Here is a 72,089-nt window from a genome sequence, read left to right as displayed (position 1 = left end):
TAGGAAGGAGGCAGGGCAGGCAAGACAGCAGGGCACGGCGACACAGGCAGGGAAAGGAGAGGAAACACAAGACAGATGAATGCTCGGTAATGCTCCGTAACATGGCAACAATACTTCGCAATGGCTGTTAGTACCGCTAAGCCTTAAGTATTGTACCAGCAAATGAGGATGATTGTTAAGCACTGTGCTGCCACACCCCTGTGGGCGTGACAGTACCCCCCCCCTGACGGCCGCCTCCTGGAGGGCGATGAAGGCGCCGCGGCCGCCCGCGGGGTCGTGGCGCTGGCCTTGACGGGTGCATACGATGGAAGTCGTCCAATAGACTAGCATCCAGAATGTCGGCCCTTGGAACCCATGACCGCTCTTCGGGGCCGAAGCCCTCCCAGTCCACCAGATATTGCAAACCCCCAACCCGCCGTCGGGAATCCAGGAGGGCCCAGACCTGATAAATGGGGGAGCCATCCTGCATGGCCGGGGGCGGTGGAACCGCTACTGGTGCCTGCGAGTGAGCCGGACTGTAACGGACCGGTTTGAGGAGAGAGGAATGAAACGTAGGGCATATGCAGTACACTTTGGGAAGCTCCAGTCGGAAGGAATCTGGACCCACCCTTAAGTATTGTACCGGCAAATGAGGATGATTGTTAAGCACTGTGCTGCACCACCCCTGTGGGCGTGACAGAGTGCCCCAGTACACCACCTGAAAAACATGTTCCACACTGGTTTTCTATTTACAGCCACGCCCCTTCCAGCTGTGACTGAGCTCCTAGTCAGTCTGAATATTTTAGTGTGCCTTAGATTTCTGTTTGGTGTGAGATCTTCCCAGTTTCTGAGAGTTTGAGCATTTAGTCTGATGTCTGTCTTTTGGTTCCTAATTCTGTTCTGTTTCCAGTTTTTGAGTTTGCTTTGCCCTGTTCTGATGGTTGTTTGCGCCTTGCCTCACCCTCGCCTGTCTCAGTGTTCGACTTGGAAAGTGTCTGCTTGTGCTGGTTTTTGACCTGGTCAGTACAACCCTGACTTTTGCCTGCTCCAATTATTGTCTCAGTCTCCTACCTCCACTTCCTCATTTTATATGCCCAGCAGTAAGAGCAACAGAATGCATCTCCCCATTACTAAAGCAATCTCAGCAGTCTCCATCAGACTCGGCTACACACACCTGCTGTTATCTCAAGGCTCTTTCCCCATCACATTTGCTTAAAAGCAGCTGAACTATCACAGCAAATCATTATGCAACAGTAAATGTGCTATGGCTTTAATTAAATAGTGATTCTGGAAAATGAAACCTGGAAGTACCACTCGCCCAGTTTTGCCTGGCATACGTGAATGGTCTCTAGGTGCTTTAAGCAAAATACAGATGACAGCCAGCTATAAATGACACAGATGTCACAAAGTTTGTTGCAAAACATTTTAAATTCAGAAACAGAACACATTTTTTTCAACTTTCAACCAAAAAAATGGAAAAATAAAAGCAGATGATGATAAAAATTAAAGCACTTGAAAATCTTCCTTGGGGTGGAATCTAGTATTTCAGTTTAGCTAGCCTAAATGCAAGACAGGAAAGGAATTACAAAACTTTACCACACTCAAACCATGCATTAGCATGGATGGGTGAAGCCCCCGAGATTCATCCCCCCCCCCCCCACACCATCACCACCACCCCCCACAGACCATAAACAGTCACTACACTAATTAAATAAAATTATCTAGGAGATGCTGAAGCAGCACATTCTGCTAACCAGGTAGCTAACAATGATCTTTGAAGTCAGTGAACTTGTTTCAAAAGGATGTTCTTGCCTGAAGAGCTCAGGCCAAAACAATAATGCTCTTGTGTAGCGGTACTAATAGGTACCTGTATGAGGTAGGTGTTTGGCGGGAGGGGGGCTGTAAATAGGATTTACAATTGGTAAGGTGTTTAAGGTGTGGGCGGTATCATATAGGGGCGTATGTCGGGGTGTGGGCAGGTGTGTCAATGCATTGATGAGCGTGGGGTGGGCAGGACTGAAGATAAAAGACGCACACAGCAGTGGAGGACAGACTTCTTTGAGACGGACTGAACGCAGTGGCAGCGAGCGGCTGACGGCAGCGATTCCAGGCGCTATTCCCAGTGGACGAGACCGTGAGATTGATCAACGCGCTCTAGTTCCTCCCGATAAGGGACGTGAATAAGTTGTTGCGGGTGAATGTATGGACCTGGACTGGGTGCGTGCGTGTGTGCGGCAGTTAATAGTCCCCTCCCCCCCTGCTTTGTAGCTCTGCGTGGAGAATCCTTATGCATCTGTGACGTCGTTGGAAGAGAAGCTGCGCTTGACAAGGGCGGAGAGCCGAAGCCTGGACTGCTGTGCTAGAGACCGTGCCGAACGCCGCCTCCCTAGCGTGGCAGGACTGAAGAAAGGGGCGGTGCTGCGGGCGGAGGTTTCGCACCCCGATCGGGGCTGATTAATTAAATGTTCTGTGCTCTGAGTGTCACTATGATCGGCAGGTTATTCTACGGGTCTCCGTATTAACACTCCCCCGAGTAGCACTAGTTGGAGGGGCAGCCCGCTGAAAGGGAATATCACGCTGTCTCACGTAGCTGGGGGCTGGTGTCCCGGGACGGGGGAAGTGAATTCTACTTGGGGTGGTTTTATTGTATGTGTTGGACTCGTGAGTGCATTAACCGGATGGTAATGTTTTTATTTGCGGTGAAGCTTTGACGTGCGTTAGAGAGTGGTGTAACTACCAAGAGTGTGGTGTGTGTTAGAGTGACTAATCCATATTGGCTGCCCCAGGGGGTTGGGGTATTTGCCTGGGACCCTGGTTGAGGCTGGGCTGTGAGGGGGTGTCCACTAGGATTTGGTTAACCGGGGGGGTGTAACCTGAACGAGTGGGATGTGAGCTGTCGTTCCTGTAGTTGGGTGTGTGTGTGTGTGATCCTTTTACCAATAAACTTTACTCTTTGAGCTGTCTGCCTTTGCCTATTCCCTGTGTAGTACAAGGGTTGGAGGGTTGTGCTGGTTGCGGCACCGTTACACTTGCACTACAATTTGTAATTATACATTAGCTAATATTGTAAGCATTCAGTTAGAAATTGTCCTGATCAGCAAGATGTATCAACATTACTGACTGGGCTTATTGATAATTTGATGCAGATTAAATACAGAAGTGAAAATTTCTGAAATATCCTATTAACTAATCTTTTGTTCTATTTATATAACTACACACATATAATAAGTATACTTACATATACAAACTTAATATGTATGCATACATATGCAATTTTAAATGGTGTGCTTACTGGAAGTTCTTAAGTTAATAAATTTGATTTATTGGAAACTGTAAAGATTCAACCTATCACTACTATTTGTTGTACAAATCCTCTTTGCATTTCAAGTTTTTGGACCAAAAAAGTCAGTCTGGAATCAACTCTTGGAATTGACTCCATCCTTTCAAATAATAATAAAGAAGCCCACATACACCGGTACAATACATTTAATAAAATATATTTTCCATGACCCCTAAGATTAAAGTGTCATACAGTTAATTGTTGTACTATTACAGTCGCAAACCACACAACAAATTGTGCCCAGTGCAGGGGCAGATTTACCATAAAGCAGGGGTAGGCAGTTATCTGGGGCCCCTGAAAACTAAGGGCCCCATGAAGACAGAATTTCCAGTTACATTTAAGGATATAACACAATACGTTCATTCAAATCAGTGGTTCTCAACCTTTGTGCACCACAACCCAATTTTTACTTTGTCAGCTCAGTCGCGACCCAATATAAGCATAGGTTTAAATTAATACTATGATCAAGCATAGTGCGCTCTGCAATTTACACCAATCAATGCCTATCGCACAAATCTTATTAGATATGCCAGTGACTTTTAAATTAAGCATCTGTAGTTTGACTTCTTGGATTGGTTGAGTGTTCACTAGTGGTGTGCTAAGCAGTTGCAGACCCAGGACTCGTTTTATAGGTTAATTCTATGATTGTGGCTGGCAAATCTGATCGTGGATCAGCATAGGAGCTTCCTGGTTTTAAAATGCTTGCATTTCCAATTCTGCCTCAACCGTTTCAGAACTTACCGCAACCCACAGGTTGAGATCACTAATTTAAATGACAGCAACATGTATGATATTTGCATTTTTAGCGATGGTTTTTGGGTTAGACTAAGTTGCCCCCGTCGCAGCTGTAATGGACTACAGTACTCTGAAACTTCGTGCTACCCAGCTTTGTTTTACCACTGCCTCTACCAGTTCAAGAAGTCAGCAGAAAGATACAATACTAACAAATTACAATACATCTCCCTTGTCTGGTACTGTGTCCCTGTATATAGTGGTACACATCTTGTGAGCTGATGTGGAGAGAACACAATTAAATGAGACTACGCGAAAATTCAAGACTAACCTTAACAAAAGGAATGGATAAACTTATAGCCTCTATCGATCCATTCTCCGGCGATGCCCCGCAATCATCAGCAAGTTAAACCTACAGCACTCCAGCTCCCAGCGTGACTGGTAAATTTTAGCACTGTTTTCCGCACTTTGATTAAAATACTGTAATAGTGGGTCGCTGAACCAAGCTCTCAATAATTATACAGCAAAGATAGTTCAGGATTTGATCACCAGATAGCGGGTTATAACGATACTACGGCAATCATACGCATTTGCACTGCCCACGTGTACCGTGCTCTTCGCCCCCTTTACTCCTCATACACACGGTGGGCGTGCGCACATATATACAGACACACGTATAACAATAAACATTAACCACTATACATGACATCACACAGCACATTTATAACGACACAAGCGATTACTGCAAACTATTTACAAAGCTCGCATCAGTTCAACCTGCCGCGCTGCCCGCCGATACCTCCACGCTACAATACTATTGGTGTTCCATTGCTGATAATTCCCTCTTGTTTCTCTGTTTCGGCCTAGGGCCCCTAGATAAGTTAGTCTGCCCCTGGCCCAATGTCATACACAGCCAGCCCATGAGCTAGATGTAAGTGTTAGTTTCTCACCAGAATGATCCATTTAATTAAAATAAATTTCACTGGGGTTTATCTAAACACCATATGCAGCTGGCGTGTAAAATTTAGGGTAAAAAAAAAAGTCCTTAGGGTAGTTATAAATTATCATGGGGTAATTTACTGGAGTTAAATTCTATCATAGGAAAAACATGTAAGGCTAAAGCGATAGCGTCCACAAACATCAACACGTCAGCAAAAATCCGCAACAAAAATGGTAATTGCAATAGATATTGATGGCGTAATGGTCCCATCTTGTGGCGAAACTCTGGAACTACTACTACATTAATCGGTATTCATGTAGTACAGTGGTACCTCGGTTCTGGAACTTAATCCGTTCAGGAATCCGGATCGAATCCTAAAAAGTTCGAGTTCTGATCGAATTTTTCCCATAAGAAATAATGGAAAAACAATTAATTGGTTCCCGGCCCCCCCCCCAAATTACACCTAAATATGTTTTTTTTTTTTAGCATTTAAACACAAAATGAACAGGATAAAACAAGAAGAGCATTTTTTTCTTAATGGCTTCCAAAACGATAAAGATCTTATCTCAACATTACCCCTGTCCTGCCCCGATCGTCCGCTCCTTCCGTGTGCCACGCCCCCTCGTTAACCTCGTGTGGGATCCCCATGTAATCAGCTGTTTCTGGTTATTGTTTTTTTTTTTTGCTTTATTGAACTTTTGAAATAACAGAACAATCAATACAGCGAAAAAAAAAACAACAAATAATACAGGAGAGATTAAATAATAATACAAAAATAATTAAAGAAAGAAGAGAATCAAATAGGCACAAAATAGAATGAGAAACGAAAAAAAGAAAAAAAAACAAGAAAGGTAAAGGAAGCAGAGGGTACTTCACCAGATAAATTACAGATTAAGTATATGTAAAATCTTGTAGTTTGTACAGATTGAATAGGTCCTAACTGCTTTTTTATTATGAGAAGTTGAAATAATTTTTAAATATTGCTTAATCTCTTTTAGAAACACAACAAAGATAGGTGTGCAATTAGAGAATTTGCATTTATGAATGTAAAACCTACGTAGATACAAAATTAGATTTATAATAAAACAAACATTTGACTCTCCTTCAAAAAAACCAAAGCAAACCATCTTGGGGTTTAAATTAAAACCTTTTAAGATGATGTTTGAGATAAACAAGCCAACATGTTTCCATAGTTGCTGAGTATATTTGCATATCCAGAATAAGTGAGGAATGGTTTCAGTTTTATTTATACAAAATACACAGTCAAAATGTGTAGCAAACTTCTTATTTAAGAAATATTTGGTGAGATATATATTATGAAGTATTTGAAAAGATATTTCTTTTACTTTATTTGTGACAAAAAGTTTATGTTGCATGGACCAGATAAGTTTCCAGTTTAGATTGTCAAAAATACTATCTCAATGTGAAATAGCAGAAGGGGTGCAAGCGATGGATTCAACCAAAAAGGCTCTAACTTTATGAGTTTTACTTTTTTCCCCTGTAAAACATATCTCTCCAATAGGGGTCTTAACAGATTCAGGTACTGGGTATACCATCTTCATCAAAAAGTTGGCCAACAAATAACAGGCCATTGCTGAACCAGTGTTTGTAAAATAAAGATTTTTTCTTAAATAAAATATTCTTGTTATTCCATATATAACAGCGGTGGGGAGAAAAGTTGTGTTTGTACATAAGAGTCCATGCAAGAAGGATTTGCTGGTGAAATTGTGACAGTTTGACAGGGAGTTTTTGAATGTTGTAGTTGCACATCAAAACAAATTTTGCTCCACCAAGCTGAGAAAAAACTATCTGGGGAAATATATTCCAAATAGAGGTTGGATTTTTTTAAAATCGACTAAGCCAGGTTATCTTAATTGAGTTATTTAAAATATTAAAATCAATAAAGTTTAAGCCACCTTTGTTGTGAGAATGTATTACCACTGACTTCTTCAAGTAATGGGGTTTGTTTTTCCATAAGAAATTATATAACATTGCATCTATTGTTTTACAAGTAGACTTATCAACACACAATGACTGAGCAGCGTAAGTAAGGCGAGACAAACCCTCTGCCTTCACAAGTAGTCCTCTGCCTTTCAAAGACAGGTCTCTCTGCAACCAACAGTTGCAGACCTGGAGAAAGCCCACAGTTCTGGACGTGGGGGTGGGTTGGCTGTCATCCATCGGGCTGAATTGAAACTTTCTCCTCTGCCATTGCCTGACCTTATCACCATGGAATGCTTAGCCTTTAAATGCAAACCTCCTCACTCAATGACAGTGTTGCTCATATATCGTCCTCCCAAACCACATTCCTTATTTCTTCTGGAAATACATGACTTACTTACATCACTCTGTTCATTGTCATCAAACATTGTTATTGTTGGTGATGTAAATATTCATGTGGACAACTCTTCTTGTCATCTCTCAACAGAGTTTTTGAGTATGCTCGATTGCCTTGGTCTCCAGCAGCATGTGAAGGCCCCAACACACACTAGAGGGCACACTTTAGATCTTGTCATTACTGACTCAGCTCCTCTAAAAAGCTTAGAAGTCTATGATCTGGGTGTGCCTGATCACAAGGTGGTCTCTATGGCTTTCTCATTTCTATTGCCTATCACAAGACCTAAGCGCCAAATGTCCTTCCGGAACTGGAAACACATTGATTTAACCTCTATGGCTGCAGACCTCCAACTTCAAATTCCCTGTCCAGCCATCACAATGGTAGATGAACTGGTAGACCATTATAATAAATCTTTGACCAGCGTTTTTGACCTCCATGCCCCTATCAGGACACGTGTATTTACTTTTGTACGTTCTGCTCCCTGGTATACACCAGAACTACGCCAAATAAAAATGGCAGGGTGTGCTTTGGAGCGCCGGTATAGAAAATCTGGACTCACTGTATATAAGCTTGCATTTCGTGACCATCAAAGGGCCTATTCTAAGTCCCTGAAAGATGCACAATGTCAATTTTACTCAAATCAGATCAATAAACATAAAGGCAATTCAAAGCAGCTGTTTGCTACAATTAATCATCTTTTGGAGCCACAACAGCGATCTTTCACTGAAGTTACTAAGGAGCAATGCAACAGCTTTATTGACTTCTTTAGATCAAAAGTCAATAACATTCGCTCCATAATGCCTGGACCACATTCTCCGCCACCGCCTGCCTTTAATCTTTCATTTGGGAGTTTGCCATCTCTCCCATATTTCACTGAGGTCTCAACCAGCCACATTGATGGAATTTTGAAAGGAATGAAATCATCATCTTGCACACTGGATCCTATTCCGACAGTTCTGCTTAAGTCATTCATCCCTATTGTCAATCCAATCATTACTAAGTTAGTAAATCTTTCACTACAAACTGGTAATGTTCCACCCTCCCTCAAAGCAGCTGTCATTCGCCCGATGCTGAAGAAGCCCTCATTAGATCCAGAGGTACTTGCAAACTACAGGCCCATCTCAAACCTGACTTTTTTGTCAAAGGTTTTAGAAAAGACAGTTGCTATCCAACTACAGAGCTATCTTAAATGTAATAATCTGTTTGAGAAGTTCCAGTCAGGCTTTCGTTCAGCCCATAGCACGGAAACGGCACTGCTTAGGGTGACAAATGATTTACTGATGGCAGCTGATGCAGGTTCGCCATCCTTGCTTATTCTCCTGGATTTGTCAGCGGCCTTCGATACAGTGGACCATACCATTCTCCTGGATCGCCTCCATCATACAGTTGGACTCTCAGGAACTGCGTTGCAGTGGTTCCAGTCCTACCTGTCTAGAAGGACTGAACATGTCATGTTGGGAGGATGTACATCTAGGCTGGCCACCGTCACATGTGGTGTTCCTCAGGGGTCAGTTCTTGGTCCTATCCTTTTTACCATCTATATGCTATCTCTTGGGCATGTCATCACCAGACATGGGCTGTCCTTCCATTGTTATGCTGATGACACGCAGCTATACATTAAAACTGCCCCAAACCCTTCAGAACCCATCCTGCACCTCATTGCATGTCTGGAGGAAATTAAGGCTTGGATGAACATCAATTTTCTACAGCTGAATAGCAGTAAAACTGAGGGACTCCTTGTTGGCACCCCCCGCCAGATAAGTTCTTTTCCTATACCCCAGTTCACCTTTGATAGCCAGGCCATTACTTTCTCCTCCTCAGTTACTAATCTGGGGGTTCGGTTTGATCCGCAGTTGACCTTCAGCGACCACATAAAACATCTGTGTAAGACATCGTTTTACCATTTACAAAAAATCTCCAAACTTCGCCCTCTTTTAACCCTCCCAGATGCAGAGAAACTTGTCCACGCCTTTATTTCCTCAAGGCTGGATTACTGTAATGGACTTTTTGCTAGGATTCCTGCTAAGGACATACAAAAGTTACAATACATCCAAAACAGCGCTGCAAGAATCCTACTGAGAGTAAGGAAATTTGAACATATTACTCCCATCCTCAAATCACTTCATTGGCTCCCTGTTTCTTCCCGGATTGAGTACAAAATTCTTCTGTTAACCCATAAATGTATTTTTGGCCTGGCACCTTCATATCTTCAAGATTTGATTAGTTTGCAAACCTCCAACTGCATCCTCAGATCATCAGGTACTATGCTACTTCAAGTTCCCTCTACTAAGCTGTGTACTATGGGAGGTCGAGCTTTTTGCTCTGTTGCCCCACAGCTATGGAACCATCTTACTGTCCAGCTGCGAGTTACACAGAACCTGGACTCCTTTAAAGCAAATTTGAAGACTTTTTTATTTAGGAAAGCATACAACTGCTGAGATATCATATTTAGTAGTTGTGATATTTCTAGATTTTATGGATGTTTTTAACTTTGTTGTTTTTAATGTGGCACTTTGAGATTTTGTTAATGAAAAGTGCGTTATAAATAAAATGTATTATTATTATTATTATTATTATTATTATTATTAACCAACAGTTAAACCTTTTCTTTGTTTTAGCAATAATTGGATTGAAGTTTGCAGAGCGTCTCAAATTTTTGGTTATTTTTATGCCCAAATATGTTACGTAGTCTTTGACAGGGATACCACCAATTGAAGAAGTTTTTGTATTTTTAACCGGTAATAGTTCACATTTGTTAAGACTGAGCTGTAAACCTGAGGCTTTGGAGAAGAACTGTTTCTGGTTGTTGTCATTAGTCGTCTGTATTAAGTCTGCGTTTCAGTTTGTTTCCCCAGGTGCGTTTGACTTGCTTACAGCGCTGGCTTAAAACAACGCATTCTGATCCTGACGCAATGCATTACGGTTAGATGCATTGCGACCTCTCACCCGGTTGCACAAACTGGAACCGCTTCCGTGACGACACACCTTTGCCCTTATTGGCTGAAGAGTTTAGTTACACGCATGACGTTTGTATCCCAGGCAGTTCCGATGCGTAATCTGCTATTTCTCCCGAATATCACGTAAAGCAGTGAGAACTGGTTTTCAGTTAATTTACCTGGTAAAATAAAGTTTAAATAAATGACATAAATGCTCTAATAGTACACGCAAGTTAGTGGTTAATTTATTGTTAGTTACTGTAATGTTGCGCTGCTTTATTTGCTTAATCGTCCAGTCTGTGAAGAAGGCATTCAAGTAAGAATTGCATTGTATTATGACTCATTTCCTGGCGCGTACAATTTATATTAGGTCAGCGTTCACGGTTCGACTTCTGATATTCACATTGAGTTCTAGGTCAAACTGGTTTGTTCGACTTTCAAGAAATTCGAGTTCTAGTGAGTTCGAGAACCGAGGTACCACTGTATATATATTCTACATTCGCTCGATCAGACCCGTCCCCTTCAGCTGACATGAGAACGTTGCACATGTCTCCATATTCCCTCACACCAAACAAGCCAACAAACATGTCATCATGGTAGTTTATTTGAAATTTATCATCATTCAATGTGTACTCTGTTGGTAGATCTCTAACAGATACCCAGAAGCATCTTGAATTCTCCCAGCGTCTCTAATGGTACTGTAGAGGTCGTCTCCATTCAGCAGCACTTAATCAATGTCTGTGACTGACCAGCTTAAGACGTTCTTTACTTTATACATTAGTTGGCAATCAAACTATTAGCAACAAATTGCTTGTTACTGTTGACTCCAAATCGTGGGTGTCCTTCATGGAAGGACATTGTACGTGCCTGAGGAAAATGAGAAGATACAGATATAGTTATACAGTTCACATGCTGTTGTTGATACAGGGTTGGGTAATCGTTTGGCACTGACAGGGTACTTTTCAGTTCAGGTAAGTATTCAGGTAGCTATTTGGGGTCAGTGATTGCAGCCTTTCTTTTAGGAGGGGGCTGCGGTACCTCGTCCATCCAAGCATTTTCTTGATAAAGAGAAGGCATACAAAACTGGTCAACGGTCCTACAAATGGCATCTAGGGCGGGAACTCGGTGGTCATGGCTCGTCGGCAAAGTCACAGTCATGGCCATTTTGGTATTCCGGGAGGGGGGAATGGGATAACCCCATCATCAGTCTTAGCCACAACATTCCAGTCATCAGCCTTTTCTTCGCTGCTGCTGAATGTAGGGACGCCTTGGTGCGAGGCGTCTGCAGATGAACAGGGGGAAAAAAGAAAAACACAAGGCACACCTGCTTGCAACTTTACTTTGTACTGATACCATGAAATGCTTATGCATCCGAATGGCTATGGAAGCACACTTGTAATTGAAAGATTGCTGGTTCGAATTCTTCACTGTGGCATTCCTAGCAGTTAGTATTAAGTTTGTTTCTTATCAACTTACATGACTAGTAAAAAAATAATAAACTAGTAACTGCAGGCAGTGACTGAAGGGTCCAAAGCGTAGGATGATCGTCCTGGTCGGACAAACAATAGTGGAGTAATGTTGGAGTACTGGAGGACTGTCACTGGTGGCCAGGCTACTAAAAAGTCAGACAGAACTACAAAGTCCAGTAACAGGATGGAGATTTCTGAGTGTAGGCCTGACAGATCAGCAGTTGTCAGACAGAACAGGACTGGTTTGGGTGAGATGGTTCGAGAATTAGGTAGAAATCAGGATGGAGATTGTGGAGTGCAGGTCTAATAGGTCAGTAGATGTCGGGCAGAATGTAAAACATGTTCATTACACATGAAGTTTAGATATGTTTAGGAGGGCGTTTCAAACTGGTAGCCCTTCGTATGGACCCTCGTCTAGATCTTACAAGTTTGTTTGTACTGGCTGTGTGAACATTGCACTGTTAAGAATATGCAACACAGCCAGATTTGGGGATCTGCTGAATGTAACAGTAGTAATATAATGCCTTGTCCTCTTTAGGCTGTTCATTTAGACAAGGCCTGAAGGTTTTTTGAATGGCATTAACGAAATGGAGCACTGCCCCACCTGCTGGCCAATTTATCAAAACATTGAAATCGCTGTCTGCACAAGCTGAAGTGTCATTGAAGTCTCATAATTTTCTCCGAGTCAAATGGCAGGCAATTAAAAACATGGAGTTAGATGAAGGAATGAACCAGTTATCTTCCTACCAAGTTTTGTAATCTTATCCAGCATATTCCTGTTTTGGACAGACAACCTACCCCCCAGCACTTACAATCTCAGAATCGTTGTATCAGCCTTAAAGCTGCGCAGTTTCCTTAAAAAATAAAATCTTTGTTGTGCCTTTGTGTATCTTGCTAAATTGTTTGCCCTCCATGTAAGCTTATTATCAATGATAGTGCCTAAGTACCCTTATACAATGACAGGTTTAAAAAGAGTGCCTTTTCATAAAATAAATTACCATTTCCTTGGTTTTCAAAACATTTAAAATTAAGGAATTTGCCTTACACCATTCATAGAACTGGTCAATTTCCTGTCTGTAGCCTTTCTCACTACCTGTTAAGAAACCCACTATGGCAGTATCATCAGCAAACTTAATAAAGGAACATTCAGGGATATGGCTCACACAATCATCAGTGTACAGTATATATAATAGGGGGGATAAAACACTCCCCTGAGGAACGCCCCTGTTAATGCTAATGGTGGATGAGCGACAATTACCTGCCTTAACATATTGAACTCTGTCAGTTAAAAAAATCATAAATCCATTTCAAAAGTAAAGGGTTGTGTCCCATTGTCATCAACTTCTCAACAAGGGCATGTGACTGAATGGTGTTAAAAGCTGATGAAAAATCAGCAAACAGGACACGTACATATGATGAAGGTCATTCCAAATGTTTATATATTCCATTTAGCAGAGTACTGATTGCGTCTTCCACACCCCTTTTCTGTCTGTATGCGAACCGGAGTGTGTCCATTTGAGTCACTGTTTGTTTTTTTAAGTGGGTCAGAACAATCCGCTCCAGGCACTTTATTGCTATGGAAGTAAGAGCCACTGACCTAAAATTAATTAAATCAGATGGTTTGGGTTTTTTAGTGGCAAAATTTCAGCCATTTTCCAAATTTTTGGTACTGTATGTGTATCCACTGACTTTTGAAACAAGTCTCTGAAAACATGACTTAATTGTTCATGACACGTCCTGAGAACCATACTCAGCAACTTATCAGGGCCGGCAGCTTTGCGGGGTTTAACTAACGAGAACACCTGCTCAACTTCCCTGCTACTGATGCTGATTGATGCACATTCTATCCCATTATCCAGCCTGCTATGTAAAACACCACTCTCCCACCTAGCGAAATGTTTATTCAAGGCATTCGCCTCTTCAACTGTATACTCTGGGATTTTTGGCTGATTGCTTTGTCCAATCATTGTTTTCATTCCTCTCCACGCCATCCGTGAATTGTTATTCGTAAACAGTTGTTCCATATTTGGTTTATATATTCCCTTGCTGTGATTAACTTTCTCCTGTATCTTCCTTTGAAGAAACCTTCCTATGGTTTAGAGTTGGCAAACACTTTAACTCTTTTCGTAGGGATCAGATTATCCACAAAAAAGTTGATGTAAGCTGCAACTGTCTCCACATGATTGTCCAAGTTCTCACATTCAAAGATCTCCCAATTCATACAGTCAAAACAGCCATGCAAAGCTGTCAAACTGTCGGGTCCCATACAGGCACGGATCTCACTTTTGGCTTCTTTTTTTAAGTCTCTGGCAATATGAAGGCAATAAGTAGACAGTATTGTGGTCTGATCCACCTACTGGTGGCTTTTTAATGGCTTGATAGGCATTTCTTATGTTGCCATAGCACAGATCAATGGTTTTTGAACCGTGCGTGGCACATCTAACAAATTGCTGATAATGGGGCAATACAGTTGACATGGAACAGCCATTAATATCACTCAGAATAAACTTAGGGGTATCAGGAGAGGCTGGCTCCAGATCTTGTATATGTTGATGTATAACATCTGCAGCCACCTTGTAATTAGCATCAGGGGGGACGTAAACCAAACACACAAAGAGCTGCCCAAGTGGCAAGTACGTGGGTCTAAGGGAAATGGAGAGAAGTTCTAGGTTTGTGGAGCTAATAGTGTGTCTAATGACACAGTGTTTACACCATTGTGTGTTAATATACATACAGAGACCTCCCCCAATTGATTTTCCAGTGGCTTGTTGGTCTCTTTCGAGTCTTATTGGTGTGCCAAACCCCAGAAGGAAAATACAATCATTTACCATATCATTTAGCCATGTTTCACTGAAACATAAAATACAACTATCCCTGTATTCAAACAGGTGTTGTGTGGCTGCATGTAGTTAATCAATTTTACTCCTCAGTGCTCTTACGTTTGACAAGATGATAGTCGGGAGTGGAGGTTTAAATCCCCTTGCTTGAACTCGCAGGCGTATTCCTCCTCTCGATCCCCACTTTCTCCTAGTAAGTCTTCGTGCTGTGGACCTTAAACATTCCAGGGGGATATCCGACGCATATGTCCAGTTCTGTTGTGGCAGTAGGCCCAGCTGCAGTAACTCCACTCTCACGTATGTGATTTTGGAAGATTCCGTATGTATCAGTAGAAAACAGAGCAGAGTAATTGCCAATAAAAGTCTGAAACTAGTCATATTTTGACCGCTCTCCGTGGCAAAAATATAGCGCAAATATAGTGTTCTTCTCTGTATAGTGTCAAACAAGCGCACGTTTAACACCCAACTCATAAGACTATCTGACACAAACAGCAAAAAAAAAAAAGCACAGACAAAACTCCCGCATGCATGTCAGCCGCTGAGCAGCGCCACCTCTCAAGGAAAAGGTGACGGATCTGAAGGTTTTATGAAAAATTAGGACATTTCACCCAAGGTGGGTCTTAAACATTATAGACAGAAGTATAATGAGAACTAAACTTAAACGGGTTCACTTGTAACCACTTCCACCACATTTCTTTAAATTGCTGGGAAGGTCCAGACACATGAGACGGAGGGAGAGGGGGATTATCAACCCTCCCTAGGGCACAACACCGGAAAATAGAAGGGGATCTCCAACGCGTACATAGCAAAGCATGCAATCACGCCGGACAAAATGTATAATGGGCAATACACACTGAGTGAAATAAGCATTACACTCAGAAGAATGCCCCACAGTCACAGCTCAATACACTCCGCGGCTCCCTATGTACAGCACATGACTACCCTACAGATTTACTGCAAAACCCCCTGCACTTACCTCAGTCACCAGCGGCCGACCTAGTATCAGTGACGGGTACACCACATCCCCCAAGCCACACTAGCCGCAAGCAAACAGAGAGGTTTCTCCGTGCACACACCAGCGCTGCCTCCCGCGAGTCAACCCCATCTCCTCTTCCGGTCCAGCACCGCGGTAAAGTTAGTTTGCAGTTTGTGATTCGGCATTCCTTTGAGTTTATCTCGACAGTGCGGTGAGGTAAACTAGTAAACACAGTGGCATTTTGTTATTCGTGATTTGTGAATTCGGATGACGTCATTTCCCATCCCGAAATCTGCGAATATTATACTTTGCCTTTTTATTGTCAAACGCGAATAATAAAAAAACTTCACCATATAAACAGGTCCAGGCAGGTTCATTCTGACCAGTCTGATTTGTGAATTTTTTCACAGTCCTCAGTTCGTCTGCCAGTGACTGATAAGCGCTGAGACAGAAGGGATTAAAAACACATATCACATGCCATAGCAATACATGGGCTACATCACATCCTAGTGGCCAAAACATCCAAACAAAGTGGCCCAGAAGGACCAAACTAGGCTCAAATTGATCAGTCTGATTTGTGAATTTTTTCACAAATCAAATGTGGTCAGTCAGTCATAGGTCAGTGTATGTATTAGGCAGCCGGTGGGAAAAAGCACTGTTTTTACACATGAACCTCACTAATAATGAACATACCCTCGTGAATCACATTTTCCATGTTGTTTTTGACAAAACATGATTTGTGGAAGTATTCACAAATGTATTTACTCGCATATCGTCCCTTTTTTCACTTATAAGGCCAATGCCATAGCAATACATGGGCTATGCCAAATATATTTTGCCATGGCATATTTCTGTTTTCAAGGTGGTTGTGCCCTTCTTCTTTTTGTCTTGTTTTTCTTTTTAAATTGCATATTCATTATTACATGACTAGCAAGAATGAGACAACATGTCCAGTATTCTATTATAATAAACTTTTACATTACATTATATACCAGAGATAGCTGAAATAATTTTGTCTAGTATATTTTATCTTGGTGTATTTCTTGTCTTTTTATAAAGATATTATTATTATTACACTCCCCCAAACTACAAACTCATATCCATTTTGTTCCTAATGAATTTTTCCAGAACAGTACAGAATATGTTGCCGCAGTTCCCTGATATGTCATTGTGTGTGTAAAAACAGTGCTTTTTCCCACCAGCTGCTTAATACATACACTGACCTATGACTGACTGACCACATTTGATTTGTGAAAAAATTCACAAATCAGACTGATCAACTTGAGCCTAGTTTGGTCCTTCTGGGCCACTTTGTTTGGATGTTTTGGTCACTAGGATGTGATGTAGCCCATGTATTGCTATGGCATTGGCCTTATAAGTGAAAAAAGGGACGATATGCGAGTAAATACATTTGTGAATTCTTCCACAAATCATGTTTTGTCAAAAACAACATGGAAAATGTGATTCACGAGGGTATGTTCATTATTAGTGAGGTTCATGTGTAAAAACAGTGCTTTTTCCCACCGGCTGCCTAATACATACACTGACCTATGACTGACTGACCACATTTGATTTGTGAAAAAATTCACAAATCAGACTGATCAATTTGAGCCTAGTTTGGTCCTTCTGGGCTACTTTGTTTGGATGTTTTGGCCACTAGGATGTGATGTAGCCCATGTATTGCTATGGCATGTGATATGTGTTTTTAATCCCTTCTGTCTCAGCGCTTATCAGTCACTGGCAGACGAACTGAGGACTGTGAAAAAATTCACAAATCAGACTGGTCAGAATGAACCTGCCTGGACCTGTTTATATGGTGAAGTTTTTTTATTATTCGCGTTTGACAATAAAAAGGCAAAGTATAATATTCGCAGATTTCGGGATGGGAAATGACGTCATCCGAATTCACAAATCACGAATAACAAAATGCCACTGTGTTTACTAGTTTACCTCACCGCACTGTCGAGATAAACTCAAAGGAATGCCGAATCACAAACTGCAAACTAACTTTACCGCGGTTACATCACACACCTACTTACCAATGCTACGCGCAAAGGTGAATCAGTGACTAGTGCCTTTTGAAAACCCAAGACCTGAGAATAACATTAAAAGCTTACCAGAGCTTGGCACTAGAGGTGGGCGATAAATGGATTTTATCGATTAATTCGAATCTACAGTTCAGGACGATGTGTTTTGCACGGGTAAATTAGCGCGCCGCACCCAAACACCCTAGCGGATTCAGGAACAACACGGCAATGGTTCGGTTTTGCCCTGTCGGACACAGACCAAACAAGTCCTCGTTGCAAAGTCTGTTTATAACCTGTTGCAACCAAAGGAAGCAGCACGACATGTTTATTCCAGCACCTAAAGCAGAGGCACACTGCGGATAGTGGGAGAAGTTCAGCTCCCAGCAAAATTAAAATACCCGCAGCATTAGCACATCATCCAAAATTAAGCAAGCAACTTAAACTCAAACCGCTTCAGCAAAAATGAAATGTGCACAGTCAGTCAGTTTGTCGTAGTTTTATTTTATTACACAAAACAGCAATATACAGTGGGTACAGAAAGTATTCAGACCCCCTTCAATTTTTCACTCTTTGTTATATTGCAGCCATTTGCTAAAATCATTTAAAATATTTTTTTCCCCTCATTAATGTACACACATCACCCCATATTGACAGACAAAAAAAGAATTTGTGAAGTTGTTGCAGATTTATTAAAAAAGAATAACTGAAATATCACATGGTCCTAAGTATTCAGACCCTTTGCTCAGTATTTAGTAGAGGCACCCTTTTGAGTTAATACAGCCATGAGTCTTCTTGGGAAAGATGCAACAAGTTTTTCCACACCTGGATTTGGGGATCCTCTGCCATTCCTCCTTGCAGATCCTCTCCAGTTCTGTCAGGTTGGATGGTAAACGTTGGTGGACAGCCATTTTTAGGTCTCTCCAGAGATGCTCAATTGGGTTTAAGTCAGGGCTCTGGTTGGGCCATTCAAGAACAGTCACAGAGTTGTTGTGAAGCCACGCCTTCGTTATTTTAGCTGTGTGCTTAGCAGTGTTGTGCATGAACGAGTTCAAAAGAACGCGTTCATTGACCACGTTCATATTTCAGTGAACTTTGAACTGAACGCAACTTATTAGTAAATCAAGAACTTGAACGTGAATTTTATGCGTGATGAACGGCGTAGACGTCGTTCACTGTTAGAATGCAATTAAACATCGGGATTTATTTTCACCTGATGAGTCGAGTGACATGGTCGGCTCACACATTTAAACAGCATGTTGCGTTGTCACTCAAGCACTAGCGAAGGGCTCCTCCGCTCGAAAAATAAAATGCACAGGCTGTGACTCTCGCTCAGCGCTTGTGTGCAGTGCATCTTGGGTAACGTAGTGTAAAGCCAAGGACAGTCGAGTCTAATGTCTTTAGCTTCACACTACGTTTCCCATAATGCACACACACACATCTCAAAGGGCACAGCCTTGGCAACGCATGAGTGCGAAGCGAACTGCTGCAGCAGTAACCATGGCAAGCGCAGAGGAGGAAAGCTCAACCACCAGTGGAGCTGGCACAGAAAACACGGATGATGCTGGCTGTAACTTTGACAATATACGGGCATTTTACACACTGTCTCACAGAGACTCTGACGGTAAAATCCTAACCTTTCTGTGCAAGCTTTGTCCACCTGCGCTGAAAAAACAAGTTAGAACATCAATGACCTCATTTTCCAATTTGAAAAGGCACGTTGAGTTGAAGCATTCGTCCAGCGTGAAAGCATATATGCAAGCCCTTCAAGGTCATAGGGGGAAGGGCAAAACCCCCAGCCAAAGTCCCCAAACGACTCAAGTCACACTGCCTGCTGCCTTCAGGGGTATAATCTCCCAGCAACAGGTAGACAGATTAATAATAGACTACATTGTTGGAGATTTACAGCCACTGAGTAAGGTTGAAAAACCCTCCTTCATAAAACTAGTAACTGGTTTGCAACCAGGCAGACATGTGCCCTCAAGAAGACAGGTGCAGGGACTACTGAATAAGGAATTCATTGAGGTTATCAGTAATTTAAAAGCTGAACTTGCTGAGCTTGACTTTGTATGCACAACAAAGGATTCATGGGCATCACAATTCATTGGCTTGATAAAAATGATGTGTCACTCAGGAGATCAGCAGCCCTTGCATGTCGTCGTGTCAGAGGGTCACACACATATGATGTCCTGGCTAAAGTGCTGACAGATGTGTACAAGGAATTTAAAATTCAAAACAAAATTGTGTGCACAGTGACTGACAATGCTTCCAATTTCATCAAAGCATTCAGCTGTTTTGGAGACAGTGTTGTTATTAGAGCAGCTGATGAGGTGACTGAAGGCAGTGACACAGGATCTACCCCTGCTGAGAGCTCCGATGATGAGGACGATGGTCTTGAGCCTGCACCTCTGTCAGAGAAGGTGCATGGCCCATACTTTAAATCTTGTTGCCACAGATGCAAAGAATGTAATGGATAGGCTGTACAACAAATTAGCGAGGCCTGTATTTTCCAAGGCATCTGCTCTGTGGAATAGGGTGAAAAGGAGTGCGAAAGCCTCAGATTTTGTTGAGGAAAAGCTAAAGATTGGCTTTGTCACTCCGAACGACACACGTTGGAATTCTATGTTCCTCTCAATGCAGTGCCTGGCTCACATAGCCACCTTGACTCCCCAGACCAGCAATCTAACAGTGCCATTGGATGCCACTCCTGAGTATGACAGACTCCTTCTGCACACCATCTGTGATGAGTTTGGGCTTCGTCAATTCACTCCAGAGGAAATAGACTTCATCAACAAGTTTGAGAGTGTGATGGGTCCCTTGGCATGTGCTCTGAACATCCTTCAGGGGGAAAAAAACACATTCCTCGGCTACCTGGCTCCTACCATTGTGCAATTGAAAAATGATTTGGATGGTCTGTTGGATGAGAGTTCAAAGCCTACAGCTACACAAGGTCTGACGGCATGCCGCCCCCTCATCCAAACCTTGATGCAGTCACTCTCTAGAAGACTGGAAGGCTGTCTTGAAAACAAAGATCACATACTGGCAGCCATACTACTCCCAGTGTTCAAGCTGGACTGGGTGGAGGATCAGAGTAAGCGAGTGCAGTACAGATTGATGTTGAGGGAAGAGCTGCGATCTGTGAATGTGCCTGAGTCTGAGCAACCCCCTGATGACCTTGAGGGGAAAAAGAGTGCTTCATCCTTTTTTAAGTTCAAGCAAAGCCCATCAGCTGTCAATAAGTCTGAGGTGGACATCTATCTGGACGCCTGAACCACTGATGAGTTTACTGAATACATGCTGCTGCCCAAACTGAAGAAGCTCTTCATCAAATATAACACAGCAATCCCATCAAGTGCTCCAGTGGAGAGACTCTTCAGTACCGGTGGCCAGATATTTAGGCCCAGGAGAAACCGATTGGGAGATGCCAACTTTGAAAAGCAACTGCTGTTAAACGTGAACAAAAAACAGTTTGGACTGAAGCCGTAGGCATGGTCTGTGGAGTGTTCATTACTTGCTACAACAATGGCTTCTGTATGTGAAAGTTTTTATTTTTAATAGTTCAGTGAGATGGTGCCACACACCTTCAAGAAGCGTGAGTTTTTTTTTTATAAAACTAAAGAGATATTTTGCTGAATAATAAATATTCTGTTCTGTCTAGTTTTCATTTGAGATGGATATGATGCCTATACTGTATGTGTTTACAGTACTTTTCTTTTCCTTCCCTTGTCTAGTATTGGGGCAAGAGATAAATAAACCATAAATAAGAATCATATTTTGTGTCCTTTGTCTATACATGTCCATATATGCAAGAATGTAGGTAGGTTATAGATGTATGTTAAAACAAAATAAATTTTTATTTAGACTATATATATCGCACCTAAAAATAAAATGAACTGAACTTTGAACTAGTTCAAAAATTAAAATTGTGAGCTATGAATGTGAACAGTTCACTTTGAGCATGTGTGAACTGAACTTTGAACTAGATCATGAAAAGTGTGAACTTGCACAACACTGGTGCTTAGGGTCATTGTCTTGTTGGAAGGTAAACCTTCGGCCCAGTCTGAGGTCCTTAGCACTCTGGAGAAGGTTTTTGTCCAGGATATCCCTGTACTTGGCCGCATTCATCTTTCCCTCGATTGCAACCAGTCGTCCTGTCCCTGCAGCTGAAAAATACCCCCACAGCATGATGCTGCCACCACCATGCTTCACTGTGGGGACTGTATTGGACAAGTGATGAGCAGTGCCTGATTATCTCCACACATACCGCTTAGAACTTCTTGGCCTTAATTCTATCTTGGTCTCATCAGACCAGAGAATCTTATTTCTCACCATCGGAGTCCTTCAGGTGTCTTTTAGCAAACTCCATGCGGGCCGTCATGTGTCTTGCACTGAGGAGAGGCTTCCGACAGGCCACTCTGCCATAAAGCCCTGACTCGTGGAGGGCTGTAGTGATGGTTGACTTTCTGCAACTTTCTCCCATCTCCTGACTGCATCACTGGAGCTCAGCCAAAGTGATCTTTGGGTTCTTCTTTACCTCTCTCACCAAGGCTCTTCTCCCCCGGTAGCTCAGCTTGGCTGGACGGTCAGCTCTAGGAAGGGTTCTGGTCGTCCCAAACGTCTTCCATTTAAGGATTACGGAGGCCACTGTGCTCTTGGGAACCTTAAGTACAGCAGAAATTTTTTTGTAACCTGTGCCTTGCCACAATTCTGTCTCTGAGCTCTTCAGGTAGTTCCTTTGACCTCATGATTCTCATTTGCTCTGACATGCATTGTGAGCTGTAAGGTCTTATATAGACGGGTGTGTGGCTTTCCTAATCAAGTCCAATCAGTATAATCAAACACAGCTGGACTCAAATGAATGGATGAAGGATGATCAGAAGAAATGGAAAGCACCTGAGTTAAATAAATGAGTGTCACAGCAAAGGGTTTGAATACTTAGGACCATGTGATATTTAAGTTTCTTTTTTAATAAATCTGCAACAATTTCAAAAATTCCTCTTTTTTTTTTGTCTGTCACTATGGGGTGCTGTGTGTACATTAATGAGGGAAAAAAATATTTTAAATGATTTTAGCAAATAGCTGCAATAGAACAAAGAGTGAAAAATTGAAGGAGGTCTGAATACTTTCCGTACCCACTGTATTTAACCGAGATGTCAAATAAAAAATGCCCAATACAATATGGCCATTTACAAAATGTCAAAAAAAATAATAAATAAATAAATAATAAAATAATAATAAATCACAGCAACAGAACACATTTTAAATAAACAAAAACTTGACAAACTCAAACTACAACTCATTACACAGTGTTACTACAGGTAGGGACTTCACTATCAGTGTAGTGGAAAAACAGGCTAAATTTTCTTTGATCGTGATCCACTACCTGGCGGTAGAAGGTGCAAAAGTCTGACGCGTAAATGATGAGGATACGACACCAAGTTCTGTTCCTGATGGGTAGATTTATTCTTATGATATTTTAACCCACAATATACTTTGATCTAGTTTGGCCGAAATGCAGACACCATCACACACGGCAAATACGGTCAATGACTGTTTCGCGTTGCACCTTCACACCTGGGCCACGTCATCTTAGCTGCTTTTGTAACCATCGCCTCCCTATAGGTGGGAATACACTCAGGCAATAATAAAAATCATTACATCTCATTACAATTATTACAATAATAAATATATATATTATATAATAAATAAATACAAATGAATATAAACATTAAATAAATAAATATCAACAATATTTATAAATAATTCCAATATAAATACAAACTAAATTATGTTTAATAAACAAATGAAAGAATGGCTCCTACACACCGGCCCCTAATTGTGTATCTAAGTAAACAATTATTAACAGGAATGTTATATAAGGAGCCATGTATCTATATCTATAAATATGATAGACAATTTATTGCCCTATGTGTTAAATAAGATATCAATATAAATGCTTATAAAGGTATACTTATCTCATACAACAAACAGTTACACGTTCAGTCCTCATTCCATGTTTCCTGAAGTTTCTAGAAGCAGGCAAAGTTTTGTCACTGGCCTCATCAACACTCCAGACTTGGTCCTCAGTGTAACAGTTCTTGTTAGACCCTTCGAGTCAGGATGGACTTCAAGCACTTTTCCAAGAGGCCAGGATCCACGAGGGGCTGTTCTGTCAACTACCATTACAACATCCCCTTTCTGAAGTCCTCTTTTTACAGTGATCCATCTTTGTCTCTCTTGTAGTAACGGTAGATACTCACGAATCCATCTTTTCCAAAACAAGTCAGCCAAATACTGAACCTGCTTCCAACGTCGTCTTATGTACAAATCAGACCTCTGGAACAATCCTGGTGGGAAAACAGTATGAGCCTTCAAAAGGAGGATGTGATTTGGAGTCAGTGCTTCTAGATCTTGTGCATCCCCTGTCACAGTGGTTATGGGGCGGCTGTTTAAAATGGCTTCTACCTCACATAGTAGAGTTTCAAGACTTTCATCATCGACCTCTTGTTCCTTTAGTACGGAATAAAGAATTTGTCGTACCATGCGAATAAGGCGTTCCCAAACTCCACCATGATGGGAAGCTGCTGGAGGATTAAAACTCCACTGCACTCCTTTCTGAAGCATTTCTTTCTGAATCTTGTTATGATTCCATTCAGAGATGGCCTTTTGAAGCTCTTTTTTAGCACCAACCAGGTTAGTTCCGTTGTCTGATCTAATGTGTATGGCTTGACCTCTTCTACACACAAATCTTCTAAGAGCATGGATGCAAGAGTCTGTGTCCATGGAATGAGCCATTTCAAGATGCACGGCTCTACTCGACATGCATGTGAATAAAACTCCATACCTTTTAATATGGCTTCTTCCTCTCTTTACCTGAAAAGGCCCAAAGTAATCCACTCCCACATTACTGAATGGTGGGAGATCTGCTCTCAGTCTTTCCTTAGGGAGATCTGCCATCTTTTGTTCCCCCATCTTGCCTCTTGTACGTCTGCAGACAACACATCTGGAGAGGATCTTACGAGCAGCAGAGTTGGCATTCACTATCCAATACTTCTGTCGAAGTTTAGAGAGAATACCATTTCTGCCAGCATGCCCAAGATGTTCATGTATGTGACGAAGCAGAAGAGTAGAGATGTGATGGTCCTTTGGCAGGATCATTGGTCGTTTCGCTTCATCAGGCATTGCTGACCTACTTAACCTCCCTCCTATTCTCAGAATTCCTTCATCAAGCACTGGATCGAGCTTGTAGATACTACTCTGTCTGTTCAAAGCCCCTTTTGGTGGAAATGCTTTCTCCAGGAAAACGATCTCATCTGGATATTTTTGTCTTTGGCAAAACACAATGATAGCCTTTTCCGCCCTTGACAGATCACATAGACTTATAGAACATCTTCCCAATGTTTTCTTAAAAGCCTGTATTTGGTCAGATATCAACTTACTTTGAACTTCCTTTGGGAATCTATTTTCAAAGCAGGAGATGAGTTCCTTTCTTTTTACTCTGAGTGACTGAAGAGTGTCTTTCAATTTTAAATACCACACCACTGCTCTCCTTAACTTATACCAACTAGAGAAATATTCCAGTAGCTGATTTGTTGGGTTTTCCTTTACCATCTCTTTAGTGACAGCACTGAACACATGAATATTTCTTTTCACCTCTGGGTCATCTTGAGAGAGTGAGAGGGTTTCCATAAGGGTTTGAGGCCATTCCTCTTCTTTCTTCCAGAGAAATCCTGGTCCCTGGATCCATTCTTTGCACTTCACCAATGTGCTTGCACTCACTCCTCTTGATGCTTTATCAGCAGGATTCAGCTTGGTTCCAATGTGTCTCCATTGTGATATGTTAGTGTTGTCCCTTATAAGAGCGATCCTATTAGCCACAAACGTGTGAAATCTTGTCTGCTCGTTTGCTATATACTTCAGAACAGACTGACTATCAGTCCAAAAAGTTGACTGAGAAAGCTTAAACTCCAACTCCTTTCTCAACATCCTATCCACTTTGACCGCCAGAGCTGCAGCTGTCAATTCCAACCGTGGGATGGTCATTTGCTTCATAGGGGTAACTCTTGCTTTACCAAGAATAAAAGAAACATGTATGTCACAATTATCTGTGGACATTCTAAGGTAACTCACAGTGCCATACCCATGTTCACTGGCATCGGAAAAATTATGTAATTCAGTTTGCATAATCGGTCCAAAGCCCTTTGGTTTCACACAACGAGCAACTTCAAAATTTTCCAGTATACTGAGGTCATCAATCCATCTTCTCCATCTCTCAGATATAGGTTGTGGTATACTGCTGTCCCAGCCATATTTACTCCTACACAGCTCCTGTAACAGCAACTTTGCAGGCAAAATGAGAGGACATAAAAACCCAAGTGGATCATAGACAGAACTCACAATGGATAGCATGTTTCTACGTGTGTGAGGCTTCTCTTTCACAATACTACTAAACTTAAACATATCGTTCTCAACACTCCATAATAACCCAAGAACTCTTTCTATTGGTAACTTCTCTCTGTCTAGGTCCAGTTCCTTGACCTCGTGGGCTCTGTCTTCTTTTGGAATACACCCAAGGACAGTTCGGCTGTTACTCATCCATTTGGTCAAATGGAATCCACCCTTCTTATATAGAGATGTAAGCTCTTTGAACAGCTGCACTGCTTCTTGTTCAGATGAAAGAGACTTTAAGCAATCGTCAACATAAAAGTTATTCATAACTGTATTGACTGTATTGGGATGGAACATGCCCTTGTGATCCTTAGCGGTCTGTCGAAGTGCAAAGTTTGAACAACTGGGAGACGATACTGCTCCAAAGAGATGCACCAACATACGGTGCTCAACTGGAGGCTTATGAATATCACCATTAGGCCACCAAAGAAATCTTAAGAAGTCAATATGATCTTTTGACACTTGGACCTGATGGAACATTGCCTGGATGTCAGTCATGATGGCAACAGGCTCTAGACGGAACCGTAAAAGAACACCCAAAAGAGAACTTGTTAAATCTGGACCCTGCAACAGCTCAGAATTCAATGATATGCCACGAAATAGAGCACCACAGTCAAATACAACTCTAATGGTACCTTTCTTAGGGTGGTACACTCCATGATGTGGGATGTACCAGACCTTACCATCTGATCTTTTCAGTTCATCCTGGGGCACGATTTCTGCATATCCTTTATTGATGACCTCTGTAAGAAATTCTGTATATTCCCTTTTAAACTGTTCATTCTTTAGAAATCTTTTCTTCAGATTGGTTAGACGCTGTGTTGCCACCTGACGGTTATTTGGCATAATTATATCTTCTTTCCTAAATGGCAAATTCAAAGTATAATGTCCATTCCGCAGACTAACAGAAGTCTCTGCTGTTTCCATAAATTTTTTGTCTTCCACAGACATTTCGGCTTTGTCCTCTGTATCCTCATTAAAATCATGGTTATATTGTTGCAATAACAGTTCTTCCAAATTTCCAACTGATATTCTGTTTGCAGTGACAGTACGAATGCTAGATCTTCCACTATCGTTAATTGGGCCATTAACAATCCATCCTAAAATGGTCCTAACTGCATATGGTCCATCTTCTTGACTATTAACCACTTCCCATGGCTCAAGAGCCTTTGGAACATTGTTACCTATCAACAATTCTACATCAGCATCAATGTTAACTTCAGGGATTCTAATATCACTAAGATAGGAAAATCTAAAAAGGTCACCATTGTTGGGAATGTTACTTACTGTATATCTACCGGCATGCTGCTTTGAGTATAAACCTCAGGCAATGAAATAAAATGGGTTTTATCTATAGCAGAAACCTCCAAGCCTGTAATGATGTCCGAATTCATAGTCTTCTCCTGTGACATGGTTCGGAGCAAGATATTGGTGTTTCTCCCAGTTACGTTCAACTTGTTGGCCAGGCTTCTTGTACAGAAGGTTGCAGAGCTACCAGGATCAAGAAATGCATATGTATATATCACCTTATTTCCTTTGCAGTGTTTCACTTTTACTGGAACAATGGAAAGCATACATTCTTTACTGACCTCTTTATCACCGGCCCCAGAATGCTCTCGAGCTCCAAGTGACACCTGCCCACTATTAATTATAGGTTTTACCACTGGCTGCTCTGTCTTAATGTGCAAAATACTTGGATGATTTTTCTTGCATATGGAACAACTAAGACGTCTTGTACAGTCTTTACTCACATGCCCTGCTTTCAATAAACATCCAAAACAGACTCCATTTTGCCTTAGGAATGTGATCTTTTCCTTATGTCGAAGTTTCTCAAATTTAAAGCATGATTTCAATTCGTGGGCACCTTTACAGAACAGACATATGCTATGATCTTGCTGGTTTAATTCCATATTAACATTTGTGGCAAAACTTTCTTTAAATTTGGGTTTTGATATTACCTTAGGCTTTGTGGCAGCAGACTTCAAGTCCTGTATATTACCAAATATGGGATCTGACATGAGTCTGGCTTGATTTTCTATGAAAGAGACAAGATCAGCCATTCTGACTCTACCAGTACATTGCAGCTCACAAGCCTTTGAACGCCACCTTTCCCTGAGTTTATATGGGAGTTTAAGAACTATATTCCTCATATTCGTGATGGTATCAAATTCTCCCATGTACTCCATTTCTTCCATAGCGGTACAACAGGTTCTAAGAAACAATGCAAAGTCACATAGATCTTTTGAGTCTTCACATTTAATAACTGGCCACTTAAAGACTTTTTCCATATAGGCACAGGAAATTCTGTATTCATGTCCATAATGTTGTTTTAATAATGTTTTTGCTTTCTGATAACCTCTGTTTGGATCCATATGTTGACAACTTTTCACGAGTTCCTGAGCTTGTCCCTTGGTGTATTGAATGAGAAACTGTAACCTGTCTTGATTATCATCAGTTTTTCTTTCGATTCTATGTTCAAAAGAATGAACAAAAGACTTATATTGGAGAATGTCCCCATCAAAGGGTATAAGACTTCCTTGTGGTAAAGTGGAAATAACATTCTGTTTGACAAGAGTATTAGTCAACTCATTCTGTCTCCTAAGAACATCGGATAGATCCTGATGTAGGTTCATTACAGGAACTGACTGACCACTTGCTTGACTATTAACTTGCTCCATATTATGGATGGTCTGTGTATAAGGAGTCTGGGAACTACCATGAAGAGGCTCTGAATGTGGCTGTTGACCAATTCCATTTCCATGAGCCGTAGTAAACTGCGACTGGACACCATGTTTAGGCCGTGTGACTAGTTCTCTGATAGCATCAGACTGTGATGCTTTCTGTGCTGCATCAAAATACTCATTCATTGCATCTGTTTGCCCCCTTTTTGCATTATTTCCAGAAACAGAAAATACTGCAGTCCTGAGGTATTCGATTTTTGCTGTATTTGCTGCCAGTTCTGTATGCAGGTCAAGTGTTTCTCTTCTTTTTCTAAGTTCTTCCTTTTTCTGGCTAAGCTGTTCTTGTTCCTTTGCTAAAGCATGCTTTTCCTGCAGCCTTGCAGCCTTGGCCAGTAATGCAGCGCGCTCCGCCCCGGCACATATGAGCGCTGAACCTGAGGCACTTGATTTGCTCGTCGGTCGACTGCGGGTCCCCTGCCTCCGACTCGTCGGTCGCCTACGCCTTGGCCGGCGGCGGCTGCGTCTTCGCCTGCCGCGGCTGCTGCTCCCTCCTTCCCTCCGCCTGTGTCCCCTTCATCTTCCTCCTTGACTCCTCCGTTGCTCCCTTCGCCTTCCTCCTCCTCACCTTCGGCCTTCCCTCCTGCTCCCTCCTCGCGGTCGCCTGTGGCCCCTGCGGCTTCCGCCCCTCGCCTGCTGGGGTTCCCTCTGGCTCCCTGTTTCCCCCCGCCCTTTGCCTTTGTGCCCCCTGTGTCTGCTCCTCGTCCTCCTGTTTCTCCTTCGTTCTCTCCTGGTCCCTTCGTTCCTCCCGTTGGTGTTTCCCCTGGGTCTCCGTTGTTGCCCCTGTGTCTGTTTGCTTTTCCCGTGGTTTGTCGGTGGTTGTCTGCGTTGCTGTCCCTGTGTCTGTTCTGCGTGTCTGTCCTGTTCCCTGTGCTTCCTTGATGTGTTTTGCTCTTGTTTTTTTCTCCAGGTCCCGTGTCCCCGGTCTCGTCTCATCCGTCGCCTCCCCTGGGGCGCGCCCGGTGTGCGCGCCTTTGGGGGGGGGTTCTGTCATGCCCCGATCGTCCGCTCCTCTCATGTGCCACGCCCCCTCGTTAACCTCATGTGGAATCCCAGTGTGTTACAGCTGTTTCTGATTGTTGTCTTTAGTTCATTGTATTTAGTCCGCGTTTCCGTTTGTTTCCCTAGTCCGGTCATTGACGTTGTGACGTTGTTTCGTTGCGTGCTGCCATTAAAACCCTTGTTCCTGATCCCTGGAATCCTGCCCTGTTTATCTGTGCTCCGGGCGCGTACACGTTCCATAACAGAGTTAAATAAATGAGTGTCACAGCAAAGGGTTTGAATACTTAGGACCATGTGATATTTAAGTTTCTTTTTTAATAAATCTGCAACAATTTCAAAAATTCCTCTTTTTTTTTGTCTGTCACTATGGGGTGCTGTGTGTACATTAATGAGGGAAAAAAATATTTTAAATGATTTTAGCAAATAGCTGCAATAGAACAAAGAGTGAAAAATTGAAGGAGGTCTGAATACTTTCCGTACCCACTGTATTTAACCGAGATGTCAAATAAAAAATGCCCAATACAATACGGCCATTTACAAAATGTCAAAAAAATAAATAAATAAATAAATAATAAAATAATAATAAATCACAGCAACAGAACACATTTTAAATAAACAAAAACTTGACAAACTCAAACTACAACTCATTACACAGTGTTACTACAGGTAGGGACTTCACTATCAGTGTAGTGGAAAAACAGGCTAAATTTTCTTTGATCGTGATCCACTACCTGGCGGTAGAAGGTGCAAAAGTCTCACGCGTAAATGATGAGGATACGACACCAAGTTCTGTTCCTGATGGGTAGATTTATTCTTATGATATTTTAACCCACAATATACTTTGATCTAGTTTGGCCGAAATGCAGACACCATCACACACGGCAAATACGGTCAATGACTGTTTCGCGTTGCACCTTCACACCTGGGCCACGTCATCTTAGCTGCTTTTGTAACCATCGCCTCCCTATAGGTGGGAATACACTCAGGCAATAATAAAAATCATTACATCTCATTACAATTATTACAATAATAAATATATATATTATATAATAAATAAATACAAATGAATATAAACATTAAATAAATATCAACAATATTTATAAATAATTCCAATATAAATACAAACTAAATTATGTTTAATAAACAAATGAAAGAATGGCTCCTACAATCAGTAATGTCCATAGACAGCACATTGCAGTCATCAAAACTAAACACAAAACATTCCTCATCAAGATTATGTTCCTCAATGAGGGCTTTTTTGGTGGTCATTAGGCGTAGTGCGAAGTACTCCGTTAGAGGGGAGTGCCCGATGGCCAGTGTGTACTCGGTGCGGTCCTCGGCTTTCACTTTTACAGTCCCCCGCAGTACCTTTGCAAAGGACTCGCACTTTTGGAGCATCCTGCAGGTCTGGCAGCATGCAAACCTGCAATGGGTGTCCCACGCCTCATGCCGGCTGCCGCAGAGAGCACATTTGACCTTTAACAGTCACGCCCGATTCCTCCTGCACATCTTCCGCCTCTTATTCAAATCGGCGATATACTGAATTTCGGCGTGCAACGTTGTCAGTTCCACTTTTCCCTGGAAGACTCTGGTGGTGAGATTGGTGAAGGCGGAGCGCAGCGCCACAATGTGCCTCTCCCAAAGATGGAGGCATCTGGGCAGTGCCGTCGGCCACCGTGCAGCTCTTGACCGCCTTCTCCGTCCCTCTGATGGAGACAGTTTTTGCTGGTGACGCTGCAACCACCTTCGCCTTCACCAAAACCACCTATAGGAAAGAAAACCAGTCATTGCTTTTCCGAACTCCTCATCCAGAAATTGTGTAATTTTAGAAAAGGTGTACACTGCCATTACAAACTTATTCATGAACGCACCTTCCTGCCTGCCGGCAAAGTCATGGTATCCATTAGCGTCTGCCTCGCAGCTGCAGGAGGCTTCCGCAAAGGAAATGTTATGTTGTCACAGACACCTCCATATGGTGATTCCCCAGAACGTCAAATTCAGATGTGCCTTTAAAACCTGCCAAAAGAAACCCAAAACATTAACGCATGCTCGGTAAAAACTCACTCAGTCTTCCTGATGTTCGTTAATCGCACCCCAGTACCATTCTCAGCAACTTGGACGTACACTGGCTGCTTTCTCTGGCTAAATACAATTACATCATGAAATTGTTCACGGCTAGTTTGTATCAAGGCATTAAAAAAGCCTTTATTTTTCACAGTAAATTTAATCGCTGATACGTCGTGGATGTAGCCACTGACTAGATCTATGTCCGTCTTTACTTTTTTGGTTGGGTTCTCCATGATGGGAAAAAAGGCAATTAGGGCAACACCAACATTTATACTCCGTGGAGAGTAGCTGCTAATTGATTACTGATCAATCACATCTGAAAGGGGTGGAGGGGGTGGTAAATGGTAACTGGTAACTTTTTAATCTTGCTATCGTGTTAAGGTCGACACTGACCTGCTTGTAAGTTTAAAATCCATAAAAACACTACATGAATTTGTGTATTGCATCAAGGCTTTTTCCACTTTGTCAGAAAACTCTATTTCAACAAAATGAAAATAAAACACAGTAAATGATTGTCATCCTCCCGTGTGCCATGCCCCCTCGCACGTAATCACGGTTGTTTATCAAGCAAAGGAAAGTAAACCAGTCATTGCTTTTCCTAAACTCCTCGTCCAGAAATTGCGAAATTTTAGAAAAGGTGTACATTGCCAGTACGAACTTATTCATGAACAAACCTTCCTGCCTGCCGGCAAAGCTGTGACGTCTGCCACGCCACCTCGCGTGGAATCTCAGTATTTACCGGGTGTTTCTCCTTGTTGTTGATTAGTCCAATGTATTGAAGTGTGTGTTAATTATGTGATTCCGAGTCCGGCCATTAACGTCATTGCTTGTAAAACACAGCGATTCCGCACGAGGTGGCGTGGCACACGGGGATGACAATAATTTAGTGATTTATTTTTGTTTGTTCGTTCAAATAGAGGTTCCTCACAAAGTGAAAAAGCTTTGATGCAGTACACAAATGTATGTGGTGCTTTTATGCATTATCGAGAGGGTATTTATAAATTGTTTTATGTAAGCTGTCGCAGGTTTATGTCTTGGTTCTCATGATGGTCCTTTATGGGGTGTGCCTTAGTGAATGCGTTTTCAGGATTTTTAGGTTTACGTCACATCCGTCACATCATCTAAAAACTCAGCGAAAACCAAGTCGGGGATGCCTTCCATTTGTCATAGAAGTAGCAATACCATGCACTCATATGAAAAAGCAAGATTTTTTGCTTAGCCGGACAACTTGTCGGATTTAAGGTACCTCAGTTTAAATGGTCTTTATCTTCGTTCACGTACAATTAGCCCTAACTACCTTAAATCCGACAAATAATCCGACTAATAATGAAATCCAATTCTAGCCCGGTTAATTGTAAGCAATATCAGTTGATAACACATTTCGCGTTGATTTACGTATAAAACTCCGTAGCAACACGTCCACAGATAAGTTGGACGATATAGTGTGTGCGACCGATTTCATGAGCCACTAATGAGAAGTAGTGCTCATACAGGATAAAACTACAACTTTCCCTTCTGTTGATAAAGGATGCAGCCATCTTGGATTCTGAACTCGGGATACTCTGCTGTCCCGAGATATTTTTCGGATCTCCGAGAAATGAGCCCGCATGTCGTCACTTCAGGCTTCATTAGCCTCGCTCGGGTAGAAGCCAGGGCATGGTCACTTCCGCCTAACAACGACCATAAAAAAGTCCCTCCCAATCGAGTGTCAGATAAACTTAATGACTGCCGCTATCAAAAAATTAAAAGCTAACTATATTTAGTGTCGGTCGCAAACTACAACAAACCATTTGTACTACAAATGGCGATTTAACAACATGCTTCCCAGTGCTTCTTAGGCACCATAGCGAGTATTGCCTTTATAACTAACACCGAACTACAAATATATAAAAAACATTACCATCTTCCAACAGAAAACACGAAACTGTCAACAACTAAAAAAATAACTCGTTTTAATACATTAATATGATCTTACCTCTTCCATGGACAGCAGTGAAATACAAAGCCTTAGGCTCGCCCAGGCCATGAAAAACAGGGCCCTCTCTTCGTTAATAAATATGACAACTTTTCTACTATTCTACATATCGTATATGCTTTACAGGGGTAGAATTACTTTGTTCGGGGGGCACAGCAATGTTTGCCTTTTATCCCCTCAAATATAGGAGGGCACTTAGGCATTTTCTCCTTCTCACCCTCCCTATTCTATGAACATGTTGCTATTAGTTTCGGAGGGAGGTAAGCATCGGCTAGAATAGTCGCTCTGAATAATTTAACCATGGAGGCGTGGCTAACGTAAAATTATGGGATGCGCTTATCAACCCAGATATCATGGACATGGAGACAGAGAAGTAAAAAACGGAAGAACTTGTTCTTGATTTCATAAGTTTATTGACTTTATTATGATCTAAACATACACAATAGGGCACAAAGGCAACTGAGGAAGAGGGCACTGCAAGTATCTGCCAGCAAGAACTTGTAAATATTCAGGGCAGCACGGCAAATTGCTAAGGCACGGCGGCTTTTGCCGTCGATAAATTCGATCTCTGGCTTTACAAGAACAAACAAAGTTTCCATGACAAAAACCCATCTTCACTGCTGTGCAGAATTAATTCTTAACCACGTTATTACTACTCGTTGCAGTGGGAGATAACCCAATAATAGCCGCTGTAATACCCTACTAAAAATTACAAGTTCACTTTAATATGCGTGTAGCTTCAGTTGCAAACCAAAAAACAATTTGTACTACAATCGCGGATTAAACGACCTCCTTCCCAGTTCGAACCGCTTACGTGCCTTATCAACCATCTCCTATCAAAAGTTAATATCCAACAGAATATCATGTTTTACAAACGTTAACCACAAACTACAGTATGTACACCATTACACGTATATACTGTCTTACCTCTCAGACGGGTAGCAGTAAAATAAAAAGGATTAGCTTTGCTATGGCGGACATCAAAGCGTAGTCCGGTCAGCCAATCAACCACAAGCGTACAAATAGCTCCCTCTCGTGGTGACTGTCTGTCAATGTGCTGTACCAAAATAAAAGTAATTACATATTCTGCGCCATAAACATTCTTATACTAAGATGTGCAGCGTACCACAACCAAACAAATAAACAAAATAAGAGGAAACTTTACTAATTTCAAATACCGTAAAATTTTCCGTGATCAACCTCCATAGTCTGAACGAGTCCACAATGCTATACATTCCTATCAACTTAAAAACGATGAGAAATCGATTTCACTACTTATATAGACTTTCCTCTTCATAAATAGAACAATCCAAATCATAGTAAAGATCACACATCGCATCCATTCCCATATTTGTCTGCTAGGGTACTTAGTAGCCTGTAAACCCAAACCACTTAAAAAAATGCAGCCAATATGACGTCGTTTTATTTTATTACACATAAAACACACAAACATCTGAATTAGCTTCTCATATAATGAAAACTGACAATGAAATAAAAACTAATGCAAAGTAAACTACGGCTATGTACAAAATGTTACAAATATCAAACTTTATCGCAAAAACGTCACACTCACAGCAATACAACACATATATTAAGTAAAAACAAAACAACATGCTAATACAACAAAAACTTCAAAGGAAACTACTCTGACGACTTGCTACATGCCTCGTCGCTGCAGCTAGTGACTGTGGTATCGGGAATGTCAGACCAGACGTTGCACTCGTTATCAAATGAAAACTGAAGACAATCCTCGCAAAGAAGATGTTCCTCAATAGCTTCTTCTTTGTGTATTAATGTTGTCATTTTTCGGAGTTTTAAATACTTCACCAAACTACAGTGTCCAACAGTCAATGTATAGTCTGCCCTTTTCTCATTTTTGACCTTTAACGTCCCACGTAATACTCTAAATGCCCCCGACTTCTGCAGCATCCTGCAACTCTGGCACCGTAAAAAACCGGCTCTGGGTGGCCCAACTGTCCTGCAGGCTACCACACAGGGCACACTTTAGTCCTCTTCTGCTACACCTTCCACCTCCCCGACATCCATATCACAAATCTTCTGAATCGCTGTGTCTGTGGTGGAAACATCCGTGAAGGCGTAGCATGACTGCGGCTCCACGGCATCGATCTGCTTCTCCCAAACACAAAGACTCATCTGGGCAGTGCCATCAGATGATCAGAGACTGTGTACTTCTTGACCGCTTTCCCCGTGCCTCGAACAGTCACAACTTTCTCCAATGACACTGCCAGCAGCTTTGCTTTCACCAAATGCACCTATAGGAAAGTAAAAAAAGTCATTGCTTTTCCAAACTGCTCATCCACGAATTTCGAAATTTTACAAAATGTCTACATTACGATCATATAAACATATTCATGAACGCACCTTCCTGCGACACATTGACACATCGCTGCCACATCGAACAGTGTCTGCCTGACGGGAGCCGCAGGCTTCTGCGAAGGAAACATCACCTTCGCCACCGACATCTCTGTCCACTGATTTCCCACCACGTTGAAATCAGAGGTGCCTTTAAAACCTATCAAAAAACCATAACACATTAACACACGCTCAGTAACAAACATATCCTGTACAATTGTACTCTGTAAAGCACAGGTGTCAGACTCCAGTCCTGGGGGGCCGGAGCCCTGCACATTTTTGTGTTTCCCCTCGTTTAACACACCTGATTCAACTTCTTGTGCTAATTACCACGTAGCTGTTGAGCTGAATCATTTGTGGTGGAACAGGGAAAGAACTAAGCTACACAGGGCTGCGGCCCTCCAGGACTGCAGTTTGACACACCTAATGTAAAGCGATACTTACTCGAAGCGTTTCTAACATTTGTCAGCCGTACCGGTTTCTTAGGGTCACACGCAAAACACCCCAACATTTATACTCTTCAGACACACCATTCTCCTCCCCTTGTCCAACCCCTAAGTGGGTCCTTCATCTTTAGTGACTTCTGACGGCAACATACCCTAAGATTTCTCCTCCCTATGAAATGAATTGACCTCGTCAATGTGGCACCTACTTGGCTGTCACCTTGTTTACACTATAACCTTTCATGTGCCGCATCAAGCAAACTTTAACATTTAAGGGTAACATTAACATGTTACCCTTAAAGACATTTATAACAAGCCAGAACAACTACGCCTATACCAGGCAACCTAACGCCTGCCGCCTTCGCTCACAACTTTCCATAAAAAACAATATTCCCAAACCACTTCTCTCAATATAAGTAATCTATTTTCAAAGTCGGCACTAGGTGGCAAATCATGACTTTATTTTCCATGCAGCCATTAACCATCTCCATATCTAACGCCCCCCACCCCACCCAAAACTGCTCCAAGCTTATGATGAACAGCATGTGAAAGTCTAACGTTCTATCCTTATGTGAAACACGAAAACGAGACATAAGATAACAGAACTCTTGTTAAATTGATATACTCTTATTCTGCTCTAAAATCACCGCTGTATTAACCATAAGAACCTTGTTTAATTGACCCTGTGTATCTGATCCAGTTAGAAACATATTTATCCTAATTAAAAATATCCATTATCATACCTGCACATTAAAATCAGCAACCGATCTAAATAACATTATTCTGAAGAAAGTATATGAGCTGGCTATTCCATTTCAACTAAATTTTACTCACAAATTAATTACAATTACTTCCCCATATTAGCAAAATATTTGAGCATCGTAAATTAAATATAATAACTTACATACATGGTATGTGCATGTAATACTAGCACAGATGAAGTATAGCGTTAACTGTCTAAAGTGCGAATTGATCTCTCTAATCTCATTAATAAGTTAACTGATGTCGTCGGCGCTTCGATAACTTACACAGCGGATAATAAACGTTACTCAGCAAACAAACCTTATAACAAACTATAAAACGTATTTCAAATATGATGTTTTATTATTTGTCTTACCTTGAAACCATGCTCTTGTCTTCGGCTCGTCTTTGATTTGAAAATAGCTTGAGCAGCGTAACACCTGTTAAATTCAAAAACTTCTTTAGACAAATGAGATGTCAATCAGCATCAGGAACTGCCAGCAGCAAATACAATTTTGGGGTGGCACCCGGGGTGGCCAATCGGATGTCAGGGGTGTCCAGTGCCACCTCGGACACCCCTCTGGCGCCGCCACTGCACCTTTGTTTTACCTACATCAAGGGCCTGTAGTACCCCTCTCATCTGAAGATCGCTATTCACATTCTAAATATCCGCATGACCACGTATTCAAACCGTGAACAACGCTGACATGAACACAGGTATGAGATTCGCTGCCCAAACTGGCAATGCTGGCGCAAAGCTTCAGCAGCACAGACGTATGCGTGTGCCATGTGTGATGGTCTGCTGGCTTTGCCTGCGGTTGTCTTGTTTTGTTTTTTGTGTGTTGTCCTTGTAGGTGTGGCCGCAGCCCCTTTGTGGAATTGGTGACACCTGGGCCCGGTGTCCTAATTTCCTTAAAACCACTCCTACTCCATTATCTGGGAGAGCTTTCTTGTTGTTTTTTCTTTTTGTTTGCTTCGTTACACGCTCCTTGTTACACTTCTTTGGTTATGTAGACCATTGTGGTTTTGTTTGTAGTAGTTAATGTAATAAATTGTTTTGGCTTTCAACACTGCGTCCGTCGATTTTGCCATGGCCTCTGAGCCGGGTCATGACAAAATGGGGGCTCGTCCATTTCGTTCTTTTGTCTTTTTTTTTATTTATATAGAGTCGCAGTGTGTTTGTAGCGTTTTTATGTGTTAAATTGTGCTTTTTGAAAGCTCAATTTCTGTGCGCAACGATTGAGGCAATTAAGTGTCTGACTTTGGCACTGTTTATTGGATTTTGGAAATTTAGCGTTTGTAAGCAAGGTATGTTCCTGGTTTAGTGGAGCGGCGCTGTTCTTTTTGGACTGCGTCGGGGGGGGGGGGTGTGTTTAGTGTTGCGGTGAAAGCGGTTTGAGCAGTTGTCTCGGGAGTGTATCCATGGTGTGAGAGGAGTCGCCAGTTTCTGGTTACTTTTTCTCCCTACTGGGTTCTTGCACTTAATTTCCCACCGCTAGTAACTGCATAAAGAGGTCGGTCGCGTATTTGGTAGGTAAGTTGAGGGCTTGTGTATGGCGTTACGCACTTGCTTTTAGTCTCTAGCGTTGCGCACAGTTGTACAATACCGACGGTGGAAGAGTTTATTGCTTCTTCGTCGGAGGACATATTAGATCTGTATACAAAAGAGAAGCTGCTTAAATTAGCAGGGACATTCTAAAACGCTTAATGTGAAAAAGCTTAATGTGGTTTAATGTACCAAAATAGCGACCAAATATCACCAAATTTCGCACACACACATCTGGTCATAAAGACTTTCACCTGACAAAGAATCTAAACCTAAATGCTAAGAATATGGACTTTATACTACGTTAAGCGGTTTCCCCTCCATTGACGCCCATTATTATAAGGAAAAGGCTTAATGTAATTTAAACTACCAAGACAGCCACCAAAAATCACCAAACTTCTCACACATATATCAGGTCATAAACACTTTCACCATTAAACTTCTAATATATGTTTACATTGCTTCCCTATATTTTCCAGGTAGGGAAAAATGCTTAATTTTAGGTGAAGTAAGGAAATGGCCAATCACAAAAAATAAAGGACTGAAACGGGCCAATGAAATTAAGCGAAATAACGGACTCAACTATTTAAGACTTCGCCAGCAGCGATAAGGCACAGTCGTCCTGTTCGCAGCGTCCCGAAATTCTTTACAAATTAGTAGTGCAAATTCAATTTCAATCCAACAGCCTTTTTCAAGGCTCATCTCTTAACAGCCACTTTAGATTTACATTTTATTGGTGCCATTTATAGTAGTTATAATAATTATATAATAATAGTAGTCATTTTATATATATATATATATATATATATATATATATATATACATACATACATACATATATACACATTTATTTATTCAAACATTATACATATATACCATAATATTGTCATAGTTCTATTCTTGTAATTCGTCAAAATCTGTCATCCAACGGCCTTTTTCAAGGCTCATCTCTCAACAGCCTTTTAAGAGGCTACTAGGGTAATATTTTACCATAGTGTCCTTCATAACAGACATATTCTCAAAATACTGTCATTCAACAGCCACTCTCAAGGCTAATCTCTCAATAATTGTGGTAGTTGTGGTGACGAACTGAGAAATTATGTCTTTCATGCGAAAACAGTCCGAGTTTACGCTGGCTGAAATAGAGGCCATTCTTCTTAATGCCGAAAGGTACAAAGGTTTCATTTCCAATGAACCACCCCTGGAGCCAAAGGGGGGTGATGTATACCTATATAGGAGTCTGAAGGGAGGAAGATCTAGCATGGATTTTCGTTTTGACCAAATGCTGTGGAAACAGAAAGGGTCAAATTATAACAACATTAAAAAATATGGTGGAAGAGTGATGAAGCGATATTACCATATTAGGACACCTCAATATGACAAGGGGTCATCAGAATTTAAAAAGAATGTGTACTGCTTACTACAGCAAGAAGAAGATAATTTGGCGACAAATTTATTTTTGATTCACTACCTGGGGGATGAGAGTGTGCACGTGCCAAGGAAACATGGCAATGCAAAAACAGAAAGAATTTTTATTCCTTCCAAAAAAGAGGTTTTCACACACATCCTTCACAATGACCATGGGCAAGCTCCATCTAACATACTGTATATCGGTCCACCTTATCCAAAGCCTGCAGTAGCAGTGTAGAACACATGCCTGTGAATTGCCCACATAATGTCAAAGCAAGTACAGAACACAGTGTATGCTAGCAGGAATATACAAAGAATTTCCCACGATGAAATGTTCAGTCTCCATGAACTGGCGTACCAGCTTCCAGGTTTTGTCTGGTACATTTCTAATTTTCCCAATCTTCTAGTTTTTGCTGGGATGCCTGATATATTGGATTTGGCACGTGCCAACTTGGATGATGCCATTACGTTCAGCTACCCTCAAATCCATAGCTATGACACAACCTTTCAGATGGGTGACTTTTATGTTTCTGTGCTCACCATGAGAAACACTTCTGTAGTTAATGACCCTGTATTTCCTGTAGGCTTCATGCTGCATGAGCGCAAATTCATGCAGCATCATGAAATGTTTCTGGTTGATATTCTGGGGAAACTTGGGATGGGTTCTAAAAAATTCCAGAAAGTGACTGCCACTGTAGACAGAGAAAAAGGAATTGTTGGGGCCTTGAAGAGGAGGTTTCCTAACATTAGCCTAGTTTTCTGCAGGAACCATGTGTTGCACGACATTGAGTACTGGGTCAAAAAACATGGGGGTACAAGGGACGATGTGAAAGTACTGAAAGACCAAATCGACATACTCATTGATTCAGCCAACAGAGATCAATTTGAGGCACAATGTTCCAAGTTTGTGAATGGGTGGTCAGAGGAATTTGTGAAATATTTCCACCAGCATCTGAAGGCAGATTTGTGTGACAATGTGGTCTCCTTCCACTCCAAGCGATTTGAAGCATTCAAACACAAAAGCCCAACAAACAATATCAGTGAGGCCATAAACAAAATGATTAAATCACAAAATGAGTGGAGGGAACTTCCCGTTGATGCAATGGTTCTGTCTTTATACTACATGCAATCATATTTCCTTCTTGAATTTCAAAGAGCCAGATGTGGTTTGGGAAATTACAGTGTGAAGCAGGGGGTCACTGTTGCTCTGAGGGATGTTAAGATGCCTTCATTTATTCCCTTGGAGAGCATTGTTGAACGTGTCAAGGCCCATGTCAATGAACCTTGCAGAGTGGACAGACCCACTGCTAATCAGTTGATCTCACAGACATCCTTAGCAAAGACTGTGGTTGAGATGGGCCTGGTGAGTCTGAATTCGTCTTTGGGAGTGTTCGTAGTTAAAAGTCCATCAAATGAATCAGTCCACGTAGTGCAAAATACCTCCAGCTGCACAACATGCTCCTGCCCTAGCACAGGGAAGTGTTTCCACATTCTGGCTGTGGAAATGGGTACTGGGCTACGTTTCTCCACAAAACAGACGTACAACCTTTCAGTGATGCGGAAAAGGGGTAGAGGAAGCGAGAGCAAATCCGGAAGAAAAAAGCCACGAACAAAAGAATATGATTACTCAGTGAATCCGACCCCAGATTCATTACTTTCAAAAATGCATGGCTCCCTGTTGCATGATATGTCCCAAGTTCTTCCTGATGTCACTATAAAACAGGACAACACTGATAGTTGTGATATGGCTGTGAACAAATCAAATTCTGAGGGAGATGGCAGCTTTTGTCATACTGGGTGCTCTGATATGGAGAGAATCCCAGAGGCAGAACCAGATCTGGAAAAAAACACAAACAGAGAAAAAAATATTTGCTCCTTGGCTGCATATGAAAATGAATGAGCCGAACTGGTCAACAGTAGCTCCCAGAAGCCAGTGTCTGGCTCCAAAGACCTGGCTCGATGGGGAAACTATTGAGTGGGCCATCACAGGCTACATAGATCAAGCTCAGGTGTTGGACTCTGTTCTGTGTATGACCACCTTTATTTATCAGATGGCTGCACTTTCAAGCTTTGGCCCAGTTTTACAGTTTTGTGCCGCTCAGAGAGCCTTAAATTTCGATACAGTCCTGATGCCCTTCAATACTGATCTGCAAGGTCCTGGTTCCCACTGGCTTCTTGCTGCAGCAGATTTCACAGAACGGGAAATTTACATATTCAATTCAATCCACAGTTCTGAAACGACAAGAACCGCAAGCTCAACTCTCCTGAAAGTTGTGGCGTGCATTTACACGGCAGCTGGAGAAAATTTTCGGGCATCTGACTGGGCAGTTACAGGTGTCATAAATGTCCCACAACAAGCCAATGGTTATGACTGCGGCGTTTTTGCCATTGTGTATGCCTGCTCATTCATCACCAACTCACCAATAGGGTCAGTTGACAGCCATAAAGCTAGGTTGTGGATTCACTCCCTAGTTGAAGACTGCAAGCCAGTGAAAACCAGACGATCAGGCCTCTCACAAAAGAAGCTTTTATGCCACAGAAGAAAGGTGCAGTCATATGGTGCAGAGATGAAGGCTGTACCTATAAGAGAAACAGAGTACAACTCCACCTTGCAAAGGTGAAAGCTAAGCCACACAAAAACTAAGAACTGGACCCTGTGCTACTCATCAAAATGTAAGGGTGATCCAGAGTACAGGGATGAGTACATTTTGTGTGTCATTTGTAGGCGGTGGTTTCACCTTAAGTGTATAAAGTCAACTGACCGTTTAGTCGTTGCTTGTACCAACTACCACAAATGTTTAATGTGTTCTAGCTAAACCAGTGAATGTGGCATTTTGACTGGCAATGTTTCACATCTATAAAAAAATATGAATATTAGTTTTACATACTAGGAGTTACAAACAACAAAAGTAGTGCCAACTTATTCTCTTTTGTTCAGATGATTTATGTTTCATATGGGTGAAAACTTTCAAATTTGAGTTAAACATGCTAAGAATTCAAAAAAATGTGTGCCATCTAATATTTATAAATGAAGATAACAAAACAGTCATTTAGCATGTTTATTTAGAACATGATAGTAATAAATAATAGCAGACAGATTTTGTGGATCCCAGTGGGGAATGAAAACAAACTTGACTGAAGTGTAGCTACCAGTTGTGCCACCTATAGAGAGCTGGGGGTCACAGGCCTTGCTCAAGGGCCCCCACATGTGCTGAAACTAGGCTTGAACGGGTGACCTTTGAACCATGAGTAGAGAGGCTTAGCTCACACAGCCACATGCTCAGGTGTATGGAACATAAGCTGAATAAGTTCCTAACACAAAAACGCTGTTCACAGAGTTTTGGCAGTGTCATAGTCCACAAGTGGCAGTATATAGCTCAGTGGGTTAAACCTCTGTGCTTCTGACCCAAAGATTGACTGTTCAAGCCCAACCAGCACATCTTTGGGCTCTGTTTTTGTACCCCTGGGCACTGCAATGGGTGAAGCCTTAGCATGCTAAACTGAAATTTTAAAGTCTTTAAACATATGAAAGATAAATCTTAAGAAAAGTCAATAAGTTTGAACAAGTTTTTTTGTTAGCAATTCGATCTTAGTATGTACAACTATGGAGATTAAATATAAATTATCTGAACGAAAAATAATTACTCAGCAGAACAATAGGTGGTTTTCAAAATCTAGTGCAATAAGTTGGCTTAAATTTTATGTTGCCTTAACTTTTTGTTTTTCATAGTGCACGGTTTGATGCATTAACTGACTACTCGGGAAACAGTATTCCACATAAAGTGCAATTAAAAACAAATCACAAACGGTAGGCCTATATCCCAAATAATTTCACAGTCACATAATTTTAGAACCTTACTTACCTAAAAACGCACTTCTTAAATCATAAATCTTATGTAGTCCAACAACGTTCGCTCCTTCTGCCGACTAAAATACTGCTTATCCAACACGTTAGTTTCCAGGGGCTGTCGGTTACATTAGCCGTCTTTTATGCAATCGAACAATAACTAGTTGAGGACGGCGATTGGATGGATGTCAGTTGGGGTACCAACTGGAGCGTGGCACAAGTCCAGGAGTTTTAATTCCTACACAGAGGTTGCTGTATTCAGAAGAGGGCTTTTGCAAATAAAAATTTATGTATAAAGTCCATATTCCTTTTCCTTATAATTGGCACCAATGGAGGGGAAAACGCTTAACGTAAAATAAAGTCCATATTCCTTGTATTTCGGTTTTGATATTTCGTCAGGTGAAAGTGTTTATGACCAGGTATATGTGTGAGAAGTTTCGTGATTTTTGGTGGCTGTCTTGGTAGTTTAAATTACATTAAGCCTTTTCCTTATAATGGGCGTCAATGGAGGGGAAAACGCTTAACGTAAAATAAAGTCCATATTCCTTGTATTTCGGTTTTGATATTTAGTCAGGTGAAAGTGTTTAAATGTGTGAAAAGTTCGGTGATTTTTGGTGGCTGTCTTGGTAGTTTAAATTACATTAAGCCTTTTTCTTATAATGGGCGTCAATGGAGAGGAAAACGCTTAACGTAAAATAAAGTCCATATTCCTTGTATTTCGGTTTTGATATTTCGTCAGGTGAAAGTGTTTATGACCAGATATATGTGTGAGAAGTTTCGTGATTTTTGGTGGCTGTCTTGGTAGTTTAAATTACATTAAGCCTTTTCCTTATAATGGGCGTCAATGGAGGGGAAAACGCTTAACGTAAAATAAAGTCCATATTCCTTGTATTTTGGTTTTGATATTTCGTCAGGTGAAAGTGTTTTTGACCAGATATATGTGTGAGAAGTTTGGTGATTTTTGGTGGCTGTCTTGGTAGTTTAAATTACATTAAGCCTTTTCCTTATAATAGGCGCCAATGGAGGGGAAAACGCTTAACGTAAAATAAAGTCCATATTCCTTGTATTTCGGTTTTGATATTTCGTCAGGTGAAAGTGTTTATGACCAGATATATGTGTGAGAAGTTTCGTGATTTTTGGTGGCTGTCTTGGTAGTTTAAATTACATTAAGCCTTTTCCTTATAATGGGCGCCAATGGAGGGGAAAACGCTTAACGTAAAATAAAGTCCATATCCCTTGTATTTCGGTTTTGATATTTCGTCAGGTGAAAGTGTTTATGACCAGATATATGTGTGAGAAGTTCGGTGATTTTTGGTGGCTGTCTTGGTAGTTTAAATTACATTAAGCCTTTTCCTTATAATGGGCGTCAATGGAGAGGAAAACGCTTAACATAAAATAAAGTCCATATTCCTTGTATTTCGGTTTTGATATTTCGTCAGGTGAAAGTGTTTATGACCAGATATATGTGTGAGAAGTTTCGTGATTTTTGGTGGCTGTCTTGGTAGTTTAAATTACATTAAGCCTTTTTCTTATAATAATAATGGGCGTCAATGGAGGGGAAAACGCTTAACGTAAAATAAAGTCCATATTCCTTGTATTTTGGTTTTGATATTTCGTCAGGTGAAAGTGTTTATGACCAGATATATGTGTGAGAAGTTTGGTGATTTTTGGTGGCTGTCTTGGTAGTTTAAATTACATTAAGCCTTTTCCTTATAATAGGCGCCAATGGAGGGGAAAACGCTTAACGTAAAATAAAGTCCATATTCCTTGTATTTCGGTTTTGATATTTCGTCAGGTGAAAGTGTTTATGACCAGATATATGTGTGAGAAGTTTCGTGATTTTTGGTGGCTGTCTTGGTAGTTTAAATTACATTAAGCCTTTTCCTTATAATGGGCGCCAATGGAGGGGAAAACGCTTAACGTAAAATAAAGTCCATATCCCTTGTATTTCGGTTTTGATATTTCGTCAGGTGAAAGTGTTTATGACCAGATATATGTGTGAGAAGTTCGGTGATTTTTGGTGGCTGTCTTGGTAGTTTAAATTACATTAAGCCTTTTCCTTATAATGGGCGTCAATGGAGAGGAAAACGCTTAACATAAAATAAAGTCCATATTCCTTGTATTTCGGTTTTGATATTTCGTCAGGTGAAAGTGTTTATGACCAGGTATATGTGTGAGAAGTTTCGTGATTTTTGGTGGCTGTCTTGGTAGTTTAAATTACATTAAGCCTTTTCCTTATAATGGGCGTCAATGGAGAGGAAAACGCTTAACGTAAAATAAAGTCCATATTCCTTGTATTTCGGTTTTGATATTTCGTCAGGTGAAAGTGTTTATGACCAGATATATGTGTGAGAAGTTTCGTGATTTTTGGTGGCTGTCTTGGTAGTTTAAATTACATTAAGCCGTTTCCTTATAATGGGCGCCAATGGAGGGGAAAACGCTTAACGTAAAATAAAGTCCATATCCCTTGTATTTCGGTTTTGATATTTCGTCAGGTGAAAGTGTTTATGACCAGATATATGTGTGAGAAGTTCGGTGATTTTTGGTGGCTGTCTTGGTAGTTTAAATTACATTAAGCCTTTTCCTTATAATGGGCGTCAATGGAGAGGAAAACGCTTAACATAAAATAAAGTCCATATTCCTTGTATTTCGGTTTTGATATTTCGTCAGGTGAAAGTGTTTATGACCAGATATATGTGTGAGAAGTTTCGTGATTTTTGGTGGCTGTCTTGGTAGTTTAAATTACATTAAGCCTTTTTCTTATAATAATAATGGGCGTCAATGGAGGGGAAAACGCTTAACGTAAAATAAAGTCCATATCCCTTGTATTTCGGTTTTGATATTTCGTCAGGTGAAAGTGTTTATGACCAGATATATGTGTGAGAAGTTTCGTGATTTTTGGTGGCTGTCTTGGTAGTTTAAATTACATTAAGCCTTTTCCTTATAATGGGCGTCAATGGAGAGGAAAACGCTTAACGTAAAATAAAGTCCATATTCCTTGTATTTCGGTTTTGATATTTCGTCAGGTGAAAGTGTTTATGACCAGATATATGTGTGAGAAGTTTCGTGATTTTTGGTGGCTGTCTTGGTAGTTTAAATTACATTAAGCCTTTTTCTTGTAATGGGCGTCAATGGAGGGGAAAACGCTTAACGTAAAATAAAGTCCATATTCCTTGTATTTTGGTTTTGATATTTCGTCAGGTGAAAGTGTTTATGACCAGATATATGTGTGAGAAGTTTGGTGATTTTTGGTGGCTGTCTTCGTAGTTTAAATTACATTAAGCCTTTTCCTTATAATAGGCGCCAATGGAGGGGAAAACGCTTAACGTAAAATAAAGTCCATATTCCTTGTATTTCGGTTTTGATATTTCGTCAGGTGAAAGTGTTTATGACCAGATATATGTGTGAGAAGTTTCGTGATTTTTGGTGGCTGTCTTGGTAGTTTAAATTACATTAAGCCTTTTCCTTATAATGGGCGCCAATGGAGGGGAAAACGCTTAACGTAAAATAAAGTCCATATCCCTTGTATTTCGGTTTTGATATTTCGTCAGGTGAAAGTGTTTATGACCAGGTATATGTGTGAGAAGTTTCGTGATTTTTGGTGGCTGTCTTGGTAGTTTAAATTACATTAAGCCTTTTCCTTATAATGGGCGTCAATGGAGAGGAAAACGCTTAACGTAAAATAAAGTCCATATTCCTTGTATTTCGGTTTTGATATTTCGTCAGGTGAAAGTGTTTATGACCAGATATATGTGTGAGAAGTTTCGTGATTTTTGGTGGCTGTCTTGGTAGTTTAAATTACATTAAGCCTTTTTCTTATAATAATAATGGGCGTCAATGGAGGGGAAAACGCTTAACGTAGTATAAAGTCCATATTCGTTGTATTTCGGTTTTGATATTTCGTCAGGTGAAAGTGTTTATGACCAGGTATATGTGTGAGAAGTTTCGTGATTTTTGGTGGCTGTCTTGGTAGTTTAAATTACATTAAGCCTTTTCCTTATAATGGGCGTCAATGGAGAGGAAAACGCTTAACGTAAAATAAAGTCCATATTCCTTGTATTTCGGTTTTGATATTTCGTCAGGTGAAAGTGTTTATGACCAGATATATGTGTGAGAAGTTTCGTGATTTTTGGTGGCTGTCTTGGTAGTTTAAATTACATTAAGCCTTTTTCTTATAATAGGCGCCAATTGAGGGGAAAACGCGTAACGTAAAATAAAGTCCATATTCCTTGTATTTCGGTTTTGATATTTCGTCAGGTGAAAGTGTTTATGACCAGATATATGTGTGAGAAGTTTCGTGATTTTTGGTGGCTGTCTTGGTAGTTTAAATTACATTAAGCCTTTTCCTTATAATGGGCGCCAATGGAGGGGAAAACGCTTAACGTAAAATAAAGTCCATATTCCTTGTATTTCGGTTTTGATATTTCGTCAGGTGAAAGTGTTTAAATGTGTGAGAAGTTGGGTGATTTTTGGTGGCTGTCTTGGTAGTTTAAATTACATTAAGCCTTTTCCTTATAATGGGCGCCAATGGAGGGGAAAACGCTTAACATAAAATAAAGTCCATCCCAGCTAGAAATTGTACGTTCCCAGTACGTTCGGAGAACGTACCCATTGGTGTAAAGGACGTCGCTGCGTAACCTTCCCAGAACGTTCCCGGGATGTCACGATGTGGAGTTCTTTAGACGTTCGGGGAACATCATTTTGGGAACATTTGGGGAACTTTCAGGACGTGTTGGGAACGTTTCGGGCACCAAACTTTAATGTTCTTTTTTGGTCTTTTCATCACTTTCCCAGGATTATTATGGATCCTTATATAGTGACAATTACAGTAACCTTTAGGGGACCAACCGGAATGTTATTTTTTAGTCCTTGCACCACCTTCTCAAACCTAGGGCTGTACACATCGCCATATGTAATATTTCCGCGAGTAATATTGAGATTTTTTTGCAACAGAAAAGGAGAGATTACCCGAAATAAACTATAAGGAAATATGACTTATTATCTGCCAATTAACATAGTGTGACAAATAGGTTAGTGGTGTTGCCCCGAGCTGCAACAACAGACACAAAACAGTACCAAATCTAATTAGTGATATTGTGCACGCGTACATCGCAATGATGCAGAGGTGGATTGTTTTGTACAGCACTACTCAGATCGTTTGCAGAACTTTAGTAACATTAGAGAGACTTTTGCACAACATTTAGGTGACTTAAAGTTTAATATATGCAATACAAAAACATGTTTACACTATAAAACAATTATATCCAATGTGTTTCAGTTCTTATTTCTTTTATTGTTTATAATTCGAGAGAGAGAGATGTTTTGGTTTTGGACCAAAAAGACTCAGATTATGTAAAACAATTATTTAAACAAGTTATTTACATGAAACAATTATTTCAGTCACTTTATTAACATCTAAATTTTTCTCAAACTGAGCTAAAACCATCCAAGAACACTAACAATAAAAATGAAAGAAACGTTCGAGAGAAAACTCAATCACTGTCTTCAATTTGACGTGCAGATGGCCCAGGTTCTTCTTCCGCTGCCTGAAAATAATAAATAATATTTTCCAGTCACTTCAATTACCTTTTAATTGCTTTTAATTACCCTTAGGTGTACAGGCTATAAGATATAACAGCATATTAACCAAATGTGTTTGCCATGTAAAGTGTGGAAATATAAGAGGAAAGTGAGATTATTAGTGGTTAGACTATGAGTACGTGTCCACGAATTTGTGACAGAAACAAAGGTGAAGGGTAATAAAAGTAATGAGTTACACTAATATCTTGCATGTCCTCCTGTGTTGCCATGAAATGTTACAGCACCTTTGTCACGACCGGGTGACGGGCAAGCGAGTGGGGTGCGGGAAAGCAGGATCAGGGAGACCGGAATCCAAGGGCAACGGGGTTTATTATAGAGAACAAGCAGACAGGGGAGTACTCGGTTAACAACGTCAATGACAGACCTAGGGAAACAGACTCGAACGCCGACTGAAATACACAAGAAAAGCCGAAACAACAGGAAACAGGTGATCATGTACAGGGTAGTACACGTGGGTAATGAGGGGGCGTGGCACACACGAGTATCGGACGAGCTGGGCGTGACAACCTTGGCTTGTTTGATTTAATTGAACAGGTACTATGAATTTAAAAATGGCATCAAAGTGTAGTGCAGAAATGTAAGTGTTAACTGCTCCGAAGAAAAACAAAAAAACTACAGGTATTGGGTGGATCTTGGCACGGTGAGGTGCGTGTTTTAGGGTATCCCCTATACAATTTTCAATATCCTTCTCGCTAACCCTCGGAAATTGTGCAGCACAAGCTCCTAGAAAAAATACAGTATTTAATAAATATTAAATAATGGGTCTATGCAATGTAATGGACAACATTTTGTGAAATCTAACCGTTTAACATACTAGGTAATTCATTTAGCGATAAATGTGGTTTTTAATTTTCTTTTCAAAACAGATGCATGATTATAAAAAGAAGGGTTTTTAGAAGCTTACTTAAAACAACATGGTGGAGTGCTGTTCCCAAGAAGGACAGCTTTCCTTTTCGGCCTTTCAGGCTGTAATGTGACCAGACCTCATTTATACAGTAGCTATATCTTTCTGAGGATTCTCCTCACAACGTCCCCAATGCTGCAGCCTCCCATCAGACTCAAAAAACGGATCTATGCAACATATGAAGATAAATACTTAAAAAGAATTGTTAGTTTTGCAATTAGACAAACCATTTTAAACAGCAATATGGCATATCAACATACTATCTTTTGTTTTTGTTCTGGGCCCTCCAACTGCAATTTGAATCCCTCAAGCTCTTGCACTGTCCTGCAGGGCTTCTCAAAAGACATGTTCTCCATGGATGCCAGGCCAGGAGGATTTTTTTGAATGGTCTGGACCAGGCGTTCAATACTGTTTCCAATGTCTGCCTGCATCCTTTCAATTGCCATCATGATTCTTTTTTCAGATTGGATTATTAATTGATGTAGGTCTGGAAAATTGAGGTAAGAAAATGTTGTTTAAATATTCAATTATTTGCTCTGTGGCATTCAAGCATAGGCATGGTACTCCAGAAGAAAATGTACACATTGACTCTTTGTTGCAAGATGCATTGCTATAGCGTAAGGCAATCACAATTCCTTTTTGGCATGGACTGTCAATAATAATAATGAAAAAAATGCAACTGTACATTTACCTGCATTTACTGCACCTTCTGTGAGGCTGCTTTCAAATCTGTGGTCTGTTTGTGATACAAATTTGTAAGATAAATTTTATTACATTACTATAATTATTGCGTGTTAGACAATTTTTTGTGACTATTCTTCATACTTATGCATAGGTCAAATTTTGGTTTAAAATTGCACAACACTGAACATGATTTCACAGCCAGTTTAGTTAAGGTGCTCACATTACTCAATATGACAAATACTATTTAATGTTAATGGACAGGCAGAAGCTGAACACACATACCATTTGAAGGATAAACATCTGAAATGTCACACTCTGGGGCAGTTGTGCTCTGAGTAGATGGTTTATCTGAGAACAGACAATGAAAGAATGATATAAATTTCAGTCACAGTTACATAATGAATTTTAATGTACAGCTCACTAGCCAGATAGTTGTCTTATGTTAAGGTAGTGTGTACTTAGTTTTAAATAGAGCAAAGCAGCAGTTTCTTACTTAGTAATGTAGGTGTTGGTAGTTTTAGTTTTTATACAACTTTTTGCCTTTCAGAAATATACTAGAACATTAATGTTCATAGTGGAAATACAAATTGGGAAAATTTATATATAGACTTATAAACCAGAAAGTGATGACTTTTGGAGGGGAGGGGGTGGGGGGTGGAATACTTCATGTAAGGCACTGTAGCTTATGTGAAAAGTGATTTCTTTTACTTACAACTCGGAGGCTTAGGCAGGCTTGGTGGGTTTTGAGAGGGATTTTGAGGAGATGATTTTTTCCTCTGTTTCCGTGGCAACTCATCATCACCTATTAATTCAGGAAGGTCCAGTAAATATATGCAGAGTATTTGACATAATTTCTTTACATTAACAGTGAAGCAATATAGGAAATAGCAGTCACATATGTTTACTTTCACTTTCTGTCCTGTATCTATATGGGACAGTCCTTTTACGCCTCTTAACCTCTTCCTCCGCACTGTCCACATTTGAGGTCTCTGTGGCTCTTTGAGCCCGTTCTCTGGCTGTCTTGTAGTTGTCTAAGGTCAGAGTAACATAATGGTCAGTATATACTTTACGTAATCATCTTGAGTACATAAATGCAGTGAACCTCTATATGACAATCTTCAATCAGTTTCTCACCAGTCGCTGAGATGATTCTAATTTTATGTTTACTCCAGAGCTGCTTATCTGGCCTTTGGGAGGCCTTTGCCATGCCAGTGGCATTTTTACGGGGCCAATAGCAAATCAGAACCTAAAACATTTCACAAAAAAAGTTAATCACATGTCTTAATTTTTGCAGAACTATGGACTTCAACATGTGTATACGTGTATCCTTACCCCATTCATCTCCTCTACCCATGAGGCAGGAGCCACAGCAATTGAGTTTTCTCGTAAAAAAAGAATTACGTAGAAATGAACCTGTATTACAAAAAGGAAAACACACGCTTCTTAAAAATGAGGGTCAAGAGCACAAGTATTTAAGAAATGTGAGAAAATATATGACAATGACAGAAAAAATAATACTAACTATGTACATATTCAGATTAAGTTGTTAGGCAAGATCATGGAGGATAGAAAGAATGACTCTGCGGCCATGCCCGTCTTCGAGGATCATTGCTCTCCCTTGTAAACTTGTTCTCTCTAGAACCTCCATCTTTGATGTACCACATATGAAGGCTCCATAGATCCTTGATTCACATGGCTTGGAAAGGTAAGATTTCAACTGTGAGAAGACTCTACATAAGAGCTTTCCCGAGTTGGTCCTCTCTAGAACTTCACAGCAGGATGTTGGGCTAACAATGTACACATTATTAGGATGTTTCATAGATATTGGTCCATCTTCAGTTGTTGGCGTTTGTATCTGTGAACGTTCTTGGAGCCGTTTTGCTACTTGAAGTAGGGCATGGTTTCCCGATCTAACCATCTTTTTCAGGTGGTGCAGGTAGCTCTCAAAATGAAAAACACTGCATTTGTCCAAAGATCCATATGTGGTGGCATCAGCTGTGAGGTGAAGCAGTGAATGCACATTGTAAACCAGGAATTCTTTACCGTATATGTGTCGTCCTTGTTCGACGACATATGTAAGGAGTGCATGGGCATACGTACTGTAAGTTTGTGTTAAATGTGGAGACACTAGTATACACATTGCCACACTAAAGGCCATGAAATGACTATACAAGATATCTGGCAGAATTCCTCGGAGAACAATTTTGCCCGTGTAGAGCATAAACTGTCTAAATTCAGTAGCCTTCCACCTCTCCAATTCCTCCAGACTGCGTGGCTTCCTGGCAAAAATGTTAGGTATATCATTTCTTAAATTCCTTAGCCGTTGACTGACCTCCCTCTGCTGAGCTGGAGATAGCCTATGCCCTGACTTGCCCCACGACCATAGCATGAGCATTTTTCTCATCACTCTCAGGCAGCACTGGTGCATATAATCTGCAGGGAAAGACTTGATCATGTCTATTTGGAGGTCGCTGAAAGGGGACACAGCATTTTCAAGGTGGTGTTCTGGCTGGCGTTGCTCTCTGAATGAGACATCATCCCTCAAAGTGAGGTCATGCACTTGTTGAAAAGTCATGCGCCCCTGCCAGTTGCCTTTTTGGGTGCATTTGTCACAGCCATAGTAACCTGAAAATTGTTTGATGCACTTCAACATGGCTTTTGCTGGAGCATCACATGTAATGCATCTCAATCTCACACTTAGTATTGTTTCTCCCCACTCTAAGCCATTGCTTAGTATTGTTTTCAGTTCATCTGCTATGACTTTAATGAAGTCCAGTGATTTGGGCTTGGTCTCAGTAAGGGCAATGGTCAAAGGAAACGTGCTTGCTGGTTTTAGATGCAAGTTTAGATGTGAGAAGTTTCGTGATTTTTGGTGGCTGTCTTGGTAGTTTAAATTACATTAAGCCGTTTCCTTATAATGGGCGCCAATGGAGGGGAAAACGCTTAACGTAAAATAAAGTCCATATCCCTTGTATTTCGGTTTTGATATTTCGTCAGGTGAAAGTGTTTATGACCAGATATATGTGTGAGAAGTTCGGTGATTTTTGGTGGCTGTCTTGGTAGTTTAAATTACATTAAGCCTTTTCCTTATAATGGGCGTCAATGGAGAGGAAAACGCTTAACATAAAATAAAGTCCATATTCCTTGTATTTCGGTTTTGATATTTCGTCAGGTGAAAGTGTTTATGACCAGATATATGTGTGAGAAGTTTCGTGATTTTTGGTGGCTGTCTTGGTAGTTTAAATTACATTAAGCCTTTTTCTTATAATAATAATGGGCGTCAATGGAGGGGAAAACGCTTAACGTAAAATAAAGTCCATATCCCTTGTATTTCGGTTTTGATATTTCGTCAGGTGAAAGTGTTTATGACCAGATATATGTGTGAGAAGTTTCGTGATTTTTGGTGGCTGTCTTGGTAGTTTAAATTACATTAAGCCTTTTCCTTATAATGGGCGTCAATGGAGAGGAAAACGCTTAACGTAAAATAAAGTCCATATTCCTTGTATTTCGGTTTTGATATTTCGTCAGGTGAAAGTGTTTATGACCAGATATATGTGTGAGAAGTTTCGTGATTTTTGGTGGCTGTCTTGGTAGTTTAAATTACATTAAGCCTTTTTCTTATAATGGGCGTCAATGGAGGGGAAAACGCTTAACGTAAAATAAAGTCCATATTCCTTGTATTTTGGTTTTGATATTTCGTCAGGTGAAAGTGTTTATGACCAGATATATGTGTGAGAAGTTTGGTGATTTTTGGTGGCTGTCTTGGTAGTTTAAATTACATTAAGCCTTTTCCTTATAATAGGCGCCAATGGAGGGGAAAACGCTTAACGTAAAATAAAGTCCATATTCCTTGTATTTCGGTTTTGATATTTCGTCAGGTGAAAGTGTTTATGACCAGATATATGTGTGAGAAGTTTCGTGATTTTTGGTGGCTGTCTTGGTAGTTTAAATTACATTAAGCCTTTTCCTTATAATGGGCGCCAATGGAGGGGAAAACGCTTAACGTAAAATAAAGTCCATATCCCTTGTATTTCGGTTTTGATATTTCGTCAGGTGAAAGTGTTTATGACCAGATATATGTGTGAGAAGTTCGGTGATTTTTGGTGGCTGTCTTGGTAGTTTAAATTACATTAAGCCTTTTCCTTATAATGGGCGTCAAAGGAGAGGAAAACGCTTAACATAAAATAAAGTCCATATTCCTTGTATTTCGGTTTTGATATTTCGTCAGGTGAAAGTGTTTATGACCAGATATATGTGTGAGAAGTTTCGTGATTTTTGGTGGCTGTCTTGGTAGTTTAAATTACATTAAGCCTTTTTCTTATAATAATAATGGGCGTCAATGGAGGGGAAAACGCTTAACGTAGTATAAAGTCCATATTCGTTGTATTTCGGTTTTGATATTTCGTCAGGTGAAAGTGTTTATGACCAGGTATATGTGTGAGAAGTTTCGTGATTTTTGGTGGCTGTCTTGGTAGTTTAAATTACATTAAGCCTTTTCCTTATAATGGGCGTCAATGGAGAGGAAAACGCTTAACGTAAAATAAAGTCCATATTCCTTGTATTTCGGTTTTGATATTTCGTCAGGTGAAAGTGTTTATGACCAGATATATGTGTGAGAAGTTTCGTGATTTTTGGTGGCTGTCTTGGTAGTTTAAATTACATTAAGCCTTTTTCTTATAATAGGCGCCAATTGAGGGGAAAACGCGTAACGTAAAATAAAGTCCATATTCCTTGTATTTCGGTTTTGATATTTCGTCAGGTGAAAGTGTTTATGACCAGATATATGTGTGAGAAGTTTCGTGATTTTTGGTGGCTGTCTTGGTAGTTTAAATTACATTAAGCCTTTTCCTTATAATGGGCGCCAATGGAGGGGAAAACGCTTAACGTAAAATAAAGTCCATATTCCTTGTATTTCGGTTTTGATATTTCGTCAGGTGAAAGTGTTTAAATGTGTGAGAAGTTGGGTGATTTTTGGTGGCTGTCTTGGTAGTTTAAATTACATTAAGCCTTTTCCTTATAATGGGCGCCAATGGAGGGGAAAACGCTTAACATAAAATAAAGTCCATCCCAGCTAGAAATTGTACGTTCCCAGTACGTTCGGAGAACGTACCCATTGGTGTAAAGGACGTCGCTGCGTAACCTTCCCAGAACGTTCCCGGGATGTCACGATGTGGAGTTCTTTAGACGTTCGGGGAACATCATTTTGGGAACATTTGGGGAACTTTCAGGACGTGTTGGGAACGTTTCGGGCACCAAACTTTAATGTTCTTTTTTGGTCTTTTCATCACTTTCCCAGGATTATTATGGATCCTTATATAGTGACAATTACAGTAACCTTTAGGGGACCAACCGGAATGTTATTTTTTAGTCCTTGCACCACCTTCTCAAACCTAGGGCTGTACACATCGCCATATGTAATATTTCCGCGAGTAATATTGAGATTTTTTTGCAACAGAAAAGGAGAGATTACCCGAAATAAACTATAAGGAAATATGACTTATTATCTGCCAATTAACATAGTGTGACAAATAGGTTAGTGGTGTTGCCCCGAGCTGCAACAACAGACACAAAACAGTACCAAATCTAATTAGTGATATTGTGCACGCGTACATCGCAATGATGCAGAGGTGGATTGTTTTGTACAGCACTACTCAGATCGTTTGCAGAACTTTAGTAACATTAGAGAGACTTTTGCACAACATTTAGGTGACTTAAAGTTTAATATATGCAATACAAAAACATGTTTACACTATAAAACAATTATATCCAAAGTGTTTCAGTTCTTATTTCTTTTATTGTTTATAATTCGAGAGAGAGAGATGTTTTGGTTTTGGACCAAAAAGACTCAGATTATGTAAAACAATTATTTAAACAAGTTATTTACATGAAACAATTATTTCAGTCACTTTATTAACATCTAAATTTTTCTCAAACTGAGCTAAAACCATCCAAGAACACTAACAATAAAAATGAAAGAAACGTTCGAGAGAAAACTCAATCACTGTCTTCAATTTGACGTGCAGATGGCCCAGGTTCTTCTTCCGCTGCCTGAAAATAATAAATAATATTTTCCAGTCACTTCAATTACCTTTTAATTGCTTTTAATTACCCTTAGGTGTACAGGCTATAAGATATAACAGCATATTAACCAAATGTGTTTGCCATGTAAAGTGTGGAAATATAAGAGGAAAGTGAGATTATTAGTGGTTAGACTATGAGTACGTGTCCACGAATTTGTGACAGAAACAAAGGTGAAGGGTAATAAAAGTAATGAGTTACACTAATATCTTGCATGTCCTCCTGTGTTGCCATGAAATGTTACAGCACCTTTGTCACGACCGGGTGACGGGCAAGCGAGTGGGGTGCGGGAAAGCAGGATCAGGGAGACCGGAATCCAAGGGCAACGGGGTTTATTATAGAGAACAAGCAGACAGGGGAGTACTCGGTTAACAACGTCAATGACAGACCTAGGGAAACAGACTCGAACGCCGACTGAAATACACAAGAAAAGCCGAAACAACAGGAAACAGGTGATCATGTACAGGGTAGTACACGTGGGTAATGAGGGGGCGTGGCACACACGAGTATCGGACGAGCTGGGCGTGACAACCTTGGCTTGTTTGATTTAATTGAACAGGTACTATGAATTTAAAAATGGCATCAAAGTGTAGTGCAGAAATGTAAGTGTTAACTGCTCCGAAGAAAAACAAAAAAACTACAGGTATTGGGTGGATCTTGGCACGGTGAGGTGCGTGTTTTAGGGTATCCCCTATACAATTTTCAATATCCTTCTCGCTAACCCTCGGAAATTGTGCAGCACAAGCTCCTAGAAAAAATGCAGTATTTAATAAATATTAAATAATGGGTCTATGCAATGTAATGGACAACATTTTGTGAAATCTAACCGTTTAACATACTAGGTAATTCATTTAGCGATAAATGTGGTTTTTAATTTTCTTTTCAAAACAGATGCATGATTATAAAAAGAAGGGTTTTTAGAAGCTTACTTAAAACAACATGGTGGAGTGCTGTTCCCAAGAAGGACAGCTTTCCTTTTCGGCCTTTCAGGCTGTAATGTGACCAGACCTCATTTATACAGTAGCTATATCTTTCTGAGGATTCTCCTCACAACGTCCCCAATGCTGCAGCCTCCCATCAGACTCAAAAAACGGATCTATGCAACATATGAAGATAAATACTTAAAAAGAATTGTTAGTTTTGCAATTAGACAAACCATTTTAAACAGCAATATGGCATATCAACATACTATCTTTTGTTTTTGTTCTGGGCCCTCCAACTGCAATTTGAATCCCTCAAGCTCTTGCACTGTCCTGCAGGGCTTCTCAAAAGACATGTTCTCCATGGATGCCAGGCCAGGAGGATTTTTTTGAATGGTCTGGACCAGGCGTTCAATACTGTTTCCAATGTCTGCCTGCATCCTTTCAATTGCCATCATGATTCTTTTTTCAGATTGGATTATTAATTGATGTAGGTCTGGAAAATTGAGGTAAGAAAATGTTGTTTAAATATTCAATTATTTGCTCTGTGGCATTCAAGCATAGGCATGGTACTCCAGAAGAAAATGTACACATTGACTCTTTGTTGCAAGATGCATTGCTATAGCGTAAGGCAATCACAATTCCTTTTTGGCATGGACTGTCAATAATAATAATGAAAAAAATGCAACTGTACATTTACCTGCATTTACTGCACCTTCTGTGAGGCTGCTTTCAAATCTGTGGTCTGTTTGTGATACAAATTTGTAAGATAAATTTTATTACATTACTATAATTATTGCGTGTTAGACAATTTTTTGTGACTATTCTTCATACTTATGCATAGGTCAAATTTTGGTTTAAAATTGCACAACACTGAACATGATTTCACAGCCAGTTTAGTTAAGGTGCTCACATTACTCAATATGACAAATACTATTTAATGTTAATGGACAGGCAGAAGCTGAACACACATACCATTTGAAGGATAAACATCTGAAATGTCACACTCTGGGGCAGTTGTGCTCTGAGTAGATGGTTTATCTGAGAACAGACAATGAAAGAATGATATAAATTTCAGTCACAGTTACATAATGAATTTTAATGTACAGCTCACTAGCCAGATAGTTGTCTTATGTTAAGGTAGTGTGTACTTAGTTTTAAATAGAGCAAAGCAGCAGTTTCTTACTTAGTAATGTAGGTGTTGGTAGTTTTAGTTTTTATACAACTTTTTGCCTTTCAGAAATATACTAGAACATTAATGTTCATAGTGGAAATACAAATTGGGAAAATTTATATATAGACTTATAAACCAGAAAGTGATGACTTTTGGAGGGGAGGGGGTGGGGGGTGGAATACTTCATGTAAGGCACTGTAGCTTATGTGAAAAGTGATTTCTTTTACTTACAACTCGGAGGCTTAGGCAGGCTTGGTGGGTTTTGAGAGGGATTTTGAGGAGATGATTTTTTCCTCTGTTTCCGTGGCAACTCATCATCACCTATTAATTCAGGAAGGTCCAGTAAATATATGCAGAGTATTTGACATAATTTCTTTACATTAACAGTGAAGCAATATAGGAAATAGCAGTCACATATGTTTACTTTCACTTTCTGTCCTGTATCTATATGGGACAGTCCTTTTACGCCTCTTAACCTCTTCCTCCGCACTGTCCACATTTGAGGTCTCTGTGGCTCTTTGAGCCCGTTCTCTGGCTGTCTTGTAGTTGTCTAAGGTCAGAGTAACATAATGGTCAGTATATACTTTACGTAATCATCTTGAGTACATAAATGCAGTGAACCTCTATATGACAATCTTCAATCAGTTTCTCACCAGTCGCTGAGATGATTCTAATTTTATGTTTACTCCAGAGCTGCTTATCTGGCCTTTGGGAGGCCTTTGCCATGCCAGTGGCATTTTTACGGGGCCAATAGCAAATCAGAACCTAAAACATTTCACAAAAAAAGTTAATCACATGTCTTAATTTTTGCAGAACTATGGACTTCAACATGTGTATACGTGTATCCTTACCCCATTCATCTCCTCTACCCATGAGGCAGGAGCCACAGCAATTGAGTTTTCTCGTAAAAAAAGAATTACGTAGAAATGAACCTGTATTACAAAAAGGAAAACACACGCTTCTTAAAAATGAGGGTCAAGAGCACAAGTATTTAAGAAATGTGAGAAAATATATGACAATGACAGAAAAAATAATACTAACTATGTACATATTCAGATTAAGTTGTTAGGCAAGATCATGGAGGATAGAAAGAATGACTCTGCGGCCATGCCCGTCTTCGAGGATCATTGCTCTCCCTTGTAAACTTGTTCTCTCTAGAACCTCCATCTTTGATGTACCACATATGAAGGCTCCATAGATCCTTGATTCACATGGCTTGGAAAGGTAAGATTTCAACTGTGAGAAGACTCTACATAAGAGCTTTCCCGAGTTGGTCCTCTCTAGAACTTCACAGCAGGATGTTGGGCTAACAATGTACACATTATTAGGATGTTTCATAGATATTGGTCCATCTTCAGTTGTTGGCGTTTGTATCTGTGAACGTTCTTGGAGCCGTTTTGCTACTTGAAGTAGGGCATGGTTTCCCGATCTAACCATCTTTTTCAGGTGGTGCAGGTAGCTCTCAAAATGAAAAACACTGCATTTGTCCAAAGATCCATATGTGGTGGCATCAGCTGTGAGGTGAAGCAGTGAATGCACATTGTAAACCAGGAATTCTTTACCGTATATGTGTCGTCCTTGTTCGACGACATATGTAAGGAGTGCATGGGCATACGTACTGTAAGTTTGTGTTAAATGTGGAGACACTAGTATACACATTGCCACACTAAAGGCCATGAAATGACTATACAAGATATCTGGCAGAATTCCTCGGAGAACAATTTTGCCCGTGTAGAGCATAAACTGTCTAAATTCAGTAGCCTTCCACCTCTCCAATTCCTCCAGACTGCGTGGCTTCCTGGCAAAAATGTTAGGTATATCATTTCTTAAATTCCTTAGCCGTTGACTGACCTCCCTCTGCTGAGCTGGAGATAGCCTATGCCCTGACTTGCCCCACGACCATAGCATGAGCATTTTTCTCATCACTCTCAGGCAGCACTGGTGCATATAATCTGCAGGGAAAGACTTGATCATGTCTATTTGGAGGTCGCTGAAAGGGGACACAGCATTTTCAAGGTGGTGTTCTGGCTGGCGTTGCTCTCTGAATGAGACATCATCCCTCAAAGTGAGGTCATGCACTTGTTGAAAAGTCATGCGCCCCTGCCAGTTGCCTTTTTGGGTGCATTTGTCACAGCCATAGTAACCTGAAAATTGTTTGATGCACTTCAACATGGCTTTTGCTGGAGCATCACATGTAATGCATCTCAATCTCACACTTAGTATTGTTTCTCCCCACTCTAAGCCATTGCTTAGTATTGTTTTCAGTTCATCTGCTATGACTTTAATGAAGTCCAGTGATTTGGGCTTGGTCTCAGTAAGGGCAATGGTCAAAGGAAACGTGCTTGCTGGTTTTAGATGCACTGTGCATAGAACAGGCCACAAAGATTTATAAGTGCTCTTAAACAGTGACAATCCATCTACATTGAGGGAAATCTCAAGCTCAGTGATGTCACCTACATAATTGTAGGGATACTGATTCAGACATATGATAAGTTGTTCTGTCACTCCAAATTTAATACATTCCACTCCAGAAATCATTTGGCTCTCAACAGGATCAGTTTTTAATAATGTCTTAGCAGTGGATGGCAGGTCCTTATGCCCTTGATGCCTGAGAATTCTGAGCAGTGCATCTACAGCATTGTGCTTGATGTTATAGTCACTGATCCATTTCTTCAAGTCTTTGGTTAATTTATCAGTTGGCATATCAATGTTGGCAGTATTCTGAAAAGACATTCTATCCATGTCACTATTGGAAGTTTCGGAATCCATAATCTCTGTGTCTGTAGCTAAGGCTGTATCACCATTTATTGCATTGATGCAAGTTTTGTAAAATGACACATCAGTGTCACCACCAGATTGTCCAATCGGTGCATGTTGTCTGTTGGTGTCACCAAGTGGCATGTCAAAATTGTCCCAGAGATTTTGTGTTTCACTTTCTGCCAGTGTACAAGTGGGACCTGCTGTACCGCCCATATTTTTCTGGTTCCTCTGCACCCTTGACCATAGTCGTTTGTATTCTCTTTTTCTTGCTTCTATGGGCATCCATCCATATGACACAGCTCTGTGTTTTTGTCTCTGTAGATCAATGCATACACTGAGGTGCGTTTTGAATTTATGTAAACAAAATAAAGGTTATATATTGCAAAGTACTTTTTTTTGCTAAATATTTACCTTGTGAGATGACATTTCAATAGCGTTTAGAGATGGCAATGTTCAAGGCAAGAGTCTGAAATCACAGAAAAGAGAGCTTAGTATTATTATGCTGACATTAGAATTAAGAGCAGTGTTGTCTAAAAATATGAAACTATGAAGTGATATTACTATGCTACACTATTGGTTTATTTTCTGACGTACTGTGTATTAGGTCAAATGAATACCAAGTGACAGCAACTCTTTTTTTAAATACTCCTATACGGCAGGTGGCGCTATATGGTATGCGTGTCACCGCGAAGACTTAATGAGGACGCAATCTGCTATCTACATGAAGGAGTTGAAACGTGGTCATTTTGAATTGCACGTGTGTGGTGGGTGGTTGTACTGAGGTGTAGTTGCTATTCATCGATGGATACTACCGTTATTTGAAGATTTCACATTCCTACAACGGGGCTCACAAAGACCTAGAGTGTCGCAAACATTTAAACAAGGATTATGATGGTAAGGTGACATTGATATAAAAATGTTTTGAAAGTTAGGTCAAGTGGCTTTGGTATGGAATGGACCGAAGGAGGAGCTGGATGACCGAAGGGAAACTGATTTCACATACTGTCACACCCTGCTCCGTCCGCTCCTGATGTGTGCCACGCCCCCTCATTATCCACGTGTGCTTCCCCGATCGTGCCCAGCTGTTCCTTGTTATTGTGGCTTGTCTTCTGTATTTAGTCCGCGTCTGAGTACGTTACCCCAGATCCGTCATTAATGTTTATTGGTGTCTTGGTCCCGTCCACCCGAATAAACCCTTTGTCGGCATTCTCGGCTTGCCTCGCTTGCTTCCCGGCTCGCTCGCTCACCCAGCGTAACACATACATGTTATTAGACATCATGTAGCTTTATTAGCATGTATGTCCATTTTTACTTTCATTTGTTAATTGAGATGATGGAAAACAGAAAGGACAACACTGCAGCCATGCTCAAACAATCTTTTTCAGATGGTGCACTTTTTCTGGGGCCCCGTCTGGCATGGTGGGTCTTTGTCCCACCAGCCTGCTGCTGTGGGGTGGGGTCCCAGCACTGGTGATGGGTTTGGTCTATTGCTGGGGAGGGGGTGCTGCCTTCTTCAGTGGTGCTGGGGTTGGCTTCCTGGCAGGTGGGGTGGGCCCTCTCCCCATTCTTCCTCCACTCCCCCTCGCCCTTAGCACTCTCAAGATCTTTTGTTTTTGTTCTGGGCTCTCCAACTGTAATTTGAATCCTTCAAGCTCTTGCGCTGTCCTGCAGGGCTTCTCAAAGGACATGCTTTCCATGGACCAGGCGTTCAATACTGTTTGCAATGTCTGCCTTCATCCATTCAATTGCCATCATGATTCTGTCATGGATGGGGTCTAGGGGGCTTGGGCCTCTCTGGTGCGTGGGTGGCCCCCCACTGGGGGTGGGTGCGGTGTCTGGCTTCCCGTGCCTCCACGGTTCTTCGTTTTTTTTATTTCTATTAGTTGTTCTGTTGTATACTGCTATTTTAATTTACTGTAAATACTTCCATTTCATAGTTACTAGTTTTGTTTGTTATATTGTGGTGTTAGTGCTTTTTATGCTGTTCTATGTCCTTTATTATATTGTTCTCACTTTTATTCTCACTTTATTATACTGTTCTTTTGTCAAAAAATAAATACATAGTTTTATGAAAATCAATGGAAGCAGTACCATATATAAACAAGCAGTTACAATAAATCAATTCATACTGCACTAATTTATAGTTTAAAAGTATATACACAACCTATGCTTACACCTATGGTTTTTGTACTACTGCTGGAAATCTGCCAAAAAATCTTTTAAAAATAACGTTGTTAAATGGTAAACCGTGGAGGCACCGACTATCTTGATTCATCTCAAGTGTTGGCTCAAGTAAGGTTGGATGTAAATGGGGAAATAGATTAGGGCGAATTACAAATCCATTTTATGGGTCAGATATCGAGTTTATACCACTTCTTTTTGGGGGGGTGGGGTGGGGTGGGGTGGTGGTTAAGAGAAACTGGGAAAAAATGAAGATCTTGGGACACAAAAGAATGTTACATTAACTGAAAATAACTAGTTACGTAAACAAAACATTTACACTGCTCTGTAGACCAGTCCGAAATAAACTGTCGGCTGCGGAAGTTTAGCACGTTTTTTCTACGACGCGATTGCCATTCCTATATTACACTGAATAACCGCTGACTTGAATGTACCATGGGTGTCGATCTGCAGTCTAGTGTTGTAGTTCTCGAGACCGGTCTTGGTCTCAAGACCGGTCTCGAGACCAATTTTTTGTGGTCTCGGTCTTGTCTTGGTCTCGACTCTATTTGGTCTCGGTCTTGTCTTGGTCTCGACTCTATTTGGTCTCGGTCTTGTCTTGGTCTCGGATATAGCGGTCTCGATGGGATGGGGGAAAAAAGTGAAAACTGCACATCCTCACAGAACAGTATCATTATTTATTACGCGCCTCAATTCAAATGCAACCAGTCAGATGCATCCATTTCAAAAACGTTACATTTTATACATTTTCTCCACGGACACTGCCAGTGCTTCACAGTCCACAAACATCATACACATAGTATCATACATCGGCAAAAAAATGTCCGAAAATGTCCGCGAAGTCTATAGCATAGTTATAATTCAAATAAATTAGGTATTTTACATTGATTAGAAAGCACGGTCTTGGAGGCGCAAGTCAATCTGGAGGCTCATTCTCTTCAATTCAAAGCAAAGGATCATTACATAGCTGTATTGATAGCTTACCCGAGGCCTCTGTCCCTGGTATAAGAGACTTAATATGAACATCTTTCTGGTACATCCCATCTCTTTCCCTTGACGAGGTCTGATAAAATGGTTATAGGAGAGGATTGCTGAGAATATTATTTTCCATCAGGTCTCGTAATTATGACAAATCTGGGAGATTTTAAATGAGAGACATATGGACATACGGACAATATAATTGAAAAAATAACATGAATTTGATTTAACGAGTAATGACACTTTACAGCAATGCCTTTTTTCTCTACAGTTGATCTGGGTAATGTGATGTCGATTCTAGCCCTAGTCTGTTTTCGGTCTTGGTCTTGGTCTTGGTCTCGACCAGTCTTGGTCTTGGTCTCGCCTTAGTGTGTCTTGGTCTTGGTCTTGGTCTTGGTACCCTCAAGTCTCGGCAGTGTCTTGCTCTTGATACCCTCCGGTCTCGGCAATGTCTTGGTCTCGGTTTAGGCTGTCTTGACTACAACACTACTGCAGTCTTAGGGTTATAATTGGGTGTGTTCGACTTGGGCTTAGGTCTGTCTGCAGCTGACGTGGCGTGGAGCAAGATCTGCTGGCGGCTGCAGGGGTGGAGTATAAACTGACTGCAGCCAAGTCTGACAACTTCTATACTCCTCGTAGTGTGCGAGACCTGACTGCAATGGCAGTACTGCCTGGAGGGTGTAGATAAATTTATACAAATATCACCTGCATGCACATTACTTCTTTTACAATAACCAACTCCTGATTAGCAGTGGGGAAAAAAACTATTGTGTATAGGGGCTCTGTGTAAAAAGGATCTTGAATGTGCCAGGAAAAAGATCAAATACATGTATTTCAAGGATTCAAAGATTTTACTCTCACGTACATGTACAGAGTGCAATGCAATTCTTATTTGAATGCCTTCACAGACTGAATAAAGCAGCGCAACATTACAGTAACTAACAACTATCTTACATGTACTATTGGAGCATTCATTTAATTTATTTAAACTTTATTTTACCAGGTACATTAACTGAAAACCAGTTCTTACTGCTTTACGTGCTTTTCGAGAGAAATAGATAACACATCGGAACTGCCTGGAATACAAACGTCATGCGTGTTGACTAAAATTTTCAGTCAATAAGGGCAAAGTTTGTGTCATCACGGAGGCGGTTCCAGTTTGTTCAGCCGGCTGAGAGGTGCTGTACGATACCTGCATGGATTGCTTTTAACCAGCGCTGTAAGCAGCTGCATGACGTCGAGTGCACCCATTATTGTAATACAAGCCTAGCTTTTTACTGCAGGCGTGATCACTCGACCATGATTGGACCAAAGTAGTTATACGTGAAACCCACAGTTGGACGACAAATTATAGGTATACTGTGTAATATTTATAAAATATACAGCGTACGCGTGTCCTAGATTAATTTAAACAGATTGATTTCGAATACATAAATTTTGTGATTTACAAGTGTTACTGTACATGTTAATTATGAAATAAAAAATGAGTTTTATACATGTAATGAATGCTCAACAGGCTCACTGGGTTTGGGGAGGAGGGGGGCGGGGTAGCGTATACGTGGTTGCGGATCAAGGAAACTTATGTGACCTACCGAGGACCATGCGCGAACGTTCTGATTAAGTCCTAAATGAAACGTCCATGTGTGACTAACTGGGAACCACAAGGGACGTCCTCTTAATGTCCCAAATGTCCTCTTTGTAACGTTGTATTGTTACCATAAAATAACCAAAATGGAACGTCCCTCTAAAGTCATATAGGGAACTTAGAGCCCTGTTACTTTCATAACCAAAAGAGGACGTTCTACGAATGTCCCCAATGTTCTATAAAGGTTTGGGACATTCGTCACCTTTAGAGAACTTTTAGGGAACGTTACAAATGGTCCCCAGAACGTCTCCTCCTACGTGGGATATTCCTTGTATTTCGGTTTTGAAATTTCGTCAGGTGAAAGTGTTTATGACCAGATATATGCAGGGTTTCCGCGGGTCTTAAAAAAGTCTTAAAAAGTCTTAAATCACTTTTCCGTGAATTAAGGCCTTGAAAAGGTCTTAAATCAGACCCAGCAAGTCTTAAATTCATATGATCATGGCATTAATTTTTGTGAGGGATTGTTTCCTCGTGTGTTTTGATTTTAAAGAGAAGCGAAAGCGTAATTTCTGTGCTACATGGCTTAGATCGCTCAATATTCATTGAACGGTAGATGGCGTTATGTGCTGCTTCATCTGTCAGTAACCCGAAGAAGAACTTGACAAGCATGCGCAGATGAACCCTTTCTTCTAAAGCGCGCTATTTAGACATGTAGTGCGATTGGAAGGCCGAAGAATACGTATATTCTTATGATTCTTATGATTATAATATAATATCATAATTCTTATGATTATAATATATTCGTATGAATTTCCCTACGATATTTTTTTTTTCCTTAAATTTTCTTTATTTGGTCTTAAAAAGGTCTTAAAAAAGTCTTAAATTTACTCTTAGAAAACCTGCAGAAACCCATATATGTGAGAAGTTTCGTGATTTTTGGTGGCTGTCTTGGTAGTTTAAATTACATTAAGCCTTTTTCTTATAATGGGCGTCAATGGAGGGGAAAACGCTTAACGTAGTATAAAGTCCATATTCCTTGTATTTCGGTTTTGATATTTCCTCAGGTGAAAGTGTTTATGACCAGGTATATGTGTGAGAAGTTTCGTGATTTTTGGTGGCTGTCTTGGTAATTTAAATTACATTAAGCCTTTTCCTTATAATGGGCGCCAATGGAGGGGAAAACGCTTAACGTAGTATAAAGTCCATATTCTTAGCATTTAGGTTTAGATTCTTTGTCAGGTGAAAGTCTTTATGACCAGATGTGTGTGTGCGAAATTTGGTGATATTTGGTCGCTATTTTGGTACATTAAACCACATTAAGCTTTTTCACATTAAGCGTTTTAGAATGTCCCAATTAGGGGAATATTATAAGCTTGATGTAAGTAGTCAGTTTGTGAAGGATAAGGTGAAGACAATTGTTAAAAGTAATCTGGTTGCGGCAGGGATTTTGGTTGAGTATAAATCTGTTCATGCTTCCTCCCCTTTTTCTATGTCAGTAGAGGGTTTGAGTTTTGAACAACGTAAAGAGTTATTATTGTTACAGATAGAGCATGAAAAGTATAAGGTAAACGCCACGTTGGAAAAAGACTTGGCGCGTGAAAAGTTGCGTCAGGAGACGGAACAGACACGTTTAGATCTAGAACACAAATTGCAGGTTATGCGTGAGGGTAAAATTCCACCGGTACCTACAGTAGGTTAAGCTCTGGCTCACAGTCGAGTGTGGATCTGTCAGATCCATTTAATTTCGATGTCTGGGGAAATTTGCGCTTGGTGCCTAAATTTTCCGAAAGTGATCCTGAAACGTTTTTTCTCTTGTTTGAAAGCTTAGCTGATGCTCGAAGCTGGCCCAATGCCGCTCGAGCATTAATGCTTCAGTGCGTTGTAACTGGTAAAGCGCAAGAGGCTTTCTCAGCTTTGTCCTGACGATAGTCAGGATCAGGATTATGATAAGGTAAAATCAGCCGTGTTGAAGGCTTATGAGCGAGTTCCTGAACATTATCGGCAGAAATTTCGATCATGGAAAAGAGGTCCAAAACAGAGTCATCTGGAATTTGCACGCGATTTGACAATGCATTTTAATCGCTGGTGTATGTCTGTTGAGGTCACAGATTTTGATGCTCTCTGCAAATTAATGGTGCTGGAACAGTTTAAAAACTGTTCCCCGTCATGTTGCTACTTATGTCTGTGAACAGAAGGCGCGCACGGCAGCTGAAGCAGCCACTTTAGCTGATGATTACGTGTTGATCCATCAGAACCTTTTTTTTTGAGCGCCGATTTCAATCGAGTGGTGGGGGTTTTGACCGTTCAAATGGACCTCTTCTGCCTGGTAGGGGGCCTAGTGCGTCCGGTGAGGCAGATAAGATTTGTCAATTCTGTCATAAACGTGGGCACTGGAAGGCTGATTGCTTTATGCTTAAGTCTAGTAAAAACAAACAACCTTTAGGTTCGCATCCTAAGGGTGCTGGCTTGGCTGCACCTGGTAATCTTGAAGCGCCTGCTGCTATTGATGTCAAAGCACAGTTAAAACATTCATGTGGCACTGCGCTTGATTCTTATTTGCCATTCATCAGATCAGGGGTTGTATCTATGGTAGGCAGTGATGTGAAAGTGCCAGTTAAAATCTTAAGAGACACAGGGGCATTTGACTCTTTTATTAAAGCTGGTGTGTTGCCTTTATCTAAAGATTCTGCATTGGGCAGTTCAGTACCAGTTCAAGGAATGAGTTTGAACGTTCTGCGGGTGCCACTTCATAAAGTAATGCTTGATTGTGATTTGTTTCAGGGTGAGGTTGCACTTGCCGTTCGCCCAGCACTGCCAATTGAGGGGGTCTCTGTGATCCTCGGGAATGGCCTGGTGGGTGCTCAGGTCTGGCCTAATGTTATTCCACCCCTTGTAGTGGATCCTGTGCCTCAATTACCGTCAGGGTTAGATGAATGTGCACAAAACTTTCCTGATACTTTTGCAGCTTGTGTGGTAACACGTGCTATGGCGCGGGTAAAGTCTGAGCTTCTGTCTCAGCCTGGTGAGGGCAAGATGTTGAAATTCTCTTTGCCTTTCACTGATTTTCCTGTGTCTCTGTCCCGTAGTGAGTTGGTTGCGGAATAGCAGGCTGACCCTTCACTGGCTGGGTTGTATGAATTGGTGCGACCTGAGAGTGAAATGAGGGACAGTGCCTGTGGATATTTTCTTCAGGGTTCCATGTTGGTGAGAAAATGGGTTTCACACACAGATATGTTTATTGGGGATCCTGTGTTTCAGCTTGTTTTACCAGCTAAGCTACGTCAGTCTGTGTTACAGGTTGCTCATGATGAGTCGGGACATTTTGGTGTTCGGAAGACTTATGATTGGTTGTTGAGACATTTCTTTTGGCATTGCATGAAAAGGGATGTCTCTGCGTATGTCAAGACTTGTCACACGTGTCAACTAACTGATAAGCCGAATCAAGTTCTAAAGCCGGCCCCATTATATCCCATTCCTGTTATTGGCCAACCGTTTGAGTATTTGATAATTGACTGTGTGGGACCGCTGCCACGCTCTAAGTCTGGTGCTAATTATTTGTTAACTGTTATGTGTCAGAGCACTCAATATCCGGCAGCGTACCCGCTGCGAACTATTTCGGCTAGGTCAGTAGACATCAGGTGTTGGCTTTGTTTCCCACTCTTCAGTCTCCAGTGAGTGAGTTTGCGAGGGCAACTGTGACCTACCTTGGCCGCGTGGTGGGGCAGGGGCAGGTTCGTCCTGTTGAGGCAAAGGTCCAAGTTGTTCAGCAGTTTCTCGCACCAACAACAAAAAAGGAGTTGATGTGTTTTCTTGGCCTAGTTGGCTATTATAGGGGTTTTTGTAAGAATTTTTCTACTGTTGTGTTCTTACCAACTTATTGAGGGAGAGGGAGAAGTTTGTTTGGTCTCCTGCTTGCCATGTGGCTTTCCAGCGGGTGAAGAATCTTCTTTGTGAGGCTCCAGTTTTGGCGGCACCACGATTTCATCGACCATTTAAACTTTTTGTTGATGCTAGCCTTGAGGGTGCTGGGGCAGTTTTGGTGCAGGACGATGATCATGGCATAGATAAGCCTGTCAGTTTCTTCTCCAGAAAGTTTAACTCTTACCAGCGGAATTATTCTGTTGTGGAGAAGGAAACGTTGGCATTGGTTCTAGGGCTGGGCGATATGTAATTTTTTTTTTAATCGATTATCGCTTTTAAAAATATCGTGATATTTGATAATATCGTCTGCCCCAGGGCTTGTCCTTTAAGGTGCACAATTGCGCGTGCACGCCATCACGCGCCTAAAACGGTGAAGAGCTGCGCAAAGAAATGCGCGCATTCTATTGAATGATCAATAAAAAAGAATTAAATTGTACGCGCCTCATAATTTGTCACGTAACCACTCGACGCTCCACGAAATTATTCATGACAACAATGGCGTCGAAAAAAAGCATGGATAGCAAGGGTCATCCGTGTCAGAATGCAACGTTTTTGGGGAGGGGAGGGATGGTTGTTGTTAAATAATTAATTCATAACGAATTAATTAATTGTAGCCTACCGTTCCCACTACCTGACCCGCATGGTCTTTGTTTTACCCATAACCAAACCATAAATAAATAAAGATAAATTACACACAAATTACCACCTGTCAATCACTTTTTCCGCGGGACTCTGGCATGAATAGGCATCGACAAACTTGGTTGGTAAAAACGGTGCAAATTCACCTTTCTGGCAATACTTTGGCTTTAGACCGAATGAAACAGGGCAGCCACGGGATACGTCTGAAGTGGTGGGTAGTATTTGCGGTCAAGTTATCCGCGCAAAAGATGCTCAGACGAGATCTGTTCGTTATGGTAAAACCATGAAAAAGGCATATTTGGTGTAGTTTATTTAATCTAATTTAATTAAAATTATTTTGATTTTTTTTCTACTGTTTCTGTATGCCTCATTTATTAATGTAAACGAACTAGTTCGTGTAATTCGTTTGGAGTTCACTGTAATTTGTATTGTGATCGCTAACAACTTCCTTGTTATTATTTCCTCATAATAATAATAATAAAATAAGTAAAGATGCGGAAATT

At 40.7% G+C, this 72,089-nt stretch overlaps 5 long non-coding RNA genes and 1 pseudogene across 5 annotated transcripts; all 6 read right to left on the bottom strand.

Annotated features, from left to right (window-relative positions):
- Positions 1–21,640: 21,640 nt before the first annotated feature.
- Positions 21,641–24,543, bottom strand: LOC140579040 (uncharacterized; annotated as a pseudogene).
- Positions 24,544–30,929: 6,386 nt separating this feature from the next.
- Positions 30,930–34,021, bottom strand: LOC111836217 (uncharacterized). The gene is made up of 3 exons (XR_002836368.2): positions 33,802–34,021; positions 31,631–31,775; positions 30,930–31,524 (listed from the first exon to the last, which is right to left on the bottom strand). It is a non-coding gene; the product is annotated as an uncharacterized lncRNA (long non-coding RNA).
- A 1,192-nt stretch (positions 34,022–35,213) lies between these two features.
- On the bottom strand, positions 35,214–37,963 carry LOC111836218 (uncharacterized). The gene is made up of 3 exons (XR_002836369.2): positions 37,735–37,963; positions 36,184–36,334; positions 35,214–36,074 (listed from the first exon to the last, which is right to left on the bottom strand). It is a non-coding gene; the product is annotated as an uncharacterized lncRNA (long non-coding RNA).
- A 2,208-nt stretch (positions 37,964–40,171) lies between these two features.
- On the bottom strand, positions 40,172–44,495 carry LOC140578719 (uncharacterized). Its single transcript, XR_011982985.1, has 3 exons — positions 44,178–44,495; positions 42,736–42,894; positions 40,172–42,151 (listed from the first exon to the last, which is right to left on the bottom strand). It is a non-coding gene; the product is annotated as an uncharacterized lncRNA (long non-coding RNA).
- Positions 44,496–51,357: 6,862 nt separating this feature from the next.
- LOC140578717 (uncharacterized) lies at positions 51,358–52,181 on the bottom strand. Its single transcript, XR_011982981.1, has 3 exons — positions 52,063–52,181; positions 51,633–51,698; positions 51,358–51,402 (listed from the first exon to the last, which is right to left on the bottom strand). It is a non-coding gene; the product is annotated as an uncharacterized lncRNA (long non-coding RNA).
- Positions 52,182–59,048: 6,867 nt separating this feature from the next.
- On the bottom strand, positions 59,049–59,872 carry LOC140578716 (uncharacterized). The gene is made up of 3 exons (XR_011982979.1): positions 59,754–59,872; positions 59,324–59,389; positions 59,049–59,093 (listed from the first exon to the last, which is right to left on the bottom strand). It is a non-coding gene; the product is annotated as an uncharacterized lncRNA (long non-coding RNA).
- Positions 59,873–72,089: the final 12,217 nt, after the last annotated feature.

Source organism: Paramormyrops kingsleyae, chromosome 1 (genome assembly GCF_048594095.1).
Source record: "Paramormyrops kingsleyae isolate MSU_618 chromosome 1, PKINGS_0.4, whole genome shotgun sequence".
NCBI classification, from domain to species: Eukaryota; Metazoa; Chordata; class Actinopteri; order Osteoglossiformes; family Mormyridae; genus Paramormyrops; species Paramormyrops kingsleyae.
The sequence above is the reverse complement of the archived record's forward strand: the minus strand, read 5'-3'. Positions and strand labels throughout refer to the sequence as shown.